This window comes from Phoenix dactylifera, unplaced genomic scaffold, assembly GCF_009389715.1.
Source record: "Phoenix dactylifera cultivar Barhee BC4 unplaced genomic scaffold, palm_55x_up_171113_PBpolish2nd_filt_p 000312F, whole genome shotgun sequence".
Classification (NCBI taxonomy): Eukaryota; Viridiplantae; Streptophyta; class Magnoliopsida; order Arecales; family Arecaceae; genus Phoenix; species Phoenix dactylifera.
In genome coordinates, this window is record NW_024067783.1 from 1 (window position 1) to 59,661 (window position 59,661).

The 59,661-nt window shown below is 41.2% G+C and overlaps 2 protein-coding genes, 1 non-coding gene and 1 pseudogene across 4 annotated transcripts; 3 read left to right on the plus strand and 1 right to left on the minus strand.

The window, feature by feature from the left end:
* Positions 1-9,379: 9,379 nt before the first annotated feature.
* LOC103697328 lies at positions 9,380-14,951 on the plus strand (annotated as a pseudogene).
* Positions 14,952-17,351: 2,400 nt separating this feature from the next.
* On the plus strand, positions 17,352-18,206 carry LOC120105574 (cytochrome P450 704C1-like). Its single transcript, XM_039118159.1, has 3 exons — positions 17,352-17,714; positions 17,819-18,021; positions 18,131-18,206. Exons 1-3 carry the CDS (start codon positions 17,655-17,657, stop codon positions 18,144-18,146), a joined length of 279 nt encoding a protein of 92 aa, XP_038974087.1. The 5' UTR covers positions 17,352-17,654; the 3' UTR covers positions 18,147-18,206.
* Positions 18,207-26,682: 8,476 nt separating this feature from the next.
* LOC120105573 (cytochrome P450 704C1-like) lies at positions 26,683-30,368 on the plus strand. Of its 2 annotated transcripts, XM_039118158.1 has the most exons (7): positions 26,683-27,084; positions 27,301-27,516; positions 27,603-27,890; positions 27,983-28,318; positions 28,423-28,626; positions 28,734-28,781; positions 30,054-30,224. In XM_039118158.1, the coding sequence occupies exons 1-6, from the start codon at positions 26,755-26,757 to the stop codon at positions 28,752-28,754; spliced, it is 1,395 nt and encodes a 464-aa protein (XP_038974086.1). In that variant the 5' UTR covers positions 26,683-26,754; the 3' UTR covers positions 28,755-28,781; positions 30,054-30,224. The 2 variants fall into 2 exon arrangements, with proteins under 2 accessions (XP_038974086.1, XP_038974085.1); XM_039118157.1 differs by lacking the exon at positions 28,734-28,781 and having other exon boundaries at positions 26,687-27,084; positions 30,054-30,368.
* Positions 30,369-42,234: 11,866 nt separating this feature from the next.
* On the minus strand, positions 42,235-42,344 carry LOC120105578. Its single transcript, XR_005507937.1, has one exon. It is a non-coding gene; the product is annotated as a small nucleolar RNA R71 (small nucleolar RNA).
* Between the last annotated feature and the right edge of the window lie 17,317 nt (positions 42,345-59,661).

The following is a 59,661-nucleotide window of genomic DNA, read 5'->3' on the forward strand; positions in this document are numbered from 1 at the left end:
CACGAGGTACTACCACTAGCCTCCCTCTTGTGCCGTCCCTAATATGCCCTACACCGAATAGTTGGGTCAAATAGTGCCGGGTACTACCACTAGCCTCCCCATTGGCACCATCCCTATGATGAGCAATATAGAAAGGTTAAAATATTCACTCCAAACTCTCCCTGTTTGAGTGTAATTAATTATAGATTTTATCCTTCCAAGTAAATGTGCCGATATATTATGCTTGTTTTGCTTTTCCTTAAGATTGAAGTACTTGCCTTTACTCAGATTTTTCATCTCTTGAACAATGTCCATTTTCTTTTCTTTATCTCTCTCTCTTTTTGTCATTCTCAAGTAATTTACATGAAAGAGTAGAATAAAGAGATAATCTTATGTATCATATAGATGTATATTATGCAAACAACATTTTCATTGTGCTCAAGGATTCATAACTTCTCACAAGTTATTTTACATCAAAATTTTAAGCATATACTTGTGTATTTCATGGTTATGATATAGGCAAAGATATATTTTAGTTTGGGCAAACCATGAAATAATTTCTAAAAGTATAAGTCAGTCACTACACATATAGACATGATATCAAAAATTAATAATTAAAGAATTTAATCATGCCATAATAAGGTTTAAGTTACTGACTTTGCTCAACTAATTTGTGAGAAAGGTATCTAAATTACCTATTCATTATATGTTCTTCAAGCCAAACTAGATTTCTTATGTGTGAACTTTTGGCTGAAGAAGATCCTCTCTCTTGTTTGCATGTGAATCTTTAGTGTATCTTACATGAAGATATCCTTCAAGTTGAAATTTCTCATTTTTCTTTCTTGAAGGAAGGTCATTAGTTTCTTTAAGATACAAAGCATTCATCCAACATATATATTTTTAACTAGATGACTCAATATAAGATATGACAATAGTTGCATGTTGAGTCACTTTACTCAAGAGATTGCCTAAATATAAGCAAGCACATATCACTTGAACTAAAGAGATAGATTCATTAAAAGATAGTTCAAGGACAAGCATGTGAGGCAATAGACAGATTTATCAAGGTCAAATCAATTTCATTTAAATAATTTGTTAGATTCTATTTGCTTAAGATAATTATCAAAAGATGTTAACTAAGTTTAATCAACTTATCTTAAGCGTTTGTTTCTTTCAATAATATGATTAATTAAAGTTAGATTGAAGTCTTGCACAAGGTCACATAATGAGCATACAATCTGGTCTACTAGCTGTATGATAAAATAATTATTCTATCATGCTTTAATACAGCTTTAAACAATAGATCTACTTTGCTCATCCTTTAAATTTCTACAAGATGGGGTCATAGATATACCTTCTTCACGCCAATCTTCCATAAGAGTTTTCTTGTGGGCTAACGTTGGTCAATGAAGATCCCCTTTCCTGTTTGTCTTAATTGGAGTTTGAGAGAAGATGTTAATTCATTCATCATATATATTTCAAACTCACTTTATGAGCTTAGTAAAAAAATATCTTCAATTAGTAGAACAAAAATAATGTCACAATTCTTCTTTTTGATACATAGATTTATCATTATTACTTTCTATCAACAAGGTTGCTTAAGCTTTTATATCATGCTTTTGATGCTTGTTTTAAATCATATATGCTTTATCATATTTGTAATGTGTTTTCAAATATGGTAGTTATCTAACATATATAAAGTAAGCACATAGAAGTCCATTCTACACACTCATTTGATAGGATATAACGTTTATAAAGCAAACAAATGATAAAGGTGATTTTTACTTCTAATCATGCAAGAATCTTATCAATCTATTTCATCTTTTCTTGATTTAATCTTTAGTAGTCATCATTAAGTGTATATCTGAAAAATCCAATTTGGTTCTAATTAACAAGTTTTTCAGATTGTTATATGTAAAAGATTTAACCATATAATTTGATTTTAGTATTTTGATAATAGATCATTAGTCTCATAAAGAATAAAATGAATTGATACTTCTACATCTAAAATTTTTCATGAATGTTCTATATGCATTGCTTGATGAATGATATCCAAGGATAGAAATATCTTTATTAGATTTTGGCATTATTTTTCAAGAGAACATATCAAGCATAACATGTACGACTGAAAAATATGAGAGATACGCAATAGTTCGTTTTCTATTTTTCAGAAGATCAAAAGAAGTTTTCATCAAAGATAGATCTAATAAAGTCATATGTATGACAAGCAGTGATGATAGCTTTTAAAAGTCATTTTAAGTAGATGACTATCATACAACGTTGCCTTTTTCAATTCTTCAAAGATTCTATTAATCCTATTTTACCTATAGTGTTCTTGGTGCAGAAAGAATTGTATTCAATATTATTTTCTGTGCACAACTTAACACAAAAATTGGTTTTCAAAACTATGCCGTGATTCATAGTTTGCAAACCTTTATCATCTGATCGCTTTTTGTGAGTTTTGCCAATGCAGAAAATATTTCAATTTGAGTGCCAAGAACAAGGCTAATGTAAGCTTTTGAAAAATTAGTGTTGGAAACAACATCTCTAGATTTAGAAATTATTTTGTTTGTTTCCTTAGTTAGCATGCATAGTAAAACTTTGACCTTTAAGAGGATAATCTAAGTAAGCCTATGGCAAGGTCTTTTGAGATTAAGTACATACTAGCATGAGCTGATTTCATATGCCAAATATGGTTTCTTAATCTTGGTATTCATAGTGCATATATTCAAAAGCATACCAAGTACACATTATCATATCTATGATCAATAAACAATAATGCATAGATAAAACTCTCAATCAAGCATATAGAGAATTCATAGAGTTATTCTTAATAAGTTGATTAATCATTTAGCACTTATCACTAGTGAGTAAAATGAAATGATTTGATTATATTTCCAAAAGTATTTTCTATATCACAAAATTGATCACTACTAGCAAATCATATCAAATACTAAAGCACAAATAATGATGAGATGCAAGAATTACTGATTTTATTATTATTTTTTTTTGTTAATAACTTTTTTAAGTTTCTTTATGTTCCATGGGTACCTTGGTACACCTATGTGTACATCCTCATTTTCTCATTTTGGGTACCCAAGCTTGCTTGAGTCCTTGAGAGTTAGGACATATGGTTCCTTTTGGAACCCATATCTGTTTAATAGTAATAACTTTACCATTTTGATTTAATTATACTAGAACGATAGGTAAAGTTGGTTATTCCCATCCTTTTTCATTTTTGAAATAAGTTATCTTATTTAATGGTTTGCTTGGTAAATTGATAACCTTTTTCTCTAGAGATTTATGGCTAAGTGAAGGAGTCAAGCTAAATTTTGATTTATCAAAATCAGCATGTTGGCTTTCAAACATCATTTTTAATCTTTCTGAGCTTACGGGTGAATTTGTAATGCAAGATTTTAATTGATTAATTTCTTCGCTTAAGTTTTGATTTTCTTTAATTAAGCTATGATTTTTCTGAATCAATTCTCTGAAAATGATCTTAAGCATTCATTTTCAGAATTTAGTTTCTCTTGTATTTCATCATTAGAATTTCTTTCTTTTGAAATTTTCAGATTTAGTTTCTTAAGATTTTTATTCTTTACAGCTAATTTTCTACATTCACCATACAAATCATGAAAAGCATTTAATAATTCATCATAAGAAAATTCTTCTTGAAAATTGTTTATGTAAGAGTAGATCAGTTTTTACCTTGTCTTCTTGTGCCATAAAGCACAAGTCAGTTACCTCTTGTAGTTTCTTGGAGCTAATATCATCATTGTCGCTCCTAACTTTTATTTTCTGGCTTGACTCTTTCTTGGTCAAGGCTTTCTTCCTTTTTATCTCTTTCTTCCTTTCTTCTTGCTTCCTTTTCTTCTTTGTCTTTAGGAAGCTGATTTGCCTCGGAGTCGACTCGGACCTTATTGGAGTCGACTCGGTGAACTTGAGAGTCGACTCGACTGAGGGAGATTCAACACCCTTTTCTGCAGTCTCATTGTTAGTATATATTTGAAGCACATGTGAGCTAGTCTGAGATTTATCATAAGTATTTTCTAAAGTATCCCAGATCTCCTTAGCAGATAAGCATGCAGAAATTTCATTAAACTTCGTTTCTTGAATAGCACAATATAACATTTCATAGCCATTAGCGTTCAATTGTGCTAAGTCCTTTTCATTAATAGTTTGTGAGAGTGTGTGAAGGTCATTTGTTATGATTTTCCATAAATAATAGTTTTGTGATTGAATAAAAATGCGCATGCGTATTTTCCAATGTGTATAGTTTATGCCATTAAATAGTGGAGGTGTATCAATTGATTGTCCTTCTCCTAGAAAACTATCTATTTGACTTGTCATGATCTTTGGCTCTTGATCGTGAGATCAATAATTAAACTTAGAGCACCTGCTCTGATACCACTTGTTGCCCAGTAGATACAACCCAAGAGGGGGGGGGTGAATTGGGTCTTTTAAAACTTTTAAGCTACTTCTAGCACTTTTTGATTAATTATGCTAAGTTGTATATATGCGCAGTGAAAGTTAAACTTAGCGACAGTTTGATGTATAGAATGTGACTTGATTGAGTATGCTTGCAACTCAAGAATTCGCGGATAATAGTTAAGCAAGCAATTTATCTAAGTGAGTAAGTGTGTGAGTTAGATAATGACAAAAAACATTACAAACACAGCAAACATATAGTGGTTCGGTGCACCCCAGCACCTACATCCACTCCCCAAGACTTCTTGGGAATTTCACTATAATCCTACAGATTACAGTCGGTTGTTTTACAAGCTCACAACCCAACTTGTTGTTTTACGAGCGCACAACGAACTCGGTCGGTTTTCCCAGGCTCACCGACTAGAACCAACCCCGATTGTTTTTCCGGGCTCACAATCAAACCCTTACACGTTGGTTTTACCCTCGGCTCACCAACAAACCTTAATCCCGTTGGTTTCCCTTTGGCTCACCAACAAACCTTACACCGTTGGTTTTCCCTTTGGCTCACCAACAAACCTTTAACCCCTTGATTCAATCCCTTGATTGAATCAAGTTACAAGATATTAAAAACAAAGAATAAAAACAAATCAAAGCTTCTTAAGCAAGCAGATATGACAATAATAAACAAATAGAGTAAAGAGAAGCCCTCAAACGAGTTTTGAAGATGGAGGAGCTCGGCTTCTCTTTAGCTTGATCCTCCTCTGATTTGGCATGAAGTAGAGGATCCCCGAGGCAAGCACACGGATGGAGAGGAGCTTTCGGATTCACTTGGATGCTCTACTTCTCTCTATTTCGTTTTGGATGGCCCCTTTGTGCTTGTGGGAGATTTCCTTTGCAATCTCTTTGAGATCTCTTTCCTAGATGATCTCTCCCACTTCCATCCCTTCTCTCCTAGCTCTCTTCTGTTTTATAGCTTTTGATAACGTGGAAACAAGAATATAGCCGTTAGAGCCAAAAATAGAGCCGTTGGAACCAGTCTGCAGCTCCTGACAATATGACCGTTGGGTTTTGGAGTCGACTCGCGCGATCAGGAGTCGGCTCGGCTGTAGCGGAGGTCGACTCGAGCTTTTCCGGAGTCGACTCGGCAAACTGTTCCAAGTTTGAATTAAAGTTGCCGTCTTGACTGGGAGTCGACTCGACTTAACCCGGAGTCGACTCGCCAACTTCTGGCGCTGACCTGGCAATTTTGGAGTCGGCTCATCCTCTGTAGTCCGTGGATCCAAATTTGAATTTTGTCCACTCGAGTCGACTCGACTGTCCTGGGAGTCGACTCGAATCTCAGAGCCCGAACTCCCGATTCTCTGTCTTTTTGGCTCATCCAGTCTTGGAGTCGACTCGAACTTCCTTGGAGTCGACTCGGCTCTCAGTTTCCGAAAGTTGGTCTTCTGCCATCTTAGTGTAGCGCTGCCTTGGAGTCGACTCGAGCTGTCCTGGGAGTCGACTCGAATCTCAGAGTCGAAAACTGATCCTCTGTATTTTGGAGCCGCGCTGGCCTTGGAGTCGACTCGACTTGTCTTGGAGTCGACTCGCCTCTCAGAGACGAAAATACCGTCTTCTGTCTTGGGTTGTTCTGTCTTTGGAGTCGACTCGGACTTTGTGGGAGTCGACTCGAATCTCAGTGTCCAAAAACTGCTTCTCTGAGTTTTCCCTTGTGTACCACTGAGAGTCGACTCTCGCTTTCTTTGGAGTCGACTCGGCAACCATTGGAGTCGACTCGAATTCCTCAGGAGTCGACTCGAAGACTATTCTTTTGAATTTTTCCTTGAATTTGCTCCTCCAATTTGAATCTTTTGAACTTTAAAGTTGGCCAATGAATGTAGCTTTCTTCTACTTTTCTTGAGTGCTTTGGAGGCCTTCTTGTGTTCTTCCAACTTGCTATGTTCCTTGCAAAATAAATATATTTCTCCTTGCAACATAAACATTAGTATCTATACTTCAAGGTGTTGTGATCATCAAAATCAATCTATGAATCAATCTTTGGGTCATCAAGTTTTTATGAACAATGGTGACATGAGCGAACTTCTGACTTAAGCATCGTGGTTGCAGCTCCTTCATTTCTTTTCGATGCATGCCTAATCAGCTTAATATATGTAAATATGGTTGAAAAGGTTCATCTAGCAACTTCTATAATAATTGAATGGATGTTTAGAATGAAGTTAAAGCTCAAGCACATCAGTAATAAATGAGAAAGGTTTCAGCTTCCAAAGACTCAAAAGAAACAACCATTTAGGATAATAGAAAGACAGGCAGATATCCAGAATTATTATCTGAGACTGCGGATTCTACTGGACTACTATTTATGAAGGAAGAACTGGGGTGATATCTTTGTCATGAACAAAATTAAGCTTCCAAATTCTACATTTATTGAATGGCTTGATAAGTTCCATCTGCGACATCCAAATTCCACCATTTTTAATTTGACAACCCTTAGCCACAATCCTACTATCCCCTCAATAAAAGGATTTTAAAAAATTTAAAAAAAACAACAACAGTATCCATGTTGTATCACTACATTCCAAAACACAGATTTTGGGGCTCACTTGCATTGTTAAATGTAAATAGTTTGATATTGATGCAATGTAAACCCAATTCAGATATCTCAGTGCAAAAACTAGCAGGGCACATGCATCCAGGTAAAGATCACTCTCCATGCATATTCATTTTCTTGTACAACATGTTTGGGTACCTCTAGATACCATTGTATTAGCCAACCAGAATAATTTCAAATATGATTTATATATCCCCATGGGGACTAAATGGGGGAAGGAATGGTAAAGAGGGAATGCCCAAGTACAACAAAAAAAACTACCCGGCCTCTGAATTTTTTTCTCTCTGTTAGGAACATCCTCTTTTTGCTTCCGGGAGAGAGTTTTGTAATCTTTGATACAAGATTTTCGAGATGGAAAAAAGAAGCAAAAGTTAAAATCTGAAGAAATTGCATTTTTACAATGCAAATTTTAGGCATAAACATTAGGTTTTCTGTGGAGGTACTCGAGGTAAGTCTTTGTTGCTAGTTCCTCTCTTCTTCTCCTTTTGGTTGTTAGGGCAGCATTTTCACCTTGAATCCGGCCGGCCAGTCGCCGAATTGATGAGAAGCAGAGTCTCCCCTGTTTTGGTGCTCTTTCTTCCATTTTGGTCGGGCGTTGCTGGGCATGGCACACTGCCATCACCGCCATGGGCCTGTTGACCACTAGGGGTCGTTGACTGCTGGGGGGTCGTTGACCATGAGCGGCTGCTGCCATCGAGCACCTTCCACCGTTCAAGAGGAAGAAGAGAGAGAGCCTTATGGTTCTCTCCTCTTGTTTTCTCTCCCTCTAAAGCCAATGGATAGTTAAAATTTTGTATTTGGATATTTAAATTATTTGAATTATGATGGAATTAGTAGTTGGATCCTTTTGGCAATAATCTGTTGATTTAAAATTATAGATTTATTAGATATTATTCATTTAGGCTAGCATGAACTTTAGGGCATCGCTCTAGGGTTCATACGCCCATATCACGTGGTCGACCCAGATGACGGGTTCGGGGTGAGACATAAGTCTCTAGCTTGATCTAAGAAATTTTTGGTTAACGGTACTTAAAGGGTAGTCCTAGATTACTATGTGATGGTGGACTCTTTTAGTGGACTTATACAGGGTCTTAGGTTGCTGGATACCTTAGATAATTTTTAATATTAATTTGATTCTGTAGGAGAATAATCTTTTGGATAAAAGGACGTTAAGTAGGGTTCTGCGCACCCCAGTTCATAGATCGCGGTGTGGACAGGTGATTAGTCTATCTGGACTGTCTGCAAAGAGGTAAGAATCCTTATATACTCGCCTACATAATTATAGATATTTTGTACACTTACGTATGATATGTGAATGATTAAGATAAGTAAGATGCAAAAATTCTTTTATAATAGTTTCAGTATTAAACCAAGTTTTAATCATGTATGCTTGTAATTGATAGTATAATGGATGCATATATGAGTATAATTTATACTTGCAAAATTGAACTAATAAATGTGGTGCTTTAGAGTAACTATGCTATATTGATTGCTCTGTCACAGGATGGAAATGTGACACTTATCAATTGCCCCGTCACAGGCGAAAAATGTGACCATGGTTAGTCTAAAGCCGAAAATTAAAAAAAATGATGTGTGGATGTGAACTGGATTGAATGAATAAGGACTCTAGGCTGATCTCGTTATCATCGATTGCCCGATCATAGGCTGAAAATATAACACTATCGATTTCTCCGTTACGGGCAAAAAATGTGACACCTATTGATTGCCCCATCACGGGCGAAAAACATGGCCGGGATTTGGCTCAAACTCGAAAAGATAAAAAATCCTAGATCCAGATCGGGTTTAAAGGAATAGAACAAAAATACTATTGAAGATTTATGAGATATCGTATGATATATTACTCTTGAGTAGTTGGATTTCTATTTGATGTACATATATATACTATTTATTCGAGTATTATTGATAGCTGGTTTGTGATTTCATGATGTGTATAACGATTTCTTGCTATTTTCAAACTTATATTATTGTGTTAGGATAGATGTATGGGGATTCTTTCTGGGCCTTAAAACTCATATATCTTGTTGCATATTTTTTCTCAGAGTCACAGGATGCGTAGATTTTGGATGGGTTGATGTAAAATTTGAACAACAGCCATTAGCTATAGTTAGCTAGTTTAATTTCTGATGCCAATAGATAATTAAAATTTTATATTTGAATATTTGAATTATTTGAATTATGATGGAATTAGTAGTTGGATCCTTTTGGCTATAATTTGTTGATTTAAATTTATGGAATTCATTGGAACATTGTTCATTTAGTCCCTGCATGAACTTTTGGGCATCTTTTTAGGGTTTATGCTACCGTGTCATGTGGTCGACCTAGATGACGGGTTTGGGGCGTGACATGTCTAAAAGGAAGAAAGTGGAAAACTTCAGAAACTTCAGCATGCAGAAATTCTATAGTGAAGTGGGTAGGAAACCTTGCAAAGCAGAAATACAATTTATTTAATGATTCTAATAGGTTCGACAATGTATAGATCCTGAACGATGATTTAAATATTTTTTTAGTCATGCTCCCTACTTGTTTGTTTGTTTGTTCGCAAAATCTCTATTCCAGAAAGACAGAAGATTAGATAATGTTCAACAGGATAAGTCAACTTTGTCTCTCTCTTACCATCATCCATCATTTAATTTAGAGAGAATTAAATAGAGAAAGCAAAGAAGTGATTAAATATAATTATGTTATAATATATAATATAATATTTATATAAAATAGTAATGCAAAGAATATAAGTAACAGATTCTGCATTTTTCAATACATAAAAAATATAAGTAAATTATGTTTTTATCTAAATGTTCATTAAAAAATATTTATTAGAAAAATACAAATTTTTATACAAGTCTTTTATCCTCCCAAGAATAAGCCCTAGAGGCCTCTCGGATGCGAGAGGAAACTAATACTTACAACTGGCCCATGCTAATCTTATATATATATATATATATACAAACACACACACACTCTAGCAAAAGCCTCTGTCTGCCACTTCCATATTGCCAAGTTTACATATATCAAACAAATACAAGGAACCACTTCCTTCTCCCTCTAAAATACTATTTTCTGATACCACTTTATTCCCCACCAGGTTTGCCGATCTCGGTGGCAGCCGTGCGTGTTACACCAATAGAGTGGTGCCGTGATGCATTTCTTAAACCATATACACCCACTTGGACAAGAGGTGTAACCTTTGGGCGGTAAACGAGCTTGCATCACAGGCGTGCAGCTGTTGGTGTTTCTAGATATAGTCATGTAGAAGATTTGAACCTTTTCAAAACAGTTAAAGGTACCTATTTCAAATATTGATTTTTGAATCATGCCAAATCCACTGACGGAAATGGGTTGCAGGGCAGAGATCTGTGCAATATTTTTGCTACTTCTTCTCTGTATAAGATATTTATTTTTGACTACTTCAGCCTGATGCCCGCCACTCCGCCATGGATTTTTTTTTTTTTAACATCATATACAGACTAGTCACTTTCTTACTTAATTGATTTTACCCGGCAAAATGCGTGGAAGATAATATGTAACAATTCAGGACCTCATCCAGAATAGCTAGCTGGAAGATATTATTTGGATTCTTTGATGTAAGCATTCAAGATCTACCTAGTGAATAATTAATATGGGTTTAAATATATGTTGGTGCGGATCCTCACAAAATAAGGGAGAGAAAAAAAAATAGATTGATCCTCTTGAACATTATCTAATCTCCTGTCTTTCTAAAATAGACATTATTTTGTGGTCAAAATAAACAGACAAACAAGTAGGACAACAGGATTAAATAAATGCATAAATCGGCCATCAACTTCCCATTGACTTGTAGGTGAGGGCAAGCACACCGGCCATCAATTTCCCAATAATTGAGGCCAAGCACACCAGCCATCCCTGGAGGAAATCTCTCTCTCTCTCTCTCTCTCTCTCTCTCTCTCTCTTCTTTTGGAGGTGCTCTTGTCCACCGATCGATATGGAGGCACTGCTATCAGCTGGAGGATACATCGCTTCCGCCGTGCTGGACAACTTGGTCGGCCAGGTGAGCTCCGATGCCATCCAACAATTCGGGCGGCACTCGGGGCTTCAGGATGACCTCAGGAGGCTGCGAACTACTCTGCTACGGACACGTTTCATCTTAAAGAGCGCCGAGAAGAGGTGCACCAAAGACGACAACCTTTTCCAAATCCTCCAAGAACTCAAAGACGCCGCCTACGATGCTGAAGACTTGCTGGACGAATTCGGATACCAAGTCCTGCAGAAAAAAGGCTGAAAGCCAAGAGAATCAGAGAGGTAACTTCTTATCTTCTTCTCTTACACTTGCCAAAATGTGTTCAATAGAGATGGTGATGCTGTGGCTAAAGTGAGGGAGGTTATGGGGAGGTTAGATAGCATTGGTGATGATATGGAAAAAGTCATCAGACTCCTGGATTTAGATAATGAAGGGAAAAAATATCAGAGATCGACGAGACGAGAGACGAGCTCATTCTTAACTGAACCCGAAGTGTTTGGGCGAGAAAAAGAAAAAGAACAAGTGATAAAACTGCTGTTAAAGTCGAGAGATACAACTAAACCCGGTGATGATCTTGTCCGTGTTTGTTCAAAGAGACAAAAGAAGGATAGTATTTCTATTTTGCCAGTGGTCGGTATCGGAGGGATCGGAAAAACTACTCTTGCTCAGCAGATTTACAATGATCCGAAGCTGAATGATTATTTTGAGCCAAAGATTTGGGTTTGCGTGTCTGATAATTTTGATGGGAAAAGGCTAACTAAAGAAATAATAGAGTCTGTTACTCGGGAGAGACTCTCTGATCACCAGAATTTGAATTGTCTTCAGGAGATCCTTAAGGAAAAGATAATGTCAAAGAGATTCATGCTCGTCCTTGATGACATCTGGAATGATGACCACAACGAATGGGATTGTCTGTGTGCGCCATTAAGGTTCGGGGCTGCAGGGAAGCAAGATCTTGGTAACAACTAGATCTCAAAAGGTTGCAGAGATGATGGGCACAATGGAGCCAGTCTTCTTACAGGGTTTAGCAAATGATGCCTATTGGGAACTTTTTAGTATACATGCATTTGGTTCTCAGAACCCCAAAGAACATCCTGAGTTGGAAGCTCTTGGCAAGAAGATTGTTGATAGGCTGAAGGGATCTCCACTTGCAGCAAAGACACTAGGAGGCTTGTTGAATTTAGACTTGGATGAGAGGCGTTGGAGAACCATCATGGACAGTAAAATATGGGAACTAAAACAACGTGAAGATGGCATTATGCCGGTCCTACAGTTGAGCTATCAGTACCTGCCTGGATATCTGAAGCAGTGTGTTGCATATTGTTCTATATTTCCTAAAGATTACGCATACACAAAAGACGAGCTAGTCCAAGTCTGGATGGCACAAGGCTTCATTGTACCTCAAGAAAATGTGCGGATTGAAGAGGTAGGAAGTGAGTACTTCCATGATTTACTTGGCAGATCTTTCTTTCAGCATTCAAGGAAGGATGTATATGTGATGCATGATTTGATACACGATCTGGTACAATCTATCTCAGTCGACGAACATCTAAGAATAGAAGATGGCAAGCGACAAGAAATCCCTAGCAGGCTTCGACACCTATCAATATATACTGAGAATCTGGAGCCCAGTACGCTAATGGACTTTGCCAATTATAAGAATCTACGCACCCTTGTCTTCGGGGATTTGTATGATGCAAACTTTGATTCTATGCTTGATTGCTTGTTCACAGTGTCAACAAAGATTCGTGTGTTGAAATTAAGGAATTGTGGGATCAAAGAGTTGCCTGAAAGTATTGGCAATTTAAAACATCTTCGATACCTTGATATCTCTATCAACAATATTCAAAGGTTGCCTGAATCGCTGTGTAACCTTTACAATCTTCAGGTGTTAAATATATTCTACTGCCCAATTGGAAATTTTCCTACACGCATGACCAACTTGGTTAAATTGAGGCATCTTGAAGTGCGTGAGGAGACAAAATGCGAGTTGGCTGATATCAGGAAATTGATGTCTCTCCAAGAGTTGCCGGTATTCAAAGTTGTAAAGCAGAGAGGGCACAAGATTGAAGAATTAAAGGACATGATACAACTTCGTGGAAGAATTTGCATTAAAAATCTTGAGAGCATCGAAAGTGAGAAAGAGGCCAGCCAGGCTAAGCTGAATAATAAACAGTACCTTGATGAATTGGCCTTGTTATGGGATATCGATAGAGGCAGCAGCTCCGGGAATGATGATGAGGTACTTGAAGGCCTCAAACCACATTCCAATCTTCGAAGGCTGGAAATCAAAAACTATGGTGGTGCCCGTTTTCCAAGTTGGCTGGAGCCACAATCGCTCAAATATTTGAAAGCTATTTGCCTAGAAAATATCCAAAGCTGCATGCAACTTCCATCTCTGGGGCAACTACCATTCCTCGAGATTCTGCGCATCAAAAATATGCATGCGGTGAAGCAAGTTGGTCATGAATTCTATGGCTCTCCAGAGGTCAAAGGATTCCTGTTGCTGGAAAAGCTGGAGATTTCAGACATGCCGGAATGGGAAGAATGGGTCAGCGCAGATGGTATCCAAGTATTTCCTCGACTGCTTAAGTTGGATATCCAGAACTGTCCCAAGCTAAGGGGTTTAGCCTGCCTCCCTCCCTCCCTCAGAGAATTGTCCCTAGAGAATGTGGGAATAAATATGCTCCCAGAATCGTGGGACGGAGACCATAGTTTTACTGATAAGAGCAGTATGACACAGCGCAGCAGAAGCAGCAGCAGGACCTCTTCAATTTCTAACATGCGTATCTGCCAGTGTCCAAACCTGGTAAATCTGGAACAATGGCTGTTGTCGCACCACCTGCCGGCTATCAGGGTCTTGAGTATTATTGACTGTCAAAAGGTTGTGCGGTTGCCAATTAAAAGGTTTAAAGACTTTCTCTCCCTAGAGGATTTGACAATCATGGACTGCCCCTTGCTCCCGTCCCCAGTGCAGCTGATCCTTCCCTCTTCTCTCCGAGGTCTTGCATTGGATTCATGTGGTCATCTGGATGAGTCACTACCCGGCTGCCTGCACAACCTCACCTCTCTCACCTGGTTGAAGTTAAACCGCTGCCCACACATAACATCTCTTCCAGGAGAAGTGCTCGGTCGCATGATTGCTCTCAGAGTTTTGATTATTCGGGACTGCGGAGAACTGCGGTCACTAGGGGACTTGCGAGCTCTCAGATCTCTTGGATACTTGAATATAAGAAGATGTCCTCGGCTCACGGTATTGGCAAATGAGGAGGAGCAGGGCGAGGGTTCGGCACGTCTTCTCTTCCTGCGCATCGACGACACTGCCCTGGTCAAAGTGTTGTTCTCCACAATCACCCCGCCCTCCCTTGAAATGCTCGAAATCATTGACTCAACTGAACTCATATTGTTCGCTGGAGAGGAGCAATTGTGGTTGCAAGGACTCAAATCTCTCAGACACCTATGTCTTGTAAATTGCAACAATCTTCAGTCCCTGCCAACAGAGTTGCATAGCCTTTCCAACCTCGAATATTTGGAGATAGCAAATTGCCCTGAGATCCGCTCGCTTCCAGAGAAGGGCCTGCCTTCATCCCTGGAAGCTTTAGATTTCGATAATTGTCATCCGGTGTTGACAGAGCAATTGCAAAGGCACAGGAAAATGATGAAAAAGTCGCATAAGTCTCTCGTAACATGTGCCCGCAATATATCTTGGTGCAAACTGATGGCCGTTACTCTTTTCTACTCAGCCAGCGGTAGAAAATGGATTGATTCTTAAAAAGCGAAAAATGGATTGTTTGTATTTACGATGAACTGCAGTGCTTGGAAATGTATGTAGACTGATGATTTACAGCCGAAGTGAGTGAGAATGTACCATCTCTGCAAGCACGCATTTTTATTGTTGCAAAGCGAGTCTTTTTTGAGACACAGACTTATCTTGAACTGCATCCATCATATGGTTTATATTAATAAACATAATGTCCATGGTAGGCTTCGCCCTCCTTTCTCCCAAAAACAACAACTATAGTTCAAGTAGGCCCTGATTTAGCCTCTTGGTGGACATACCTCCAATCTGGTTAAATATTGCTTTCATCAAGATTGGTGAGAGGTCAGGCTATTGAGGAGGACTGCCTCTATTTCATAAGCCAAAATTGCATACCGGCCTCATTTGCACACTATCATAGACAAACAAAAGGTGAAAGAAGAAGAAAACGAAAGGAGCGCCACCAGAACTTTTAGTGCTTAACATACACTGTTTGGTCAAATGCAACATTTGCATCAGCAACATATCCAGGCTACAAGTTTGTGATCAAACCTCATAGGCAATGATGCCGCAAAAGGGATAGTCACTGGGAACAGTTTGGGTTGGATTGAACAACTAAATTGGGAGACTTTTTTCGGCATCTCGCATGTAAATATTGGTGGAAAGTTGCATGGTGCTCTATTAAAAAGTACATAAAAAACAATATTGGGAAATCAGATATAGTTTTTGTTTGAACATATAAGCCCCGACTGCCCATAATTCTCCTATAAATATCTCTTTTGATAAAAAATTATGGTAAATTATGGGAAAACTTGCATGATTTTATTCTCGGAAGATTGACACTTTTCAAAATGTTGTTTCATTTACATCCTGTGTACATAGTTTAGCACACATTTACACCTCCACATAAATAGCCACACTGGATCTGTACATGATCTCTCTTGTGGGCCCCATAATTTCAGTGGTCATGGATTTGATGTTGCTCATATTTCCTCCTGGCAGGTCTATCCATACCCGTCAAAGCCTTGCGCTCTTTTCACCAAAAAAAAACAAAAAAAAAAGGGGGACTTGCTTAGCGGCCATTTTATTGGCCGGTCCTTAACATTAAATCGTTATTGATCGGTTGTTTAACAATCGGTCCAGATATATTTCAACATTATAATATGGAACTAAAATGCCCCCACCTCTTCCATTTCCACCGAAAAAGAGGCAGAAAAAGGCAGCCACCGGCCACGGCCCGCCTCCTCCCAAGCCCCCTCTCACGCCTGCCGCCGGCCACGACCCGTCCCCTCCCGCACCCCCTGCCCCCTTCTGCACCGCTAGGAATGCCCCTGCCCCCACGGTGGGGAGGTGCCGAAGAAGAGGAACCGCTGGCCAGCCGCAGGCGCAGCCACCTTGGGCCCCCTCCTGTGGCTGCCACCGTCCAGCCCCCTTCCGTCGCCGCCGGCCTCGCGGGAGGAGAAGGAAGAAGAAAGAAGGAGAAGGGAAGAAGAGAAGAAAAAAGAAAATAAAAAAAAGAAAAAGAAAATAAAAGAAGAAAATAAAAGAAAATAAAAATAAAGTTAAATCATCTTTGAATACAGTTAAATAAGTTTGGAACACATTTAATCTAGCATGGCATACAGAATAAGCTTGTAACACAATTAAATAAGTTCGGAACACACTTATTCTAGCCTGGCACACAGTTAAATTGCCACCGTCAACCATGAGTCACCATCCACATCCCTCGCTGGTGAGTCCCCATCCACCGTTGAAGCTCCCTCGGGTTCTGGGGGCTACCACTAAGGCAACTAGGGGTGCTGCCCCTGTTCCTTACTTCCTCTTTTTCATCGAGCACGACTTTCGCCAATTACTCACCACTGCCCCCACTGCCTCCGTCTACCACCCATCAGATCTCGATCACAACAGCCACCATGAACCACCCTCTCATCCTTCCCATAATTACTAAAAAAAGAAGAAATAAGAAGAAAGAAAGCAAAGAGGAGGAAGAAGAAGAAGAGGAGAGAGAGAAAAACCATCCCTTTCTTCCTCTCTCTCTCTCTCTTGTTTCTTCGCTCTTCTCTCTCTAATATCCCTATTTCTCTCTCTAAAAGACCAGAACCCAGTAAGAGAGGTCCCATCCTTGGTTCAACCTTTCTTTCTCTACTTGATTTGTAGATCCTAAACCGATTTATCCAGTTAGAACTTGAAGCCTCTATTTCAGGTTGCTTAGAGCTTTTTAAGTTGTACTTAGATTTTTAAATAGTAAATAGCAAGTAATTTATTCTTCTTAAACAATTTTTGATAGGTGCAGTGGATTTGCCCAACTGAACCTAATGATCTTTAGGCGACAGAGCTAAGTGACCCCGGCATAAATATTATAAATTTTAAATTACCGGTCAATTTTATAGTAACATGCAATTTTTTTCATGATCATAATTCATACGTAAATCATTTACAATAAAGTATTCAATAAGAATGCTATTTGTCCAAGAACTTAGATCATTTCCAATCATATGCTTGATCCTAAGTATTCAATAAGAATGTTTGTAGTCGAAAGTTTCATATACTCCCTTTCTCTTGCTAAGCTCTATGTGGCTGTTTGGATTCTAGATGAAGAAAGAGGATATCTTGTCAAGGTTTCTGGTGCAGAAGACGAAGGACCCGAAGAATTTGAATGATCAGTACCTTAGAGACATAATATTGAACTTCATAATTGCCGGGAGAGACACGACGGCGGTCACTCTTTCTTGGTTCTTCTACATGCTTTGCAAGCATCCATCTCTGCAAGAAAAGCTTGCTCAAGAAATAAAGGAAGCAACCAAAACAAATGACAGCATATCGATTGCAGATTTTCCCTCCAGTTGACTGACGAGGCACTTGACAAGATGCAGTATCTCCATGCAGCTCTGACTGAGACACTGAGGATATATCCTGCTGTCCCTGAGGTCATCTGTTATTCCAATGAAATTAATTTATCGACAAAAAGTTAACTATATTTTAATTGTTTTGGCGTATAATGACACAATTGGTTTTACCTTCCATGTTGAAGGACCCAAAGATTTGTTTCTCTGATGACACTCTGCCGGGTGGATTCGATGTAAAGAAAGGGGACATGGTATGCTTTCTACCTTATTCGATGGGGAGAATGAAAGTCCTGTTGGGAGTGGATGCAGAAGTTTTCCGTCCGGAGAGATGGCTCGATGAAAATGGGGTTTCCGACCTGAGAAACCCTTCAAGTTCACTGCCTTTCAGGTAATACTTCTTTACTTGAATTGAGTTTTATTCTACGTTAGCATAAATTTTGGGCTCAATAATTGTTCAATCTGTGTTCATAAATTTCTTATGTTTGGCTTGATTGTAGGCTTGCTCAAGCTTGAATTAGAAGTACACAAGCTGGACTTAATCCTAGGTATTTAGGCTCCAAATGTTTTCAATTTGGGATGCACATTGTATATCCGTGATCAACCACTGTATTCAAATCAATGGCTGAAATCAGATTCTAAACCTAAAAGCTTAAGTTCGAAGTAGGTAGAACTAAGGTGTTATATGGCAAGTTGTCTAAATGGTTTAATGGATTATTCATTATATTTGCTCAAACAATGATTTTGATTTTTTTTGTGTCTGTGTGTTTTTCTGAATGAAGCTGGTGGACTAGGAGTCCATCAGCTTCATTCAGAAAAATGGCGATTTGTGTGATTCTAGCTAGGCTGCTAGAAACAAAGGGAGAAGGAGAAAAAAGAAACCAAAAGGAAGAATAGTACATAACTTCAGATAAACATTGGAATCATCTTGGAAAGAGAGCTGTAAGTGCTGCAGAACTTCTGGGGGCAATGCTGTGAGTTTCAAGCTTGATAAAACCTAGGGCAAGCTTGATTTGACGTTTTTTCTTTTTTTCTTATAATTTTGCTAGGACAAGTGGAAGCATGGTTAAGTATTGGGGTGATGGTGGGATTAAACCTGGTTCTCTTGTATCAGTATAAGAGATTCTTTTTCCTTTTACAACCTCTTAAAACCAAAACCCAAGCCAATTGGCCTGAGATAACCTCCAAAACTTGGTAGGAAAATCTGCTGTGCAGAAGACGTACGTTTCCCAGGAGAGTGCATGCCTTACTAGCCATATTAGATCAGCAGCAAGTTGGCACCCTCAAGCTTGATTCAAGTTTCATTCAGCTTGATTTAAGTTTGACTTGAATTCAGCTCAATATAAAGGATTCGAGTTTATCAAGCTGCTCAAAATAGGTTCATTTTCGTTTCATCTCAACACTTTGGCTGAATGAAGCTTAATAAAATTAGAAACTAAACTAGCTTGATACTGAAACTCAGATTTCAAATTCTCAGGGGGGATTAAGTTCCTCTATACAATGCTTAAAAAAGGTCTTGTTCGACTCCTTGTTGCCATATCTATTTCATGCATGGTTCTTAATCCCAATCAATTTGTATTTTGATAAATATCAAAAAAAAACATTAAGTGAGCTAATTTACTGTTAGCTCCTAATCCAGGTATCCATTCTTTTCCCTTGTTTTATGCAAAGTTAGAAATAGAACTAATTATCTTTATGAGAACTGATTACCAAATCTTCTTGTCATTTGTTTTCATTGCATGGATGGATCATCTGAAATTGTATATATTATCTGTCCTATTTTCATCTTAGAAATAACCTGTCAAGACTTCCATTCGCAGGCTGGTCCCCGAATTTGTTTGGGAAAGGAATTTGCATACAGGCAGACGAAGATCTTTGCAGCACTCCTCATCCACTTCTTCACATTTATGCTGAGTGATGAGAGAAAGGATGTCAACTATAAGAGCACGATAACTCTTAGAATCGATCAGGGACTCCATCTTTTAGCCTACCAAAGAGAACCGATGGCTTGTTCAAATGATCCTTTTATGTAACCAAGATGCACCAACTGCTATAATGTCAAGGGTTATGGAGTATTGTCAACACTGGCAAAAAAATGGTTTAGCTTTGCCATTAGTGCATCTAGTAGCTTAATTTTGGTCTCTTGAAGACTAGCAAATCTTCTCTATTCTTAAGATTCTGTCATAAAAATGAGTACCGGAATATCATTAAACTAGTGAAATGCATGTGCAGTTCATGTGAATAATGATAGATAATTTAGTTAGGCTTAAGTTAGATGTCCATTATTTAATATTCTACTAGTTGTGTGCTTCATCATATACTTATAATTTTATTTCATGCTTTACCATGATAGCTAATTTAAATTAGTTTAGGTACTATTATTCCTCTTTACAGTATATAAAAAAAAGTAAAAGAAATAGCTAACTCCTTTTAGATTGTATTTGTTGGGAACCATGGTTGCTACTATAATAGCATTGAGCATGTAATTTGAGAAAATCCATGCGAGAATTTGTGAGAATTTGCATACTTGAACAAGCAACTCTTAATTTCCAAAGACTCAAATTTAATGCCCTGAAATGTGAACTACAGCCACATATACAGTTACCTACATCCGCATGTTTAGAATTTCAGTAGTTTTCTCCAAGGGTCCAAATTAGCATTTAATCTTTAATATCAGAAATATGTGGCCTAGGTTTGCAATGAGCTTAAGCCAAGGTTTAAGTGCTGTGTGCAGAGCTCCATAACACCTTAGAGAGAAACATAAGTGTAATTGATCCATGAAAAAAAATTTGTAGAAGTAGAAATTTTTATTTCTGTTAAGAGGAAACTCTCTACAGCCTCAAGTTTATGACAACATAGAGTTCTTTAAGGAAGAAGACTTGGATGTAGGTCGCTTCGTGGGTGCAAAGAAGTGACCGTTCTTAATGAGATGGCTCTTCAACTCTCATGATTTATGCCTATAGATAGCTCTGTCTCCAACCAGAGATGTGCCCAAGCTTATAATCCAAGGGATCCATTGAGCTTCTAAGGAGAGAAACAAGTAGAATAAAAAGGAGAGAGAAATTATCATCTGGAGTTTCGCAAGGCCTGATTTTGGCCCCAGACAAGAGCTTCAAATGAGAAGAGGTTAAGAGAGATGGGCATAGAGGAGCTTGTGGTGATGGTGAGGTATGAGAGAGAGAGAGAGAGAGAGAGAGAGAGAGAGAGAGAGATTTAATATCCCTTCAAAGAGGAGAAACCTCTGATGGTTTTTATTGCTTGGGCAGAAAAAACGGTAGGGAGAGTTAAGTGCTGATTTAGTTTGAGATGAAAGGTAGCTATCTTTCTAACTGAAAAATCTCTTTATTTTCTCAATTAAATGGATGGCTTTTTTTTTTTTAATAGATGAATGTAATTAGAGATTAATCAAGTAATTATTATGTTTGTAAATAAATTTAATTAATATGTTTTTCTTGTACATCCAAACTTTGCTCACAGTATCTCAAACTTTGCTCATGGTAGTGCCTTTTGTACAATTATCTGCTAGTTGCTCCTCGGTCTTACAGTACTTAAGCTCAACATCTCTTTAAGCTTTTGCTTCTCGAAGAAGGTGATACGTGATTGCGATGTGCTTGGTTTTGCCGTGGCATACTGGGTTCTTTGCCATTGCAATCACTAACTTATTGTCGCAGTAGATCTCTGTTGGCTCCTTTTGCTGCTTTCCCATGTCTTCAAGTGTTTGTTTTAATCATATTGCTTGACTTGCTGTTGCTGCTGCTATTACGCACTATGCTTTGGCGGGTGACTGTGCCACTGAATCTTACTTCTTTGACGCCTAAGAAAATATCCTAAACCTAGTGAGAAGGCATAGTCTAAAATGCTCTTCATGTCATCCACTGATCCTGCTCAATCACTATTGATGTAGCCAATCAGTCTTGAGTCAATCGTGGACATGTACCATATCCCAAACTCCTTTGTGCCTTGTAAATATCTAAGAATTCTTAAAATAGACTGCAAGGAAGACGGGACAGAAACCTGGTCCACCCAGATGAAATCGCCTAAATGATGAGCTGCGTAGGAGGTCATCCAGTCCACTGCACTGTTGGCCTCTCTGTAAGCATGAGAGACCCGATGAGAGATGCATTCGCCTAACAGACGGCAAATATCGTGGAGCAGTCGCATTCCCCCATTAGCACTCCCGGTCCCCTAGATCCCCTCGATGACCATGGCGAAGTCCCCCTCAACGATGATGCAGTCTGCACCCAGCACTCGTCTCGCATAGAATACTTCCTTTTATGCTACTCTCAACTCGGTACTATTGACAGACTGATCGAAGATATGCTGCCCCCCAGCGGCCACTAGTCTAGCCTATTGATCTCTGATGATAAAGCCGGTGCCATAGCAACCATCCTCCTGGGTACTGCCATTGAAGTTCACCTTTAGGAAACTAGGGTGTGGGGGTTCCCAGGAGACGAGGACACACTTGGACGCTGCATGAGCAAAATAATAGCCCTAGATTTTTCTGGCCAACCTAAGGGATGATGACACAGTAACATCAAGGACCTCTGTCGCATTAAGTAGGGCCTTGTCTACTACAACTCTTAGCTGCTCGGCTCTGTCCTTGAAGACTCGGGCATTCCTATCTAGCCAGCAGTGATAAACCAGATAAGCTGCCCTAATCCCTAATGATAGGAGGCTCGGTCTTCGGAAAGACTCAGCCATGAGGGTTAGAAAATCCTCTGTCCACGACCATCTCCAGCGCAAACCAGAGCAAGCCGAGGCACACTCCCATAACGAGGCCTCCCTCTGACATCCAAGAAGAACATATAAAATGATCTCCTCCATCTCCTAGCCGGCCTAATGTCCCGAGGTGATGCACACCCCCCGTCAGGCCAGGACTCACTTCCTAGTAGACAGACATCCCCATGCGACCTTTCAGACAAATAAAGTCACTCGAGGATAGATACGCAACCGCCAGATCCACCCCACCTCCATCTGCCTAGCCACAGGCCTCCTCACCAACCCAAGAAGGTCCCATGTCTGCACCTTTGTCCTACCCGTCCGGCCCTACACCTGCATGTCCTCCGCCTCAGCCACCGCAATCGGCACCGCTAACACCCGTTCAACTAGTTGCCCGCTAAAGACCCATCGGATGAGGTCCCAATTCTGCCCCGTGGGGCCAATAGATCGCGAACCCTGCGTCCCTCTAATCTCCTGGGGCGCAAAAGGTGGGCCACCTACACAATGGAATATCAGCCAGCCAACAATCCCCCAGAATGTCCACAGCTAGGCCATCACCAATCTCCCATCAGATCTCTGGAAGCACCAGGGGGCACGGTATCTCTCACCGCAGGAAGGAGCTACGCCGACCCACATGAAAGACATGCGGGTCCGTCAAATCTCCATACTTGGCCCTCATCATGGAGCCCCATACTTTAGCCACTAGCCTTGCCTTGCATTTCTAGACTTTACCATTAGGATTGAGCTTTGTCTTATAGAACCATTTGACTCTAATGACTTCTCTATTTATAAGAGTCAAGCCAACTGGGCCTAAGCTCGACCAAAGTCGGCAGGCTCAGCCGGCTTTGATTCAAAATTAAAAAAAAAATGAAATTGGAATAGGAGATCGCGATCCCCCGTCCGAGCGGCTCGAATGGCCGTTGTTGAGGCATGGTTGGGAGAGTCGTGGCTGGTATGAAACCCCTGGGCTGATGCTAACGGTCGGCAACCGTTAGAGGCCATTGCAACTGACGAACAGCCGGCTAGTGCCGTCGTTCATCTGGGGCTTATCCCCTCTCTTTGGGGGTTATAAAAATCCCGATTACACTCCACCCACTATTTTTCTCCTTCCTTCTCCTCCTTCGGTGGCTGGTGTGCCACCTCGGTCGATTGTCGCCACCGAAAACCCCTTATGGATTCTAGTTGCCTGCCTCCCCTGTTTTGAGAAACATGCCTCATCTTCTCTCCGGGATCCACCGAAAATTGCCACCGCCGACCATGAGTCACCATCCACATCCCTCGCTGGTGAGTCCTCATCCACCATTGAAGCTCCCTTGGGTTGTGGGGGCTACCACCAAGGCAGCTAGGGGTGCTGCCCCTGTTCCTTACTTCCTCTTTTTCACCGAGCACGACTGTCGCCAATTACTCTCCACTGCCGCCACTGCCTCCGTCTACCACCTATCAGATCTCGATCACGACAGCCACCATGAACCACCCTCTCATCCTTCCCATAATTACCAAAAAAAAGAAGAAATAAGAAGAAAGAAAGCAAAGAGGAGGAAGAAGAAGAAGAGGAGAGAGAGAAAACCCATCCCTTTCTTCCTCTCTCTCTTATTTCTTCTCTCTTCTCTCTCTAATATCCCTATTTCTCTCTCTAAAAGACCAGAACCCAATAAGAGAGGTCCCATCCTTGGTTCAACCTTTCTTTCTCTACTTGATTTGTAGATCCTAAATCGATTTATCCAATTAGAACTTGAAGCCTGCTCAAGTCTATTTCAGGTTGCTTAGAGCTTTTTAAGTTGTACTTAGATTTTTAAATAGTGAATAGCAAGTAATTTATTCTTCTTAAACAAATTTTGATAGGTGTAATGGATTAGCCCAACTGAACCTAATGATCTTTAGGCGAACAGAGCTAAGTGACCCTGGCATAAATATTATAAATTTCAAATTACCGATCAATTTTATAGTAACATGCAATATTTTTCTCAATCATAATTCATACGTAAATCATTTACAATAAAGTATTCAATAAGAATGCTATTTGTCCAAGAACTTGGATCATTTCCAATCATATGCTTGATCCTAAGTTTTTTAAGAAAATGCAGGATTTCAAATATAATTTATAATTTCATACTAAAAATTGATCAGTAATTTGGGAGCTCTCTTACTAGTTCCAGTCTTTTAGAGAGAGAAATGGGGAGATTAGAGAGAGAAGAGAGAAAAAACAAGAGAGTGAGAGAGAGAGGAAGAGAGGGGTGAGTATTTTTCTCTCTCCCTCCTCTCCTTTTTCCTTTCTTTCTTCTTCTTTCTTCTTTTCTTGGTAATCAGGGGAAAGATGAAAGGGTGGTTCATGGTGGCTTTCGTGGTCGAGATCCGGCAGGAGATAGTTGGAGGCAGTATCGGCAGCGGCGAGCAAGCGGCAATGGCCGTGCTCGGCCAAAAAGGAGGAAGTAAGGAAGAGGGGCAGAGGTAGCTATCTTGGTGGTAGCCCCCATGGACCAAGGAAGCTTCGACGGAAGATGGAGACTCACCAGTGAGGGACGCGGATGAAGGCCCATGGTCGGTGGAGGTGATTTTCGATGGATCCTGACGAGAAGAGAGGAAAAGGCACTCATAATAGGGCACTCGGAAATCGTGGGAGAATGGGGGTGCTTCAAGCAGCGGTGCTTGGCTGAGGTGGCATACTAGCCACCGGAGACGAGGAAGAAGAAGAGTGGTCGACGGATGGCGGATCAAGTAGAGGGAAGAGGAGGGATTTATGGAAGTTTTGGAAAGGATAAGCTCGACCGTCTACGGACATCGGCAACGGTTGTCCCGACCTCAACGGCTAACGACTATTCAATGGCTCTGCGAAGCCTCAACAACCACGGTTTACCGTGGCTTATCGGCTCAATGGAAGAGGGAAAGCAGAGGATCATGATTGCATCCTCTATTTCGATTCCCTCTTCTGTGTTTTTTTTTCTTTGAATTTGAATTTGAATTTGAATTGAGCCAGTTGGGCCTGCCAACTTTGGTCCAAGTCGGGCCTAATTGGCCGGATTCTTACATATTCAGTGGTAGTATCTATCACTTTGAACGAAGTTCGTGAAGCCTTCAATCGAAAACTTTGAGGGTGGAGAACCTTTAGAAGGAGAATTAAGTGAAAAGGAGAAAGGCTTCTAGTGCAACAATCTCAAGATTAGTAAACATCAAAATCTTTTTAAAAAGTGAATTCTGATATATCAATTGCTTGGAGATCGCTCCTCAGTATTCTCGCTTCACTTGAAGATGTTTTTAATCTCGGGACAACTTGGAGATTCAACTCTAGACCAAGCAAATTGGGACCTAGTTGAGAAGCCTTGATAGCAGTAATATGTTGGAAGATTTTGGATGAAAGAAATGCTCCAATCTTTGAAAAGGTTGCTCATTCAACTCCAAAAATTAGAGAGGACATCAGATTCCTCTTGAAAGATTGGACTAGAGTGCTTGGTGACAAATATTTCAGGAAGTAAAAGTCAATGATGTTTCCTCTTGGTTGGTCCTTAGGAGTTTAGTTTTTGGTTCGGCTTCACATCCTTCTATTTGTTTCGTATACACTGCTACCTTTACCCAAATACAGTGAGCAGGTAGTTTATTAGGGGTTGAAATATCAATTTTGCCCAGATTATTTAGGAAAAAATCTTGGAACAATATACAATCTATCTCAATATAGTGAACATATATAAAATATCTTATCTGTTCCAATGGAACGAACCGGTCTTCATGCAATTGGTAATTGGCGTCATGATGCTGCTGAAATTTCTGCTCTTGCATCATCATCTCTCTGTCTTTTCTATATTATTTTTTTATGTTGAGAATTGGATGGGAAAAATCTCAGCAACAATAAGGTGAGCACAAAATTCAAAGGACCCTCGCATCTCTCTACCCACTTCGCACCTCCTTTTACTTTAGGATATCAATAGCAATGAGAGCTATGTGCGACATCAAGTTCATCATATCTTCAAAAGAAACTGGGATCCTATGTGGCCCAAATTAGCTTTGAGAGATCCATCATATTGGGTTGGAATTTTCCCAAAAAAATGAAAATAATTTTTTTAGAAATAAAATTTCTATATTTTATAAAAAAAGGAATAATTTCTACTAATTGAAAATTAGAATAATTTTTTTCTAAAAATACTCTTAAATTTTTAGATAGGATAGAGTAAGATTTTTTGTTAAAAACATATTGGTTTTATAATTAAATAAATATATAAAAATCATTTGTTTTTGTTTTTTTTAAAAATTATTTCAGTAAAAAATTAAAATCTTTCAGCGAACCAAAGGAGCTTAAAATCTCGATAACCCCACCACCAAACCTCTATGCCCATGGCTACTATAGACGAGGGGGTTTCCGTGATGTCATGGCCAAATCCAAACTTATACTCTTCTCCCTGACTGCGAGATCCCAATGGTAGAAACTAGAGAACCTCTCAATCTTGCAAAGAGTGCCATGGATTTCCTCTCCTTCAAGTATTCGATCACTCTTATAGCCACTGCCATAGCCTGCCTTTGTCTCCACTTCTTCATCAAGGCTACAAGAAAGAAGCGATATCCCCCACTCACAGGCACCTTCTTCCATCAACTCTTATACTTCAGCACTATCCGCGACTACCATACAGACCTTGCAGCTCGGTTCAAAACTTTCAGGCTCTTCTCCCCAACTCGTAGCTTGATTTACACCGTTGACCCTGCCATCGTTGAATACATACTAAGAACCAACTACACAAACTATGGAAAGGTAGGCACTTCATAAAGCTTTTGGTTGTTACTTGTTAGAAACATGGTACTATGGCTACAACTAAACGAAGTATCTTAGACTGATGATATATTTTTGTAGTCATCTTCTCCAAAAAAGATATAATCTTATAGTCTGGTAGTATGAGCTTGGGGTTTTTGGTAGGAAGGTTGAGTTTTTGGGTATTTGTTTGACTTTGAGATGGATGTAAACTGGCAGGGGTCTTACAATTATAACAACCTCAAAGATTTGCTGGGTGATGGGATTTTTGCTGTAGATGGTGAGAAGTGGCGCCACCAAAGAAAGCTGGCAAGCTATGAGTTCACCACCAAGAATTTGAGGGACTTCAGTAGTGATGTTTTCAGAAGCAATGCCTCCAGACTCTCTCTGATAATTTCCAAGGCCGCAAATTCCAACCAAGCCATGGACATCCAGGTGAGTGAAAAGAGGATATTGTGATGGATTTATAAAAATAAATCTGTTTTCGTTCTTCTAATGGTATATTATTTTTTGAGTTGCAGGATTTGTTCATGAAATCTACACTAGATTCCATATTCAAAATTGGGTTTGGTGAAGAACTGGATACTCTGTCGGGTTTAAGCGAAGAGGGGAATAGCTTTGCAAAGGCATTCGATGATTCAAGCGATCTAATCCTGTGGCGCTATGTGGATATTTTCTGGAAAATTAAGAGATTTCTAGGCGTTGGATCAGAAGCAGAGCTGAAGAAAAACATCAGAGTGATCGACGGCTTTGCGTACAAACTGATTCACAGCAAAACACAGTCTATGTCTAAGCAACAAAATGACACTGTGAGTTGGAAGAAAAATTTTTCATGTTCGTAGTCGAAAGTTTCATATACTCCCTTTCTCTTGCTAAGCTCTAATGGCTGTTTGGATTCTAGATGAAGAAAGAGGATATCTTGTCAAGGTTTCTGGTGCAGAAGACGAAGGACCCGAAGAATTTGAATGATCAGTACCTTAGAGACATAATATTGAACTTCATAATTGCTGGGAGAGACACGACGGCGGTCACTCTTTCTTGGTTCTTCTACATGCTTTGCAAGCATCCATCTCTGCAAGAAAAGCTTGCTCAAGAAATAAAGGAAGCAACCAAAACAAATGACAGCATATCGATTGCAGATTTTCCCTCCAGGTTGACTGACGAGGCACTTGACAAGATGCAGTATCTCCATGCAGCTCTGACTGAGACACTGAGGATATATCCTGCTATCCCTGAGGTCATCTGTTATTCAAATTAAATTAATTTATCGGCAAAAAGTTAACTATATTTGAATTGTTTCGGTGTATAATGACACAATTGGTTTTACCTTCCATGTTGAAGGACCCAAAGATTTGTTTCTCTGATGACACTCTGCCGGGTGGATTCGATGTAAAGAAAGGGGACATGGTATGCTTTCTACCTTATTCGATGGGGAGAATGAAATTCCTGTGGGGGGTGGATGCACAAGTTTTCCGTCCGGAGAGATGGCTTGATGAAAATGGGGTTTTCCGACCTAAGAACCCCTTCAAATTCACTGCCTTTCAGGTAATACTTCTTTACTTGAATTGAGTTTTATTCTACCTTAGCATAAATTTTGGGCTCAATAATTGTTCAATCTGTTCATAAATTTCTTATGTTTGGCTTGATTGTAGGCTTGCTCAAGCTTGAATTAGAAGTACACAAGCTGGACTTAATCCTAGTTATTTAGGCTTCAAATGATTTCAATTTGGGATGCACATTGTATATCTGTGATCAACCACTGTATTCAATTCAGTGGCTGAAATCAGATTCTAAACCTAAAAGCTTAAGTTCAAAGTAGGTAGGACTATGGTGTTATATGGCAATTTGTCTAATTGGTTTAATGGATCATTCATTATATTTGCTCAAACTATGATTTTGATTTTTGTGTGTGTGTGTGTTTTCTTCTGAATGAAGCTGGTGGACTAGGACTCCACCAGCTTCATTCAGAAAAATGGTGATTTGTGTGATTCTAGCTAGGCTGCTAGAAACAAAGGGAGAAGGAGAAAAAAGAAACCAAAACGAAGAATAGTACCTAACTTCAGATAAACATTGGAATCATCTTGGAAAGAGAGCTGTAAGTGCTGCAGAACTTCTGGGGGCAATGCTGTGAGTTTCAAGCTTGATAAACCTAGGTCAAGCTTGATTTGAGGTTTTTTCTTTTTTTCTTATAATTTTGCAAGGACAAGTGGAAGCATGGTTAAGTATTGGGGTGATGGTGGGATTAAACCTGGTTCTCTTGTATCAGTATAAGAGATTCTTTTTCCTTTTACTACCTCTTAAAACCAAAACCCAAGCCAATTGGCCTGAGATAACCTCCAAATCTTGGTAGGAAAATCTGCTGTGCAGAAGCCGTTCGTTTCCCAGGAGAGTGCAAGCATTACTAGCCATATTAGATCAGGAGCAAGTTGGCACCCTCAAGCTTGATTCAAGTTTCATTCAGCTTGATTTAAGTTTGACTTGAATTCAGCTCAATATAAAGGATTCGAGTTTTTCAAGCTGCTCAAAATAGGTTCATTTTCGTTTCATCTCAACACTTGGCTGAATGAAGCTTAATAAAATTAGAAACTAAACTAGCTTGATACTGAAACTCAGATTTCAAATTCTCAGGGGGCATTAAGTTCCTCTATACAATGCTTAAAAAAGGCCCTGTTCGACTCCTTGTTGCCGTATCTATTTCATGCATGGTTCTTAATCCCAATCAATTTGTATTTTGATAAATATCAAAAAAAAAACAATAAGTGAGCTAATTTACTGTTAGCTCCTAATCCAGGTATCCATTCTTTTCCCTTATTTTATGCAAAGTTACAAATAGAACTAATTATCTTTATGAGAACTGATTACCAAATCTTCTTGTCATTTGTTATCATTATATGGATAGATCATCTGAAATTGTTTATATTATCTGTCCTATTTTCATCTTAGAAATAACCTGTCAAGACTTCCATTCGCAGGCTGGTCCACGAATTTGTTTGGGAAAGGAATTTGCATACAGGCAGATGAAGATCTTTGCAGCAGTCCTCATCCACTTCTTCACATTTATGCTGAGTGATGAGAGAAAGGATGTCAAATATAAGAGCACGATAACTCTTAGAATCGATCAGGGACTCCATCTTTTAGCCTACCAAAGAGAACCGATGGCTTCTTCAAATGATCCTTCTATGTAATCAAGATGCACCAACTGCTATAATGTCAAGGGTTATGGAGTATTGTGAAATTTTCAAATGAACATCAGCAACACTGGCAAAAAAATGGTTTAGCTTTGCCATTAGCGCATCTAGCAGCTTAATTTTGGTCTCTTGAAGACTAGCAAATCTTCTCTATTATTAAGATTCTGTCATAAAAATGAGTACCGGAATATCATTAAACTAGTGAAATGCATGTGCAGTTCATGTGAATAATGATAGATAATTTAGTTAGGCTTAAGTTAGATGTCCATTATTTAATATTCTACTAGTTGTGTGCTTCATCATATACTTATAATTTTATTTCATGCTTTACCATGATAGCTAATTTAAATTAGTTTAGGTACTATTATTCCTCTTTACAGTATATAAAAAAAAGTAAAAGAAATAGCTAACTCCTTTTAGAGTGTATTTGTTGGGAACCATGGTTGCTACTATAATAGCATTGAGCATGTAATTTGAGAAAATCCATGTGAGAATTTGTGAGAATTTGCATACTTGAACAAGCAACTCTTAATTTCCAAAGACTCAAATCTAATGCCCTGAAATGTGAACTACAGCCACATATACAGTTACCTACATCCGCATGTTTAGAATTTCAGTAGTTTTCTCCAAGGGTCCAAATTAGCATTTAATCTTTAATATCAGAAATATGTGGCCTAGGTTTGCACTGAGCTTAAGCCAAGTTTTAAGTGCTGTGTGCAGAGCTCCATAACACCTTAGAGAGAAACATAAGTGTAATTGATCCATGAAATTTTTTTTGTAGAAGTAGAAATTTTTATTTCTGTTAAGAGGAAACTCTCTACAGCCTCAAGTCCATGACAACATAGAGTTTCTTAAGGAAGAAGACTTGGATGTGGGTCGCTTCGTGGGTTCAAAGTAGTGACCGTTCTTAATGAGATGGCTCTTCAACTCTCATGATTTGTGCCTATAGATAGCTCTGTCTCCAACCAAAGATGTGCCCAAGCTTATAGTCTATGGGATCCATTGTGCTTCTAAGGAGAGAAACAAATAGAATAAGGAGAAAGAAATTATCATCTGGAGTTTCGCAAGGCTTGATTTTGGCCCCAGACAAGAGCTTCAAATGAGAAGAGGTTAAGAGAGATGGGCATAGAGGAGCTTGTGGTGATGGTGAGGTATGAGAGAGAGAGAGAGAGAGAGAGAGAGAGAGAGAGATTTAATTTCCCTTCAAAGAGGAGAAACCTCTTGTGGTTTTTATTGCCTGGGCAGAAAAAACGGTAGGGAGAGTTAAGTGCTGATTTAGTTTGAGATGAAAGGTATATATCTTTCTGACTGAAAAATCTCTTTAGTTTCTCATTTAAATGGATGGCTATATTTTTTTAATAGAAATATGTAATTAGAGATTAATTGAGTAATTTTTATGTTTGTAAATAAATTTTAATATAAAAAAGTGCGTTAATGAGATAAAAGATTGTGCTGCTGGTTTTACCTACCTCAGTGGTCTTTGAATTTTGTGTATATTCGTCCTTTTTCGTTCTTTCTGTTTGAGTTGTTGTATATATTCGTCCAATTTCTTTCTTTCTATTTGAGTTGTTGTATATATTTGTCCTTTCTTTCTTTCTTTCTTTCTTTCTGTTTGAGAAGTCATTAAAAGAATATGCAACTGACTTGATGAAGATTAATTAAAAAAAATTTTGACTATCAATTTTAATTATATAACAAAAATATAATGATATAAATAACTTATTATTCTTGCTAATTGGTATAAATTTGGAAGTTTATAACATAAGAAATTTACTCTAAGATAATTTCAGTGATCAATTTTGGAATAACCAGCATGTGTAGGCCTAATAAAAAGCTGGACCTAATCCAGTTAACCGAGCCGGATAGCAAAATTAACCTAGAATAGAAAAAAATAAAAAAATTGAATTTCTTGGCTTGCATCTGCCTTGCATGTGTTGGAAAGAGGGTAGACTCTGTTTATGAGTCGTTTTCTTCTCCGACTCCAAGTGGAACTCCGCATATGGAAGATTTTCAGAGATGAAGGACCCTTGGCTCTGCCCTATTTAAAGCGACCACCGACCTCCCCATTAGTGATCTCAGCTTTTAGTTGGAAAATCACCAGCATTTGTCCGAATCTTCGCTAAACATCGAATGCCGGTGCAGCCAAAACACTACTAGAAGCTAGATAAAGATCTCAAAATCATTTAATTAATCCTCCTCCATGCCCTCATTAATCCTTAAATCTCACTTTAGACAAATGGTTCAGGCACACCTATTTAATATCATTAAAATATTATTATTATTTTACATCATTTCAGAAGTCAAACTTAATCACAACTAGAGAACGGCCTCAAAATGAACACAGCCCACAACGGATGAATAAGTCCCTAAATGAATACGCCCTATAATGGATGAACAGACCCAAGGTGAACACGATCCACAATGGATGAACAGGCCCAAAATGAATGGATTCGACCAAGCCCAAAATGAATAGATTCGGCCCACAATGGACACGACCTAATAGGATGGAGAGAGCCCGAACTCGGTTCTTAATGGACATGGTCCAATAGGGTGAACGGGCCCAAACGTGGCGCATGATGGACACGGCCTAGTCGGGAACGTTCCTCATCTTGTTGACCAAAGAATCAAGGAAGAAGAGGAAGAGAAAGAAGGGAGGAATGAGAGGTTGGAGGGGGGGGGGGCAGGCTTGGGTGGCCGAAGGCCGTTGTCCGGTCGACGGCCACCAGTGGCGGCCGGTGAGAAGGAAGGAACTGAGGATAATCTCGGTTTTTATTCGAAACAGGGGAAGGGGACACACTCAGTTTGGCTTGGAATGGAAGAACAGGGGAAAGGAAAGCTCACTAGTGAGTCGGAGGTGGTGGATCTCGGCTGAGGGGCTTGTCCAACGAGCTAGCAACGGCAGTGTTTCCGACGAAGAGAAGGAATCTTGGAACAGGGGAAGCAGGCTCATGAAGAAGGAAGCTTCGTACCACGCTCGGCCGAGGTGGCACGCCGGCCACCGGAGAAGGAGAAGATGGAGAGGAAGGAGAGGGAGGATCTCGGGCGGTGCTCTCAGAGGGATGGGGGGGTTATAGGGCTTCCGAATGGATAAGCCCAAGGGCGGTTGAACAGCCGTGGAGCTGCCGCCTGTTACGCCCCGAGGAAGATGAAGAGAGGATCGTGATCGCGATCCTCTGCTCTGAATTTTTCTTTCTTTGGGCCATAGGCTGAAGTCGGCTAGGCCTGCCGGCTTCAGCCCATTTAGAACCTATTCTCACTCCCAGCTGACTTGAGCCTATTCAGAGCCTATTCTCACAATTCTAGGGTATTTTCCTTTTTTTTCTTGAAAGACCAAGAAACTTCCTTGGTGAGATATTTTGTTCGCACTATCTCTACACATACAGATTTTCAGCAATTTTGAATTCGAATAATTTGGAGAAAAACATATTATTTTATTCTTCAACACTCCTTAATATGTTTTTCTTGTACATCCAAACTTTGCTCACAGTATCTCAAACTTTGCTCATGGTAGTGCCTTTTGTACAATTATCTGCTAGTTGCTCCTCGATCTTACAGTACTTAAGCTCAACATCTCTTTAAGCTTTTGCTTCTCGAAGAAGGTGATACGTGATTGCGATGTGCTTGGTTTTGCCGTGGCATACTGGGTTCTTTGCCATTGCAATCACTGACTTATTGTCGCAGTAGATCTCTGTTGGCTACTTTTGCTGCTTTCCCATGTCTTCAAGTGTTTGTTTTAATCATATTGTTTGATTTGCTGTTGCTGCTGCTATTACGCACTATGCTTTGGCTGGTGACTGTGCCACTGAATCTTACTTGTTTGATACCCAAGAAAATATCCTGAACCTTGTGAGAAGGCATAGTCTAAAATGCTCTTCATGTCATCCACTGATCCTGCTCAATCACTATTGATGTAGCCAATCAGTCTTGAGTCAATCGTGGACATGTACCATATCCCAAACTCCTTTGTGCCTTGTAAATATCTAAGAATTCTTAAAATAGACTGCAAGGAAGACGGGACAGAAACCTGATCTATCCAGATGAAATCGCCTAAATGATGAGCTGCGTAGGAAGTCATCCAGTCCACTGCACTATTGGCCTCTCTGTAAGCATGAGAGACCCGATGAGAGATGCATTCGCCTAACAGACGGCAAATATCGTGGAGCAGTCGCATTCCCCCATTAGCACTCCCGGTCCCCTAGATCCCCTCGATGACCATGGCGAAGTCCCCCTCAACGATGATGCAATCTGCACCCAACACTCATCTCGCATAGAATACTTCCTCCCATGCTACTCTCAACTCGGTACTGTCGACAGACTGATCGAAGATATGCTGCCCCCCAGCGGCCACGAGTCTAGCCTATTGATCTCTGATGATAAAGTCGGTGCCACAGCAACCATCCTCCTGGGTACTGCCATTGAAGTTCACCTTTAGGAAACTAGGGTGTGGGGGTTCCTAGGAGACGAGGACACACTTGGACGCTGCATGAGCAAAATAATAGCCCAAGATTTTTCTAGCCAACCTAAGGGACGATGATGCAGTAACATCAAGGACCTCTGTCGCATGAAGTAGGGCCTTGTCTACTACAACTCTTAGCTGCTCGGCTCTGTCCTTGAAGACTCGGGCATTCCTATCTAGTCAGCAGTGATAAACCAGATAAGCTGCCCTAATCCCCAATGACAGGAGGCTCAGTCTTCGGAAAGACTCAGCCATGAGGGTTAGAAAATCCTCTGTCGACGACCATCTCCAGCGCAAACCAAAGCAAGCCGAGGCACACTCCCATAACGAGGCCTCCCTTTGACAGCCAAGGAGGACATATAAAATGGTCTCCTCCGTCTCCTAGCAGGCCCAATGTCCCGAGGTGATGCACACCCCCCGTCAGGCCAGGACTCACTTCCTAGTAGGCAGACATCCCCATGCGACCTTTCAGACAAATAAAGTCACTCGAGGATAGATACGCAACCGCCAGATCCACCCCACCTCCATCTGCCTAGCCACAGGCCTCCTCACCAACCCAAGAAGGTCCCATGTCTGCACCTTTGTCCTACCCGTCCGGCCCTACACCTGCATGTCCTCCGCCTCAGCCACCGCAATCGGCACCGCTAACACCCGCTCAACTAGTTGCCCGCTAAAGACCCATCGGATGAGGTCCCAATTCTGCCCCGTGGGGCCAATAGATCGCGAACCCTACGTCCCTCTAATCTCCTGGGGCGCAAAAGGTGGGCCACCTACACAATGGAATATCAGCCAGCCAACAATCCCCCAGAATGTCCACAGCTAGGCCATCACCAATCTCCCATCAGATCTCTGGAAGCACCAGGGGGCACGGTATCTCTCACCGCAGGAAGGAGCTACGCCGACCCACACGAAAGACATGCGGGTCCGTCGAATCTCCATACTTGGCCCTCATCATGGAGCCCCATACTTTAGCCACTAGCCTTGCCTTGCATTTCTAGACTTTACCATTAGGATTGAGCTTTGTCTTATAGAGCCATTTGACTCTAATGACTTCTCTATTTATAAGAGTCAAGCCAACTGGGCCTAAGCTGGAGGAGTTTATTAGGGGCAGAAAAGAAGAAAGAAGAAGAAAGAAAGAAAAGAGGAGGAGAGAGAGAGAGAGAAAAATACTCATCCCTTTCTTCCTCTCTCTCTCTCTCTTGTTTCGTCTCTCTTCTCTCTCTAATATCCCTATTTCTCTCTCCAAAAGACCAGAACCCAGTAAGAGAGGTTCTATTCTTGGTTCAACCTTTCTTTTTCTACTTGATTTGCAGATCCTAGACCGATTTACCAAGTTAGAACTTGAAGCATGCTCAAATCTATTTCAGGTTGTTTAAAGCTTTTTAAGTTGTACTTAGATTTTTAAATAGTGAATAGCAAGTAATTTATTCTTCTTAAATGATTTTTGATAAGTGTAGCGGATTTGCCCAACTGAACCTAGTGATCTTTAGGCGAATAGAGCTAAGTGACCTTGGCATAAATATTATAAATTTCAAATTACCGATCAATTTTATAGTAACATATAATTTTTTTCATAATCATAATTCATACGTAAATCATTTACAATAAAGTATTCAATAAGAATGCTATTTGGCCAAGAACTTGGATCATTTCCAATCATATGCTTGATCCTAAGTTTTTTAAGAAAATGCAGGATTTCAAATATAATTTATAATTTCATACTAAAAAATCATCAGTAATTTGGGAGCTCTCTTACTGTTCCAGTCTTTTAGAGAGAGAAATGGAGAGGTTAGAGAGAGAAGAGAGAAGGAATAAGAGAGAGAGAGGAAGAGTGGGATGAGTATTTCTCTCTCTCCTCCTCCTCTTTCCTTTCTTTCTTCTTCTTTCTTCTTTTCTTGGTAATCAGGGGAAAGATGAGAGGGTGGTTCATGGTGGCTTTCATGGTCGAGATCCGGTGGTAGGTAGCCGGAGGCAGTGGCGACAACGGTGAGCAAGTGGCAATGGCCGTGCTCAGCCAAAAAGGAGGAAGTAAGAAAGAGGGGCAGAGCTAGCTACCTTGGTGGTAGCCCCCACGGACCAAGGAAGCTTTGACGGAAGATGGAGACTCACCAGCGAGGGATGCGGATGAAGACTCATGATCGGTGGAGGTGATTTTTGGTGGATCCTGACGAGAAGAGAGGAAAAGGCACTCTTAATAGGGCACTCGGAAATAGTGGGAGAATGGGGGTGCTTCAAGCAGCGGTGCTAGGCTGAGGTGGCACACCGGCCACCGAAGATGAGGAAGAAGAAGAGTGGTCGACGGATGGCGGATCAAACAGAGGGAAGATGAGGGATTTATAGAAGTTTTGGAAGGGATAAGCTCGACCATCCATGGATCTCGGCAACGGTTGTCCCGACCCCAACGACTAACGACTGTTCAATGGCTCTGCGGAGCCTCAACAGTCACGGTTTACCATGGCTTATCGGCTCAATGGAAGAGGGAAAGCAGAGGATCATGATTGCATCCTCTATTTCGATTCCCACTTTTGTTTTTTTTTGTTTTTTTTTTTGAATTTGAATTTGAATCGAGCCAATTGGGCCTGCCAACTTTGGTCCAAGTCAGGCCTAATTGGCCGGATTCTTACATGTTCAGTGATAGTATCTATCACTTTGAACAAAGTTCGTGAAGCCTTCAATCGAAAACTTTGAGGGTGGAGACCTTGAGAAGGAGAATTAAGTGAAAAGGAGAAAGGCTTGAAGAGCAACAATCTCAAGATTTAGTAAACATCAAAATCATTTTAAAAGGTGAATTCTGCTATATCAATTGCTTGGAGATCGCTCCTCAATATTCTCGCTTCACTTGAAGATGTTTTTAATCTCGGGACAGCTTGGAGATTCAACTCTAGACCAAGCAAAGTGGGACCTAGTTGAGAAGCCTTGACAACAGTAATGTTGTGGTTCAAATTTGGCCTAAGGGTGACTATGCCGGTGGAATCGAGGGAGCCACTGATGGTTGGAGGAAGAAGACGGGAGCCACCTCCTGCACGGCGGCGACGGCGGACCTGCATAAAGCCTCACTGGTGTTTCCGGTGAGGGTCCTCCGACAATCAAGTTAGAGTGGGGTAAATTTGGTCCAGCCAAAAAGTTCCTTAGAAGTTACCTGACCGGGCTATTTATAGTCCTGGTGGAGAGGCCCAAGTGGCAGAGATATTGTCCGCCCTCATCATGAGAGGGGGGTGGCTTTGAGTCGAATGGCGTGCAGTTAAGGCTGGCCGGTGGCATGTGGTGTTATCCGTTCTTGAGAACGGTAAGGTGTTGACAGGCGTAGTAGGGTATGGCCAGAGTAGTCATGGCGCTGTCCTTTGACAGTCGAGGGCCAGCTATCGAAGCATAGCGCGGTGGCGTTGCAATGTACAGCCACGTAGGAGGGCGTGGGCGATGGGTGTGGTTGTTGGTGAGACCAAACCCGTTGAGAGGTCATATCATACGTTTGGCGAGGTCGGCTAGACTGGTGCTGAGGATAGCTCGGCTCTCCGGGTTCAAAGGTGTGCTTGATGGAGTGCCCCGAGCTCGAGGATCGGGGCATAGTACTGAAGTGGGTGTCCCGAGCTCGATCGGGGCGAGTCGGCGAATATCGGAGACGCCCCAAACTTGGTCAAGCGAGTCGGCGAATATCCGAGGCCAATGGAGCTTTTGGCGGTGTCCGAGACCGAGCTGATTCTAGGCCGGACCGAGGATTCAATCGGTTGGGGTTGGCGTTTATTGGGCCAAGATTGGGCGACCTTTTGTTGTGGGCTGGACGTTCTATTTCGCCCCCCCATCAAATAATATGTTGGAAGATTTTGGATGAAAGGAATGCTCCAATCTTTAAGAAGGTTGCTCATTCAACTCCAAACATTAGAGAGGACATCAGATTCCTCTTGAAAGATTGGACTAGAGTGCTTGGTGATAAATCTTTCAGGAAGTAAAAGTCAAAGATGTATCCTCTTGGTTGGTCCAAAGGAGTTTAGTTTTTGGTTCGGCTGCACATCCTTCTATTTGTTTCGTGCACGTTGCTATCTTTACCCAAATATAGTGAGCAGGTAGTTTATTAGGGGTGGAAATATCAATTTTGCCTCTGATTATTTAGGAAAAAATCTTGCAACAATATATAATCTATCTCATATACAGTAAACATATATAATCTATCACATCAATTTCAATCAGACAAATCGGTCTTCATACAATTGGTAATTGGCATCATGATGCTGCTAAAATTTCTTCTCCTGCTGATGAGAGCACAAAAGTGCGATCTACATACTACTTAAATTAATATTATTGCTAACAAATAATGACAAAAGTGCTGCATTAATTTCATATTTTTATTTGGCACAGATCAGAGTTTAAATGCGCATTGGGTCTAAAAAGATGCATCACCGCAGGTGACTAGCCAGCTGTATGGATCAATCCCAGTTATACACTAGAAGAAGGCTGAGTTCAGCCGTCCAATTCACTGCAACCGATTTCTAATAACCTGTGCATCTCATTTCGATGGAGCCCGCATCCATCCCATCCTTCCGCAATGAAACAAGCAAGGAATCCCAAGTCCCGTGATCATCCCGTGATCACCTCCCACGCATCTGCCGCCGCCTCCACTGATTCCTCACATCCCAAATCCCGTGAATGGTCCCAGCGTCCGTGAAACTCCCCTGCATCCCGTCCACCGCATCATTCCGTATCAGCCACCCCGTCTTCACTACATTCCAGCCGAGATCAGCGCCTCCCAGCAGCCCGTGACCAGCTCCCGTGCACAATCCCGGCGTCCGCCTCCTTCCCGAGCCCAACGCTCGTTCATCCACCTCTTCCAAGCATCCCGCCTACAGCCGTCCGTGAGCAGCGTCCCAGGATCCCAGCGTCCGAAGATCCCGCCGCAGCTCTCATCCATTTCAACCTCCCAGACCTCATCTCCCTCGCACGATCATCGGCGTCCGTTCTTGGCGCCGGATCCGCCCGCAATCTCCTCCACAGCGTCCGCCCGCAACCTCCTCTCCACGCGCGATCAGGGGAATCCTAGCCTGACCATGGGCTCTGGGGCGATCTATATGAAGAGATCCTTCTCGGCTGGGGAGGGTAGCTCTCATTCGAAAAGGGGCTATCGAAGAGGAGAAACAGAGGAGGGCGTCGGGCTGCTGCAGAGGTTTCAAACAAAAAAAAAAAAAAAAGGAAACAGGGGATGCCCTGTTTCCGAAAATAAAAAGAAAAAAAAAATAGAGAGTGAGTAAGGGAGGGATGTTGATGTTTTTAATGGAAGGCTAAAGTCCTTTTGGCAAAGGGTGATGGATGAATCCTTGTCATGTTGCTTTCATCAAGTATACTCTAATCTTTTATTCTAATTGTTTTATATCTATTGGTATGTTTTGAATTCTTGAATATTTATTTGATAGATCTTTTATGGTTTATATATATATAGATGCATGGATTGTTTCGATTTTTGATTTGTCGTAGACGTAACCGGCACGATAAATACTTAGATGTTGAATTCATGTTTTCAGATTGTATACTCCATGATTAGAACTACTCTATCTTATTAATCTTTAATCAAGAATCGCCGAGTTTATTTATTGAAAGTAATATTGTTAAGGAGGATTCCGGATCCCTAGCCTTCTCTATATTCTTGAACGTTGTTTAATCACATATTATTCTCTGTTTTTAATTTCTAAAGATCAACTAAAAATTACATCGAAAGATTACGCTAAGAATCCATAGATCGTTTCCTGAGGAATCGACCTCGGACTCCCGAGTTATATTACTTGTGCGATTCTCCTGCACTTGGGAGAGCAGTTTTATTTTTGCACCAAGTTTTTGGCGCCGTTGCCGGGGAACGGCTAAGTTATTAGTATAATTTTAGATTTAATTTTTACCTTAGTAGTTAGTATTTTTCTTTTTTAAAAAAAAAAAATTTGCATCTTTACTACTATTTTTAATTCCCTGCACAGTTTGCATCAAACTCTGATATCATAGAAATTAGCCGTCTGATTTGATTCAAATTTGGTCCGCTAGTGCAAGACACATTGTTAGATAATCTGAACGGTCTGATTGACATTCTAACATTTTTAAGATCATCAGATTAATACGAAACCTTGCTGCTTTCTACTTTAAATTTTCTGCATTTATTTTTTTAGAATCAGAATTTTATTGTTGTCATATCTCATTAACCCTTGTTGCTAATTGAAAATTTAAGAAAAAAAACTTTAAGAAAAGATCAAGGGTGATTATTCAAAAATAAAAAAAAATAAAAAAAAACCTATAATTTCAAATTTCAAATTTCAAATTTCAGAATTCAAATTTCAAATTTCAGACTTCAACTCATAAAATTTAAAAAAAAATAAAGAAATAATTTGCTTGATCACCTATTCAATGAAATTTAATGTCATGCCATAAAATATTTTAAAAAAAAAATCTCTTGATTGTTGCATATAGTATAAGGCATCAACATAAAATATTCTAAGGGCTGAACCCATTTAAAAAGATAAGGTCGGGATTTCATCAATCGTCCTTAGCCCAAAAAAAACACCCCAGTGCATAAATGTCCCAAGCTTAACTAAAATCAACTAGACGTTGGCCCCTAAGGACATTCGAGCTCAATAGGACGAAGACCACCGAAAGTTGCACCAATTTCGCTCTGTGGCTTAGTTGATGTCTAGGCAAGCTTTGTCCCTATAAGGGAGACAGTTCATCTGTTCGAGGCAAGTGGGTTTTAAGTGGGACCTTTGCGAACGCATCGTGACCCCTCCACTTACCTGGAAGCTTACCTGGTCAACTAGGTTCATTAGACCGGATTGGAGGCTTAGGTGTCCTCTTCAAACCAGTTAGGAGCTGTCTAGAAATTTAAGAAAAACATTAAAAATTGAGGTGTAATGTTTTGTTGCATGATTGATTGAGAATAGATTTTTGAATTAAGGTGTCGTTTTAGGTTATCTTTAGTTGGTACTTATAATTTTAAAAAAAAAAAAAGAGAGAGAATTATTTTGCATGCTAAAGTGGAATAGGGACGACACTGGTCGATTAAGTCGTACAACTTTAGATCATCCCTTAGGACATACCCCTGAAATTCCTTCTCAATATCTCACACCTTGTGAGATGGCTGATTTAAATGAAGATGCGGGGAGTCACCACAATCGAGAACGAGAACCCCATGTAATGACTCTAAGACAATACCTACAACCGGCTAGGACTAGTCAGCCTTCATGCATAATTTTTCCTGATAATGTAGGACATTTTGACATCAAACCAGGGGTAATCCAATTGTTGCCCAAGTTTCATGGGTTAGAGTCCGAAAGTCCGTATCTTCATTTAAAAGATTTTGAAGAATTGAGCATTACATTTAGAGTGCCAAACGTCACCGAGGATGTCCTCAAGTTGACATTGTTTCCTTTCTCTCTAAAAGATAAGGCCAAAACATGGCTAAACTCGTTGCGACCTAGATCAATAAGAACTTGGCCAGATATGCAGAGAGAATTTTTAAAGAAGTTCTTTCCCACACAAAGGACCAACTTTTTAAAAAGACATATTAGCAATTTCCAACAAAAAGATAATGAAACATTTTATGAATGTTGGGAAAGATTTAAAGACCTTCTTCTCTCATGCCCTCATCACGGGTTCGAAACTTGGAGAACCATTAGCTTCTTTTATGAAGGTTTATCTCCACAGTTGAAACAGTTTGTAGAGACCATGTGCAATGGTAGATTCTTAGAAAAACAACCTGATGAGGCATGGGAGTATTTGGATTCCCTTACTGAGACTGCCCAACTTTGGGATAACGGGGATAGAAACAACAAGTCTTTTTCTAAGCCTACTAGCTCTGTACAGGGAGGCCTTTACAACCTCAGAACTGAGGATGATCTTTATGCTAAAATGGCAACCCTCACTAGGAAGGTAGAAGAAATTGAGCTTAGGAAGGTTGAGCCTGTCAAAACTATAGAGCTTAGAAACGAGTGTTGTGGTATCTGCGATATGTCGGGTCATACTACTACAGATTGTCCCACCATACCGGCATTCAAAGAAGTCTTGCACGATCAAGCAAATGCTATGAACTCCTACCAAAAGCCTTATAACGATCCATACTCGAATACCTATAACCCTGGTTGGAAGAATCATCCAAACTTTAGGTGGAGAAATGATCATCCTCAACAGTCACACCATTCAGCTCCTCCACCTGCACATCCTACTTTTGCATCACCACCCTCTCAAAAGCCAAATATCGAGGATACCTTGCAATCCATACAAACTTTTCTACAAGGTCAAGCTAATATCAATGCTCAAAATACTCGAAATTTTGAAGACATAAGGAACCAATTGTCAATGTTGACTACCGTCCTAAGTACCCAAGAGAAGGGTAAGCTTCCAGCTCAACCCCAACCTAACCAACAAATGCACGGTAGTAATAATACGGCTCCTTCTAGTTCGCATACAGAGCATGCAAAGAACATCATGACTTTGCGTAATGGGAAAGTCATTGATCAAACCGTCCAATTGAGACCGCAAGTCACTTCTAATTCTGATGCTCCCAAAGTCGATGAAAGGGACAAAGAAGAAGTTGAGGTTCCAACTTCTACCGAGAAAGTTGAATGTCCTTTTCCTCCACCTTTCCCACAATGGTTAAAGCCGTTGCAAAAGCTCGAACCTAATTCTGAAATTCTTGAGCTTTTTAAACAAGTAAAGATCAACATACCTCTTCTTGACGCAATCAAACAAGTACCCTCATATGCCAAATTTTTGAAGGACTTGTGTACTGTTAAGCGCCGATTAAATGTTAAGGAGAAGGCATTTTTAACTGAAAATGTGAGTGCTATTTTGCAGCACAACATTCTCCCTAAATATAAAGATCCAGGTTGCCCAACCATCTCATGCATCATAGGCGACTTTAGGATAGAGCGAGCATTGTTAGATTTAAGGGCAAGTGTGAATTTGTTGCCATATTCTGTATATGAGCAACTTGGTTTAGGTGAGTTGAAGCCAACCTCTGTCACTTTGCAATTAGCTGACAGGTCAGTTAAAATTCCAAGGGGGATTATCGAGGATGTATTAGTCCAAGTAGACAAGTTCTACTTTCCTGTCGATTTTATTGTATTGGACACACATCCGGCTTCGAACTCACAGTCTCAGATTCCGGTCATTTTAGGACGTCCATTCCTTGCAACTTCTAATGCATTGATTAATTGTAGGAATGGCGTCATGAAGCTTTCTTTCGGTAATATGACCTTAGAACTGAACATTTTTAATGTGTGCAAACAACCCAATGATTCCGAAGAGAGTAAGGAGGTTGATTGGGTTGAAACCGTCGTAGAAGATTATTTGTTAGCTAAAGCAATTAACGACCCATTCAATGATAGCTTAATTGATTGGTGTCCTAATGGAACCAATGGCAATAATTCAACAGTCACACCTATTGTGGATAATCTAGATATCAAGATGGTCAATGGGTGGAGACCAAAAGAAGGAGAATTTGAGAGATTGTCGCTTCGAGAGGTGAAAATAGAACCATCCCATGAGCAAGCACCCAAGCTCGAATTGAAACCCTTACCAAAGGAACTTAAGTATGCCTTTCTTGGACCCGAGATACTTTTCCTGTAATCATCTCGTCTGGACTTGATCATAACCAAGAAGAAAAATTAATTGATGTTTTAAAGAATCATAAAGGAGCCTTAGGATGGTCTATTGCCGATTTGAAGGGGATTAGCCCCTTAATCTGTACGCATCGGATATATTTGGAGGACAATGCCAAAACCACAAGGCAAATGCAACGAAGGCTGAACCCTACGATGAGAGACGTGGTTAAGGCAGAAGTCCTCAAGTTGCTTGACGTGGGTATTATTTACCCAATTTCCGACAGCAAGTGGGTAAGCCCTACTCAAGTCGTTCCTAAGAAGTCGGGTTTGACGGTAGTAGAAAATGAACAAGGTGAACTAGTTCCAACTCGTGTCCCGACGAGTTGGCGCATGTGTGTCGACTACCGAAAGCTGAATTTGGTCACATGAAAGGATCACTTTCCTCTACCCTTCCTAGACCAAGTGTTGGAGAGAGTTGCAGGGCATGATTTCTATTATTTTCTCGATGGCTATTCGGGATATTATCAAATTGAAATTTCACCAGAAGATCAAGAGAAGACTACCTTCACTTGTCCTTTTGGCACATTTGCTTTCCGACGAATGCCATTCGGGTTGTGTAATGCACCTGCAACATTCCAAAGATGCATGCTCAGCATCTTTGAAGACATGAACGAGAAGTTTTTGGAAGTGTTCATGGATGACTTCTCCATTTTTGGTTACTCATTTGATGATTGCTTGTCACATTTACAAGCAGTCTTAGCTCGATGTATAGAAAAGAATTTGATATTGAATTGGGAGAAATGCCACTTCATGGTACCAAAGGGAATTGTCCTAGGACATATTGTTTCAACGAAGGGCATGGAAGTAGATAGAGCTAAGATCGATTTAATTGCTAAGCTACCTGCACCCAAGACGGTTAGAGATGTTCGATCATTTTTGGGTCACGCCGGATTTTATAGGAGGTTCATCAAGGACTTTAGTGTCATAGCTCGACCATTATGTAACCTCCTGTCCCTTGATACACCATTCAATTGGACTGAAACCTGTCAGAAGGCATTCGAAAAGTTAAAGTCTATGCTTAGCACTGCACCCATCGTACGACCACCTGATTGGTCCTTACCTTTTGAGATTATGTGCAACGCTAGCGACTATGCGATAGGAGCCGTCCTAGGACAACGCAAGGATAATAAGCCATATGTCATTTACTATGCAAGCAAAACCTTAAACGATGCTCAAATGAATTACACCACCACCGAGAAGGAATTGCTTGCTGTAGTATTTGCCTTAGATAAATTTCGCTCTTATATCCTTGGTGCTCCTATTGTTATCTTCACGGAGTAGAAGTCGGGGCTACCCCGTCCCCATGGCAACGCAACAGTGTCCTGAGGGAGGAGTTTAGAGGCCTTATAGTCATGCAGCGTTAAAATATTTGCTGGATAAGAAAGAGGCCAAACCACGCTTAATACGATGGATACTTCTACTCCAAGAATTTGACATCACCATTAAAGATAAAAAGGGAGTAGAGAATGTGGTTGCTGACCATTTATCACGATTAGTTTTTCATGATTCAGTGCCACAGTTTCCCATCAAAGACTCATTCCCTGAAGAGCAGTTGTTTGCACTTTCTAGTATACCATGGTATGCAGATATTGTAAATTTTCTTGTTACAAGCCGGATGCCGGAACATTGGGGGTCGACAGATAGAAAAATTTTCTTGCGCGAAGTAAAGAATTATTACTATGACGAACCCTATTTATTTAAATATTGCAATGACCAAATTTTTAGACGATGCATACCAGATCATGATATACAAAGCGTACTTTCTTTCTGTCACACTGATGCTTGTGGTGGACACTTTGCTTCTAAGAAAACGGCAGCTAAGGTATTGCAATGTGGTTTTTATTGGCCTACACTATTTAAAGATGCCCACGAGTTCTGTAGGACATGTGACCCATGTCAACGTGTTGGGAGTCTAACTCGTAGGCAAATGATGCCTCTTCAGCCCATTACTACTATTGAGATTTTTGACATATGGGGCATCGATTTCATGGGCCCATTCCCACCATCTTTCGGATATGAGTACATTTTAGTCGGTGTTGAGTATGTATCTAAATGGGTAGAAGCTATCGCCTGTAGAACCAACGATCACAAACCTGTTTTGAAATTCCTGAAAGAAAATATTTTTTCACGATTTGGGATGCCTAAGGTCATAATTAGTGATGGGGGAAAACACTTTTGTAATAAGCCTTTTGAGACATTATTAAAAAAATATGGTGTCACCCACAGAGTTGCTACCCCATATCACCCGCAAACTAGTGGTCAGGTAGAGTTAGCCAATCGGGAGATTAAACGAATTTTAGAAAAACACGAAAGGATTGGTCCTTAAAACTATCAGATGCATTATGGGCCTATCGGACTGCATATAAAACCAATCTTGGCATGTCTCCCTACCGGCTAGTCTACGGAAAAGCGTGTCATCTGCCTGTAGAAATAGAACATAAATCGTATTGGGCAATTAGATAATTGAATTTTGATTTACAAGATGCCGGTCTAGCTAGAAAATTACAATTGAACGAGCTTAATGAGATTCGCAGAGATGCTTATGATAATGCTAAAATTTGCAAAGAACGAATGAAGATCTTACATGATAAATCAATTTTGAAAAAATCTTTTGAACCTTTGCAAAAAGTTCTTTTATATGATTCCCGCTTACATCTGTTTCCTGGTAAGTTACGATCAAGATGGACAGGTCCCTACATCATAAAAACTGTTTTTCCACATGGGGCGGTAGAGATTGAGAATCCACGGGATGGTAGAATTTTTAAGGTAAATGGACACAGGTTAAAACCTTTTCTTGAGAATTTTTCAGATGAAGAGGATTCCTTTTTCTTGGGGGAGCCTTCTTATGACTGAACATGAAGGCAAAGGTATGTGTATATTAGTCAGAATTATTTTTCTAGTTTTGTAGGTCTTATTTTCTGGATATCAGCAGCTCAAGGTATTCCTCTTCTCTCCAATATTATTTTCTCTACTGTCTCTCGTATATAGTTTTCTTGTATCTATTACATTGAGGACAATGCAATATTTAAGTTGGGGGGAGGGAAATATTTTGATTAAAAAAAAAAAAACATGTTTTTGTATTTGATTTATTGCAAATGCACATGCATTGGGTTTGTGCAACTATTAAAGCAAGGAACACATGCATACCATGATTGATCAGAGATCTATTATTAGATCCCCGCACATGTACTTAATGATTACAGGAAGGCCTCAGGAGTTCACGTTTGTTTAATGCATTTTTATTAAGCTATATCTGTAAAAGAAGTACGAGTATCCTTGTCCGTACTATAAGGTTCATGATTTGGTTTTCACATAAAGATAGAGGTTGAATACACCGGCTAGATCATCTAAGTGTCTTATGTTCCAACCTTGGTTGACCTATAGTCACGATACAGTCACATTATATGGTTCAGTTTACCTTCTCTATTCTAAAAAAAATAATAATAAAAAAATAAATAAGGAGATGACAAGTCTAACCTCGTGGCGTAGTCTGGTTCGAGTAATTAAGCCCGAGGGGTGTTTCACCTAATGCCTTGAGCCAACTGGATCAGGAGTCATTGGCCGAAAACTCGCTACATGGACCTTGCTAGAGCCTAAGGGGGTTGGACTATTGTAATCACCATATGTCTTTAAATAAAAAAAAAAAAGCATGAATAGGGTTGGTCGGGCTGAACCCAGTGACATGTGGTAATGACTGGTTTGACTCCATTGTGTTGGACCTCTGTGTACTTTGGATATCTAGTTGGGATTGATAGCTCTTTCTTTACATGCGAACCATTCTTGACGAATGTAGACAACATGTGATATTCTGAAAATTTGATAGATCAGGTTCTAATAAACTGTAGTAAACACTTGCGAACTTGAGTAGTGCACCTAAAATTCAAGCGGTACCATATTGTGGTGGAGGTATTAGTGCTCTATGAAAGTCATTCTGTTTATGCACACTACACTTTATTATTCCCCTTGCTTTGATAGTTGCCAAGCTTAAGAAAAATATATATCACATGTGTATTAGCTTAGGATTTATTTCATGTCATATCATTCATGATGTTTGTGGGTAACATCCCTGAAAACCCTCACGAGACAACACTCGTCCACTAGGGTAACCTAGGGGTTTAACGGCTTGTTGCACGTGCCAAGTGCAATCGTGATGCACTACGAAAGTGGGTACATATCTTAGTTTTTATGTCTTTAGCTTTAATAAAAAGTCAAAGGATTGACCAACACTTTTTGTACTCTCATGTTATTGTTTACTCTGAATTGCAAGGGACTAGCAATAAGCTAGTTAGGGGGTGTGATGAGAGCACAAAAGTGCGATCTACATACTACTTAAATTAATATTATTGCTAACAAATAATGACAAAAGTGCTGCATTAATTTCATATTTTTATTTGGCACAGAACAGAGTTTAAATGCGCATTGGGTCTAAAAAGATGCATCACCGCAGGTGACTAGCCAGCTGTATGGATCAATCCCAGTTATACACTAGAAGAAGGCTGAGTTCAGCCGTCCAATTCACTGCAACGGATTTCTAATAACCTGTGCATCTCATTTCGATGGGGCCCGCATTCATCCCATCCTTCCGCAATGAAACAAGCAAGGAATCCCAAGTCCCGTGATCATCCCGTGATCACCTCCCACGCATCTGCCGCCGCCTCCACTGATTCCTCACATCCCAAATCCCGTGAATGGTCCCAGCGTCCGTGAAACTCCCCTGCATCCCGTCCACCGCATCATCCCGTATCAGCCACCCCGTCTTCACTACATTCCAGCCGAGATCAGCGCCTCCCAGCAGCCCGTGACCAGCTCCCGTGCACAATCCCGGCGTCCGCCTCCTTCCCGAGCCCAACGCTCGTTCATCCACCTCTTCCAAGCATCCCGCCTACAGCCGTCCGTGAGCAGCGTCCCAGGATCCCAGCGTCCGAAGATCCCGCCGCAGCTCTCATCCATTTCAACCTCCCAGACCTCATCTCCCTCGCACGATCATCGGCGTCCGTTCTTGGCGCCGGATCCGCCCGCAATCTCCTCCACAGCGTCCGCCCGCAACCTCCTCTCCACGCGCGATCAGGGGAATCCTAGCCTGACCATGGGCTCTGGGGCGATCTATATGAAGAGATCCTTCTCGGCTGGGGAGGGTAGCTCTCATTCGAAAAGGGGCTATCGAAGAGGAGAAACAGAGGAGGGCGTCGGGCTGCTGCAGAGGTTTCAAACGAAAAAAAAAAAAAAGGAAACAGGGGATGCCCTGTTTCCGAAAATAAAAAGAAAAAAAAAAAATAGAGAGTGAGTAAGGGAGGGATGTTGATGTTTTTAATGGAAGGCTAAAGTCCTTTTGGCAAAGGGTGATGGATGAATCCTTGTCATATTGCTTTCATCAAGTATACTCTAATCTTTTATTCTAATTGTTTTATATCTATTGGTATGTGTTGAATTCTTGAATATTTATTTGATAGATCTTTTATGGTTTATATATATATAGATGCATGGATTGTTTCGATTTTTGATTTGTCGTAGACGTAACCGGCACGATAAATACTTAGATGTTGAATTCATGTTTTCAGATTGTATACTCCATGATTAGAACTACTCTATCTTATTAATCTTTAATCAAGAATCGCCGAGTTTATTTATTGAAAGTAATATTGTTAAGGAGGATTCCGGATCCCTAGCCTTCTCTATATTCTTGAACGTTGTTTAATCACATATTATTCTCTGTTTTTAATTTCTAAAGATCAACTAAAAATTACATCGAAAGATTACGCTAAGAATCCATAGATCGTTCCCTGAGGAATCGACCTCGGACTCCCGAGTTATATTACTTGTGCGATTCTCCTGCACTTGGGAGAGCAGTTTTATTTTTGCACCACCTGCATCATCATCTCTTTGTCCTTTCTATTTTTTTCTTTTTTTATATTGAGAATTGGATGGAAATGTAAAAACCCAAAAAAAAAAGGAAAGGGGGACGGGCCGGCCCGAAAAGACCGGGCCCATCCCTTTATCACGATCGTGCCCTAGGCACGATCGTGGTGGACGAAGGGAGGGTGCAAGGGGGGACGACGGCGGCGGCGTTGGAGAGGTGACTCGCCGGAGGAGACCGAGCGCCGGAGACCCGAGATCCGGCCGGCTGCGGGGGAAGCCCTCCTCTTTTCTTCGGTGATTTTTAATCCGGGTTGCTCACGAACTCTTCCTCCGATCCTCGCCGGAAAGGTCGCCGGAACGCGCCGTCGGACCGAGGTAAGTGGGGCTCCCTTCCTTATGTTTCATTTTCTGGACTTAAGGCGGTGATGGTGGGAATTTGGCCGGTGAGATCATCAAAGGAGGATCCGATACAGGGGTACCCTGTTTCGGCTTTTCTTTTCGGATCTTGCCGCCGGCCGCCGGCCGCCGGGATTGGCTGAGGTCCATGGCGGTGGGGTGGTCGGGATATGGGAGGTCGGAGAGGGATTTTCTAGGGTTATTGGAGCAAGGGAGTGATGGATCCGAGGTCTTCTTCCTCATGACTCCATCTCCTCCCTTCTCCCCTTTCCCTCTCGTCGGCGGTGAAGATGGCGACTGGCCACCGGCGGCGACGGCAGCGGCAGTCGTGGGCTGCCTGGGTTGCCGTCGGGTGGGAGGGGGACCGAGCCACTCTTATGAGGGCTTTCGGTGGAAGAAGAAGAAGAAGAAGGAGAAGAAGAAAAAGAAGAAGAAGAGGAGGAGACCTCTTCTTCTCTCTTTCTCTTGGCTAGCCACCATCGCCGGCGACTGCGGCAGGGGCGGCCGACGATGGTTCGGCCAATGGTGGCCGAGGGTGGGGAAGGTGAGGGCACAGCCACCCTGGCTGTTGCCCTTGGACCAAAGAGGTGGAGGAAGAACCCTTCTCTCTCATCCACCCCTTCTTTTGGTCTCTTCACCGGGACCGATTATCGTCGCGGCGTGGCTGCGGCTATGGCTGGCGACGACGTAGGCTGGTGGTACAAGGTGGGAGTCGGGCTATCCCGACTGCCCTAGATCTGGAAGAATTGAGATGTTTGGAGACCTGATGATGGACCCCATAACAGATGAGAATTATGGTTCAGAATATTTTAATATTAAATAATTTAGTTGTGATTTATAATTAATGTTGTAGGAAAAGAGTCAGCGGTGCCAGGAGATTTTGATCAGGGGACTCAGCACTCCAGCGCATAGGTTGTGATTCGGATCCGTGGTAACGTCAGTCTACAATTTCTGTAAGAATCCCTACATCTGAGCACTTCTATGCATATATCTGATTTATCGTTGGATTTATTTTATAATTATGTTGTTATTATTTTATGAGCTGATGTGATACCTATGAGGCCTGAATTTTTGTTTGTTAGAAAAATATTGAAATCAATTCATTTGAAAAGAAATAATAGATTTTTGAGAATTCCCTCTTCTAAGATCACATCTTGGAACGGCAACGGGAAGGGATGGGATCAAGCTGCTTTAACGCGAGTCTTTCCTGAAGATGAAGAAGTGGATAAGACGAGATGTGCACTGTTCGCAGTGTATGAAAATGTGAGAAATGATTGAAATTTGATTAAACATGTAAAACTGGACATGTAGAATGGGTTGGGCTAACCTTGTCATGAGATAGCCTCTACGAGCTTATGCGTAGGATAGCTGCCACGAGCCGATGCGTGGGATAGCCTCCACGGGCTTACGCGTGGGATAGCCTCTACGAGCTTATGTGTAGGATAGCCTCTACGGGCTTACGCGTGGGATAGCTGCCACGAGCTTATCTGTGGGATTTGTGCAGTCTTGGACTGGAACATGAACTTGGTTAGTCCAAAGCCAGAATTGAAAAGTCTGAAAACTTGAGAATCAGAGTAATACGGGAATTGATCACATAATGTGAAAAAGAATTTATGTGTATGAAATGGTTACATATATTTGCTATTTGTTGAGCCTTTGAAATGATGAAATGATATTATTTTGATGTTTTGATCATTTTATTATTATTACTGTGTGTGGCTGTTGGGATTCTTACTGGGCTGGAAAAGCTCATACTACTCTTACTTTCTTTTTCAGAGGCACTGGATTTGTAAAGTCCATCAAGTGGGATGAGAAATGAGATCAGTATGGAGTCTGACTGCTAGATAGATAGAAATTAATTTATCTTTTGCTTATGGACATTTGAATTTATGTAATCATTCAGTACATTTTGGTTGGTTTGGTTTAATTACATTAATCATGGAATTATTGGAATTAATTGTTTATCTTAGGCCTTGCATGATCTTTAGGGCACTGCTCTAGAGCTCATGCGGCCGGTCACGTACCGGACCCGGGTGATGGGTTCGGGGCGTGACAGAGTGGTATCAGAGCTTAAAGTTAAGGTATCCTAGGGTTTAGGCTCGAGTAAACCTGAGTGGAAGAAAATCACTAAACATGTAAGATATTAAAATGGTGTGATTAGCATATGAAGGATGCAAAATTTGTCTCAGTTTGATAATCTTGATGCTGAAAAAAAAAAAGAATTTGTGTAAGTGGATATGGTGCGAGGGCGTGGTCGAGGGCGTGCCCGAAAGCCGACCCGATTTGCAGATGGCTCCACGGCTTGGGCACCCTCTGGACAGCAGGAAGGTACATCAGCCATGCCGACTCGGAATGTGCCACAGCAGGAGCACACTATTGACCCTACTGGCAGTACTCCAGAGATGGGAACTCCGAAGATTGGGACATCCGAAGGACCAAGTATTCAGCTTGAGGAGACGATAAGTGCTTCACAGTTGATGCAAATGATGGTGCAACAGCAAGCTGCTGCCAGAGCAGACATGATGAGGATGGTAGAGGTGCAGCAACAGTTCTTGCAGCAACAGTTGCAGCAGCAGCAAGCAATGTATCAACAATAGCAACCGCAACAACAACAGTTCCAAGGCACTACAGCTCAGCCGGAGCACCGAGTCAGTCTGTTGGATTTTCAGAGGTATGCACCGCCAGCATTTAAAGGTACGGCTGACCCGATGGAGGCTGATAGCTGGCTGAAACAGATTGAGAAAGTCTTTCAAGCTCTGAGGTGCCCTGATGAGGAGAAAGTCCTTTTTGCCACCTTTATGTTACAGGGTGAGGCAGCTGACTGGTGGGAGATGGAGAAAGGGAAGCTTGGTCCGGATGATGCCCCCTTCAATTAGGAAGAATTTAAAAAGGTTTTTCATGAGAAGTATTTTTCACAGGGTATCCGATTCCAGAAATATAGGGAGTTTGACCGACTGGAGTAGGGTGATATTACAGTTGCTCAGTATGCAGCAAAGTTTGAAGAGATGTCCCGATATGCTCCGACCTTGATATCAGAGGATAGTGACCGAGCAAGAAAATTTGAAAATGGACTCAGGGGACGGATTCAACAACAAGTCGCTACTTTTGAACTGTCTAGTTATAAAGATGTGGTTAACAAAGCTCTGGTGATAGAAAAAGGGCTTGACAATGCCCAGGCTGCTAGAGAAAAGAATATGAAGAAAATGTTTCGATCTACTGATTCTCCGAGCCAGAATAGTAAACCCTTCAAGTCAAAGGATCAGAGACTGAATCAAGTTGTCACCAGAGACAGAGGTCAAGCCCGAGGTTCCATTAGATGCTACAGATGTGGAGGACCTCATCTTAAGCGAGATTGCACTTGGATTAGAGGGACATGTTTTTCTTGTGGTCAAGAAGGGCATAAGGCTGTTGTATGTCCTAGTGGAAAAGAACCGCAGAGGCGACAGGCACCTCAGTCCTCTCAGAGAGCCTCTATAAACCGAGCACCTCAGGAGGGACAGCAGCAAGAGGGAGGGCAGTAGAGGCCTAGGACCCAGGGGCGGGTCTATGCACTCACAGAGCAGGATAACAAGGCCTCTAATTCATTGGTGACAGGTAATAAATCCATCCCTAATATTTTCTTTTGTTGGCATATCATAAAATTTGGTTAGGTTATATATGTTGTGCATGTATGGATAAAGATTGTGATTAGGTGCCTTGTGACTATGTACAGGAATGATTAGGTTAATGTCATATGATGCAAATATTTTATTTGACTCTGGTGCTACCCACTCATTCATATCGGCCAATTTTGTTAGAAAGAATCCGGAAATATCACCGGTGCCATTAGAATTTGATCTTTGTGTCTCAACGCCAAGTGGAGATGTTATATTAGTTAATTCAGTTTGCAAGAACTGTATTTTGGGCGTTGAGGACAGGGAAATAAATGCAGACTTGTTGGTCTTAGAGATGAATGACTTTGATTTGATTCTTGGAATGGACTGGTAGGCAGCATACCATGCTACTGTTGATTATTTTGAGAAAACGATCAAGTTTCAGATCACTGGTCAGCCAGTGTTTGGGTTGGTGGGTAGCAAGTCACCTCATCAAATAAAATTAATCTCAGCTCTACAGGCTAAGAAGCTTCTTGCAAAAGATTGTGAAGGATTCTTAGCTGCTGTGTTAGACACATAGAAAGAGGAGCCCAAGTTAGAGGATATTCCAGTAGTGACAGAGTTTCCAGATGTGTTTCCAGATGAATTGCCAGAATTACCCCCTGATAGGAAGATTGAGTTCTCCATCGACTTAATTCCTGGCACTGGTCCAATATCAAAAGCTCCATATCGAATGGCTCCAGCTGAATTGAAAGAGTTGAAGGAACAACTACAGGAGTTACTGGATAAAGGTTTTATCAGGCCTAGTGTTTCTCCTTGGGGCACTCATGTATTATTTGTGAAAAAGAAAGACAGTAGCCTCCGACTCTGTATAGACTACCGGGAACTAAACAGAGTGACAGTACGGAATAAATATCCACTACCAAGGATTGATGATTTGTTTGATCAGTTGCAAGGGGCTCAGATTTTCTCGAAAATTGATCTTTGTTCTGGTTACCACCAATTGAAAATAAAGGCAGAGGATGTACCCAAGACAGCTTTCAGGACCAGATACGGGCATTATGAATTTTTGGTCATGCCTTTTGGTTTGACAAATGCACCGGCTGCCTTCATTGATCTTATGAATCGCATATTTAAACCTTATCTGGATCAATTTGTAGTAGTGTTCATTGATGATATTTTGGTGTATTCAAAGAGCCCACAGGAACATGAGAACATCTAAGGGTTGTATTGCAAATTCTTAGAGAAAAGAAGCTGTATGCTAAGCTATCAAAGTGTGAATTCTGGTTGGATAGCATTTCTTTTCTTGGGCATGTGATCTCCAAAGAAGGTGTCTCTGTTGATCCAATGAAAGTGGAGGCGGTAGTTAGGTGGTGTAGACCTACCAATGTAACTGAAGTGCGCAGCTTCTTAGGATTGGCTGGATATTACAGAAGATTTGTTGAGGGGTTCTCCCGTATTGCCATGCCTCTAAGTCGCTTGACTCAGAAGCAAGTAAAGTTTGAATGGACAGATGACTGTGAACAGAGTTTTCAAGAGCTGAAAAAGCGTCTAGTGACAGCCCCAGTGCTAGCTATTCCATCTGGAACAGAAGGCTTCACCATCTACAGTGATGCATCTCGTAAAGGACTTGGGTGTGTTCTGATGCAGAATGGGAAGGTGATAGCTTATGCCTCTAGACAGTTAAAGTCATATGAACAGAATTACCCTACACATGATTTAGAGTTGGCAGTGGTAGTTTTTGCTCTGAAGATATGGAGGCATTACTTGTATGGAGAACACTGTGAGGTTTTCACAGATCATAAGAGTTTGAAGTATATCTTCACACAGAAGGAGCTGAATTTGAGGCAAAGAAGATGGCTAGAACTACTGAAGGATTATGACCTGACTATCAGTTACCATCCGGGGAAAGCAAATGTAGTGGCTGATGCTTTGAGCAGAAAATTCTCAAGTGGACTGGTAGCATGGATCACTACACAGAAGTATATTCTATTAGATTTAGAGAGATCAGGGATCGAGATACGACTACATGATCCTAAGGTACAATTGGCTACCCTCATAGTGCAACCTACTCTGATTGAAAAGATCAAGATGTCTCAGAGAGAGGATCCAGAGTTACAGAAGATCAGAGAAATACTAGAGTCGGGTGTGCAATCAGAATTCCGAGTGCATGAAGATGGCTCTTTAAGATTCAGGAACAGGGTATGTGTGCCGAAAGTACCTGAAATGAAGAAAGAGATTCTTGATGAGGCCCATAACTCAGCTTATATAGTGCATCCAGGAGGTACTAAAATGTACCGGGATTTTAAAGAAAATTTTTGGTGGAGTGGCATGAAGCGAGATATAGCTCAGTATGTTGCATAGTGTTTAGTGTGTCAGCAAGTAAAAGCGGAGCATCAGAGGCCTGCTGGACCACTACAGTCTCTTCTCATTCCTCAGTGGAAGTGGAAGCATATCACCATGGATTTTGTGACTGCTTTGCCTAAGACTCCTCGGGGTAATGATGCAGTGTGGGTGATTGTTGACCGACTGACCAAGTCAGCACATTTCTTGCCTTTTAGAGTTGGCATTTCTTTGGAGAAATTGGCAAGTATGTACATAGAGCAAATTGTGAGGCTGCGCGGGATTCCAGTTCAATTATGTCTGACAGAGATACTAGATTTGTGTCACAATTTTGGAAGAGCCTTCATAAAGCTCTGGGTACAAGACTGGACTTCAGTACAGCTTTTCATCCACAAACTGATGGACAGTCGGAGCGCACTATTCAGATCTTGGAGGATATGTTAAGGGCTTGTGTCATGGATTTGGGTGGTGCTTGGGATAGTTATTTATCGCTGGTTGAGTTTGCCTATAACAATAGTTATCAGGCCAGTATTCAGATGGCCCCTTTTAAGGCATTGTATGGCAGGAAATGCTGATCTCCAATCTATTGGGATGATGTGGAAGAAAGAAAAGTATTGGGTACTGAGATAGTACAACAAACTATGGATAAGATACAGGTGATCAGAGAACGACTCCTTATAGCTCAGAGTAGACAAAAGAGTTATGCTGACAATAGGAGAAGAGAACTGGAGTTCCAGGTTGGTGATCATGTTTTCTTGAAAGTATCTCCTACTAACGGTGTGATGAGGTTCGGGGTTCGTGAAAAATTGAGCCCTAGGTATGTTGGTCCGTTTGAGATCTTGGACAGAGTTGGAGAAGTGGCATATCGTTTGGCTTTACCACCAGCTTTATCAAATGTGCATAATGTATTTCATGTTTCAATGCTGAGAAAATATATTCCGGACCCGAACCATGTGGTAAATTTTGAGCCTATAAGTCTGCATGAGGATCTGACTTATGAAGAGTACCCGGTACGGATTGTGGATAGAAAGGATCAAGTGTTGCGACGTCGGACCATTCCTTATGTAAAGGTGCAATGGAGCAACCACTCCGAAAGAGAGGCCACTTGGGAGCTCGAGAAAGAAATAAAAGCCAAACACCCTCAACTCTTTGGTATTCCAGGTACGTTAATTTCGTGGACAAAATTTTTTTTAGGAGGGGAGAATGTAAAAACCCAAAAAAAAAGGAAAGGGGGACGGGCCGGCCCGAAAAGACCGGGCCCATCCCCTTATCACGATCGTGCCCTAGGCACGATCGTGGTGGACGAAGGGAGGGTGCAAGGGGGGACGGCGGCGGCGGCGTTGGAGAGGTGACTCGTCGGAGGAGACCGAGCGCCGGAGACCCGAGATCCGGCCGGCCGCGGGGAAGCCCTCCTCTTTTCTTCAGTGATTTTTAATCCGGGTTGCTCACGAACTCTTCCTCCGATCCTCGCCGGAAAGGTCGCCGGAGCACGCCGTCGGACCGAGGTAAGTGGGGCTCCCTTCCTTATGTTTCATTTCCTGGACTTAAGGCGGTGATGGTGGGGATTTGGCCGGTGAGATCGTCGGAGGAGGATCCGATACAGGGGTACCCTGTTTCGGCTTTTCTTTTCGGATCTTGCCGCCGGCCGCCGACCGCCGGGATTGGCCGAGGTCCATGGCGGTGGGGTGGTCGGGATATGGGAGGTCGGAGAGAGATTTTCTAGGGTTATTGGAGCAAGGGAGTGATGGATCCGAGGTCTTCTTCCTTGTGACTCCATCTCCTCCCTTCTCCCCTTTTTCTCTCGTCGGCGGTGAAGATGGCGACTGGCCACCGACGGCGACGGCAGCGGCAGTCGTGGGCTGCTTGGGTTGCCGTCGGGTGGGAGGGGGACCGAGCCACTCTTATGAGGGCTTTCGGTGGAAGAAGAAGAAGAAGAAGAAGAAGAAGAAGAAGGAGAAGAAGAAAAAGAAGAAGAGACTTCTTCTTCTCCCTTTCTCTTGGCTAGCCACCATCGCCGGCGACTGCAGCAGGGGTGGCCGGCGATGGTTCGGCCAATGGTGGCCGAGGGTGGGGAAGGTGAGGGCACAGCCACCCTGGCTGTTGCCCTTGGACCAAAGAGGTGGAGGAAGAACCCTTCTCTCTCATCCATCCCTTCTTTTGGTCTCTTCACCGGGACCGATTATCGTCGCGGCGTGGCTGCGGCTATGGCTGGCGACGACGTAGGCTGGTGGTACAAGGTGGGAGTCGGGCTATCCCGACTGCCCTAGATCTGAAAGGATTGAGATGTTTGGGGACCTGATGATGGACCCCATAACAGATGAGAATTATGGTTCAGAATATTTTAATATTAAATAATTTAGTTTGTGATTAATAATTAATGTTGTAAGGGAAGAGTCAGCGGTGCCCGGAGATTTTGATCAGGGGACTCAGCACCCCAGCGCGTAGGTTGTGATTCGGATCCGTGGTAACGTCAGTCTACAATTTCTGTAAGAATTTCTACATCTGAGCACTTCTATGCATATATCTGATTTATCACTGGATTTATTTTATAATTATGTTGTTATTGTTTTATGAGCTGATGTGATACCTATGAGGCCTGAATTTTTGTTTATTAGAAAAATATTGAAATCAATTCATTTGAAAAGAAATAATAGATTTTTGAGAATCTATGAAAATGTGAGAAATGATTGAAATTTGATTAAACATGTAAAACTGGACATGTAGAATGGGTTGGACTATCCTTGTCATGAGATAGCCTCTACGAGCTTATGCGTAGGATAGCTGCCACGAGCTGATGCGTGGGATAGCCTTCACAGGCTTACGCGTGGGACAGCCTCTACGAGCTTATGCGTAGGATAGCCTCCACGGGCTTACGCGTGGGATAGCCTCTACGAGCTTATGCGTAGGATAGCCTCCACGGGCTTACGCGTAGGATAGCTGCCATGAGCTTATGCATGGGATTTGTGCAGTCTTGGACTGGGACATGAACTTGGTTAGTCCAAAGCCAGAAGTGAAAACTTGAGAATCAGAGTAATACGGGAATTGATCACATAATGTGAAAAAGGATTTATTTGTATAAAATGGTTACATATATTTGCTGTTTGTTGAGCCTTTGAAATGAT

What these genes read in the sequence shown, in the direction of transcription:
- LOC120105574 (XM_039118159.1), top strand. Translation starts at nt 17,655, where the DNA reads ATGCAGTATCTCCATGCAGCTCTGACTGAGACACTGAGGATATATCCT. An exon ending in TATATCCTGCTGTCCCTGAG is followed by an intron (nt 17,715 to 17,818) that starts GTCATCTGTTAT and finishes TCCATGTTGAAG; the next exon opens with GACCCAAAGATTTGTTTCTC.
- LOC120105573 (XM_039118157.1), top strand. Translation starts at nt 26,755, where the DNA reads ATGGTAGAAACTAGAGAACCTCTCAATCTTGCAAAGAGTGCCATGGAT. An exon ending in ACCAAGCCATGGACATCCAG is followed by an intron (nt 27,517 to 27,602) that starts GTGAGTGAAAAG and finishes TTTGAGTTGCAG; the next exon opens with GATTTGTTCATGAAATCTAC. An exon ending in CTAAGCAACAAAATGACACT is followed by an intron (nt 27,891 to 27,982) that starts GTGAGTTGGAAG and finishes TTTGGATTCTAG; the next exon opens with ATGAAGAAAGAGGATATCTT.